Source organism: Kogia breviceps, chromosome 11 (genome assembly GCF_026419965.1).
Source record: "Kogia breviceps isolate mKogBre1 chromosome 11, mKogBre1 haplotype 1, whole genome shotgun sequence".
Taxonomy (NCBI): Eukaryota; Metazoa; Chordata; class Mammalia; order Artiodactyla; family Physeteridae; genus Kogia; species Kogia breviceps.
In genome coordinates, this window is record NC_081320.1 from 16,512,529 (window position 1) to 16,584,617 (window position 72,089).

Sequence of the window (72,089 nt, forward strand, 5' to 3'; positions counted from 1 at the left end):
CTCACACTCACAAAAAGAGGAAAAAAAAAAAAGAGAGCAACCATACTAATAAAGAAACCTACAAATGAAAACAAACACTAAAAATTAAACTAAGATAAACATAACACCATAACCAAATAAAACATAGAAAGCAAACCCCAAGTCCACAGTTGCCCCCAAGGTTCCCTGCCTCAATTCTAGGGACACTCGTCTATTCAGGTATTCCACAGATGCACTGTTAATGAAGACATTTGCAGGGATTTCATTTGCTGCTCCTGAGGCTGCATGGAGGGATTTCCCTTTCTCTTCTTTGTTCACTCAGTTCCAGGGGTTCAGCTTTTGTTTTGTCCCCACCTCTGTGTGTAGGCTGCCCTCAGGTGTCTGTTCCCTCCCCAGACAAGAGGGAGTTAAAGCAATGGCTGATTAGGGCTCTCTTGCTCACTCAGGCCAGGGAGAGAGAGGGGTACTGTAGTCATAATTGGGCTGCATGGAGGGCCTACGGTGGCAGAGTTTCAACAGTCTGAGGCATACTGTGTGTTCTCAAGGGGAAGTTGTCTCTGAATCACGGGACCCTGGCAGTGGCATGCTTCACAGGCTCCCAGGAGGGTGTAGGTAGTGACCTGTGTTTGCAGACAGGACCCGTGGTGGCAGCAGCTGCAGCAGTAGTGGTCTGTGTTCACCTCTGGGGTCCAAAGTGATAACTGCAGCTCATGCCCATCTCTGGAGTTCACTTAGGCAGTGCTATGCTATCTGTGGGCACACGGAGCAGGAAGTCCCTCTCCTTGTGCATCCAAAAACAATGGTCTCTTGCTTCTCCAGAAGGTCTGGCCTTTTTCCCAGACCCCCTCCTGGATAGCTGTCTTACACTTGCCCCCCTCAGGCTGTCTTCATGTAGCCAACTTTGGTCCTCTCCCTGGGGTCTGACCTCTGAAGTCCAAGCCCAAGCCTCAGCTCCCAGCCCCCACCCAACTGGTGGGTGAGCCAACAAGTATCTCAGGCTGGTGAGTGCTGGTCAGCACCAATTCTCTGTGAGGGAATCTCTCTGCTTTTCTCTCTGCACCCCTGTTGCTGTGCTCTCATCTTTGACTTCAAAGCTCCCCACCTTCCATCCCCTCCATTGAGGGGGCTTCCTAGTGTGTGGAAAGTTTTCCTCCCTCACAGCTCCTTCCCAGACATGCAGGACTCATCCTTATTCCTTTCTCTCTCTCTCTCTCTCTCTCTCTCTCTCTCTCTCTCTCTCTCTCTCTTTTTTTCCTTTTTACTTTTGCCCTACCCAGGTGCATGGGGATTTTCTTGCCTTTTTGGAATTCTGAGGTTTTCTGCCAGTGTTCAGTAGGTGTGCTGTAGGAGTTGTTCCTCAAGTAGATGTATTTTTGATGTATTTGTGGGGAGGAAGGTGATCTCCACGTCTTACTCCTCCACCATCTTGAAGGTCTCCTTCAAAAAACACATTTTTTTCTGATAGCAAAAGAATTTTCACTGCCTGAATTTCTGCATCTTAACCAGTGGGCTGTTATTTAATGTCATTTTTTTGTGAAGATTACACTCTTACGTTTTGCTTCTCATTCTCCCATAAAATCTTAAAAGATCACCTAAAGTTTTTTTTTCAAAATACGTATGCTCATTGTTGTAAAAATGTACAAAAGCAGAAATATAGCACCAATTACTTCGCTATCCAGAGGAAACATGTCAAAATAGCAGCTATCTTATAAAAAAGAGACAACCAGAAATAAATATTCACAATCAAATGCAAAATAAAATTTTCTAAGACCTAGAAATGAAACAGATGTGTAAATCATTGAATAAAGCTGAAGGTGCAGATTGGAAATTTGACTACTTTCACGAAAAATTTGAATTAAAAATTCTCAATATTGAGGAAAAACCTAAGGCAGGCTCACTGTCCCTGAAAAATAAACAAACAAATAAATCTTTCTAAGTCCTGAATGGAACTAAAACTTATTGGAAAATACAAGCCAACAGATACTGAGTCAACCACTTAAAGTCTCTCTAGCTGAAGTTTTTATTGAGAGGAAAGAAGAGAAAGATAATGAAAACAGGGGGGAAATGTTCCCCCAGAGAATGAGTTCACAGACTATACTTTCAAAATACACAAAGAATGCTGACACTGAAAGAAATGATCAAAATTCATATTTGGAATACAATTTATTCTACATAAAAAAATCTTTAAAAATCTTGAAAATGAAAAGGTATCACTCAAATTAGATATACAAAAGAAGAAGCAAATTACAATTTGTTGTAAATTCTCAATTTACAACAATGTGTGAAGAATTGACACATTACAATAGAAGATATACAAGTAACCAAAAATAATACAAAAAATGTTCATCATCATTAGTTACCAAGAAAATGCAAATTCAAACCACAATGAGGCACCACTTCAAATGCATTAGAATTGACTAAAATACAAAATCATTAAGCCAAGTGTGAAGATACAGAATAACTACAATTTTTATACTCTGCTGATGGGTGTATAAAACATAAAACTATTTTGGAAAACATGTTTGCTGCTTCTTATAAAGTGAAATATGCCCTAAACATATAATCGAGAAATGCATTTCTTATATATTTATATGCAAATACACATAATAGCTATATTCATAGTAGCCCAAAGCAAGAAATAACCCAAATGTCAATCAACTGGTCAATGGATAAATGCAATTCAATACTACTCAGCAGTAAAATGAAAAGTGCCATCCATCCATAGCACAACACTGGTGAATCTAAATATATATGATGTAAAAGCCAGAAACAGAACAGTAAATATTATATGGTTCAATTTATTTGAAAATCTAGAATGAACAAAACTATGTTTTCTTGATAGAAACCAGATCAATGCCCTGGGTGGGGGAAGATTGATTAAATGCAAAACACCATAAAGATCTTGGACAAACTTTCTAGTGTAATAGATATTTTTATATTTTGAGTGGTGTGTGTTGGAGCAGTTACTCAATTGTGAGATTGTCAAAACTTAATAAACTATCCATTTACAATGTGTGAGTTTTATTGTATTAAAATTACAGCACAGTAAAATTGATATAAAAATGCAGGGTGACAGAATTGAAGAATCAATAACCAATTAGTGATGCAGTAATAGTTGTATAGAATACTATAGTATTGTAGTAAAAGACAATATTGATGTGTCATGTAAGAACCAACTCAAAGAGGCAAAGATATTGAAGGAGAGAAGAATGAAGGAGAAGAAGAAGGCAGCCAAACAGCAGAAATACAATTAAATCTACACTCAAACCTATTTGATGAAACAGCAGCTCAAAAAAGTTAAGAGAACAATCTTATAACCAATAGAAGGTAGAAAGACAGATTGCCCACAAAACTTGAGGACAGACTTCTCATCAGCAACCGAAGACACTAAAATATAATGAAGTAATTTCTTCAGAATTTTTTGCAAATAAAAAAACACACAAAGCACTTGTTTTTTGATTTTAAACCTAACCATACTATGATTCAAGGGTGATAAGATAAAATTTCAATAATACAAAGGAAAAATAATTTAATATGTGTAGCCCCCTGAATAGAAAAAAAAATGCTTGAAATTATGATGTTAAGCTTGTTTTAAAAATGTGAATTTGTTCCAAAACAACTGATATATTGTGGAATAATCTGAGCATAACATTATTTTCACATTTGCTTGATTTATCCATGAGAAACATTAGATAAATGCAGAAAACTGGAAATAAAAATCTCAAATATCTGCAGGCTTCCTCAGTTCACTGCGTGTGTTATAAGACACATCCATCCATATCTGGTATTGCAAAGTTCCATCTGATTTCAGATAACCCTCTTCTTACAACTTCACAATAATTTACAAGCTGTAACCCTTCTTACGTCCACTTTGACAAGCAAAATTCAGGTATTTTTCTTGCAAAGTATATTTAATGTAAATTTCACATATTTCTTATATATTGATCATGTACAACACTTTGCCACTATTTTTTAATTAGGTTCCTATATTTTTCTATGTGTCATTGCCAAAGAGTTTGAGTGTTTGACCAAATCCCATTTTATCCACAGAATGAATGAATTTTTATTTTACATTTTTAAATAATGCAGTGACTTTTAGGAACCACATCATCCTGGAGCAGACTTGCTTGTGTTTAACTTCAATATACATGAAAAATTAAGCCATAATATTAGAGGGAAAACAAAACACAAAAGATAAAATGTGTTCATAAATATGATTAACTATTGACTGATATTACTATATCAATAACTTAAACTATTTCATCATTGCTATTGTCATGAAAGTGTATGTTAATTAATTTAAGCTACACTCCAGTGACAATGTGTATCCCTGATTAGAATATTATCATATTACTAATTGAGTAGACAGCTGGCATTATCAGAAATTCCATACTTGATGGCAGCTATTTAAACTGTCACTTTATCTATCTTTAACACTGACAAATCAGATATTTTGTTAATCTGAAAAACAAATGTCTGAGACATACTTCCACTGGTAAAATCAGTGTGTTGTGAATTAGCATAAAAATGTTTTAAATACAGATATGATGTATATACATATATGATGTGTGATATATAAATATACATATGTATATTCTTGTTGAAACAGCTTAAGAATCTGCTGAAGCATATAGTCTGAACTCAGGAGTGGAGTCTGAAGCTTGAGATGTAAAAGACTTTGTGTCCAAACTTTGGTTAAGATAAATTCAGAGTGCTTCATGCTGTAGGGGTAACCTAATCATGCATTTGGAATATTCTGCTATGTGCTGACAATAAACATGTCTTGCAAGGTGGTGGTCTGAACACATAAAAGGTTAGAGAACTGGGACTCTATAGAGGTTACAGAAGGTATTATAGACATTTTGGTTTTTAATGGATTTTTAAGTAATTTATATATGTATGGTCAAAATTTAATTGGCTCATTTATACTTGGTAATAAGTTTATATAAGAATATTAATTCTCACCACAGATATTTCAGTGGCCACAATGACTAATTAAATAAAATAAAACTTATGCAAATTGGTCTTATTTAGTTCATGACTGTTAAATGAAGAATAATACATCTAATATTGTGGGGGGTTTTAATGATAAGGTATTAAAACATAAAGCAAGATGCAGCTAATTGGTTAATGTGAAATTAACCATGATAAGGACTTTATCTTAGAGGAAGGAAACATTGAATAACCTTTATGTGTATATATATATATATATATATATATATATATATACAAACATCCAATGTTTGTATATATATATATATATATATATACATAAATGATACATATATATATATAAACATCCAATGTATCCACAGACACGTGAACTAAATAAGAGAAATATATCATTGTTTGTTTAATAAACTTTGTTACATGGCAATAAATGACTGATACAGTTAGTAACTAACTTCATTGAAGAAAACTTTGTCGTTTAATTCAGGAATACCCAAGATGATCAGGTTAGAATTACAATTAAATAATGCTTTAAAGTGTGTGATACTTTAAAAACAAACCTGAATCAAAGGCCTACACAAAGACTGCAAATGAAGTGATGAAAAAACATTTAAACCAGAAAAAAATATTAAAGAAAATCTGAGGGAGAAATTCTAATACCAAACATATATATATTTAAAGAAAAAAACAAACGTGGATATACTGGAAGTGTTTCATTTGCCCCTCCATGTCCTCCCTCCATATTTCTCCACCCTACACTTTCCTTTCTCCAGAAGGACAGTATATACTACATCACTCAAATTTCTAGTTGGATTTGGTTAACGGTGAGTCCATACAAAATACAGGAAAGATGGAAAGTAGTATAGACAAGGAAATTTTTCCTGTGTCTGTACAAGTTCGACTTGAGCTGCCAACTATTTCTCCAACTGAAGATTTTTACCTCTTTCATTGTATTATCCTCCTTATGACTCTCATCTGGGTTCCCATTGTTGATCTTTTTCCCTGCACTTTCAGGCCAAGAGATCGTAATAACTATTTTTCTGCAAGCCCCACACCTCACTTCCACTTTTCTAATCAGTCCTTTTGTAAATAACTCCTCCTTGAATTGTGCTACTTTGAATATGCGCCTCCTTGTTTGATACAGATAATGGGAAGTGGAAATTGGCCACAGACTCAAAAATGGGTTTCATGGATTGGACTGAACACATATTTAAGGAGAGTAGAGATAACTCTCTTGCTTATTGTATAGGATGAGACAAATAATCTACAATGTATGTTAGCAACACGAGTAGTCAAATTATTACTTTTGGCATCATGAGATAAAGTACAGATGGAAAGCATAAACTAGAAAAATTGAGTGGCAGTGCAGCTTTGTCACTAAGGCAAAATTATAAAAACTGTGTTCTCTGGTTTCTTCTGGTGAATTTAAAGACTCTATACTGAGAATAAATAATTAAAAGCTACAAATATACACTTACAATACATATTACAGAATTTCTTACCTGGAAGCATTGAAGGAGCCTTCATCTCCTGCAGTTGCATCCAGGCAGGTTGAGAGACAAGCCTAGGGTCTGACTGTGGTTTGCAATACTGATTAGTGATCAATCTCATGAACCTGCTTACACTGAAGACAGTGAAAGATACTAATGGGGATGGGGAGGGAACTAGGGCATGAGATGGGCAAACATAAATGAAGAGGAAAATTTTAACTTAAACATTTCTTTCAACTTTCACATAAAACCCTTTCAATGACTATACTTGGGGCATTATCTTTATTGAGATTATGATTGATCTTAGGATACACTTCTATCACTTGTAAGACCATAATGAGACAATTCAGATATACTCTTGAAAGAGAGGGATAAGGACTGGTCTAGGTTGCTTACTAAGAGCCTGGACTAAACCATGGACAACTATTAATGAAGTAGAAATGCCAAGACATCCCTGGCATATAAATGAAGGTTTACAATGATCCAGGGAACTAGAGATACTCACATAAATTTACTATGGCAAGTTTTTCTGTATTCCCTTAGTAATTGTCTCCAAGAGGGCCTGGAAGATATTTTCTTCACTAAGATATTAAGGAATTCATTGGTAATGAGGGAGGCAATAGCATCCCTGAGGCAATTTATGGTAGCTGCAGAATATATCAAGAGATGACAGTGGGTGAGTCTTCACGGGAATTTTATTTCTAATGCTAGTGAGAATATTGGGATCCTAGAGTAGCAGAGGTCAGGTAGTCTTGTTGCTTATACATCACCAAGGAGATGAGTGTAATTATCAGGAGAACAGGTTGTTCTCAGATTATTTTGATTCTCAGGAATCTTGGTGAACAGCTAATTAAACACAGGATTCCTAGAAATGAAATAATGAACAGCTTACTAAGATTCTATGTGGTATATATAGGAAGAAAACTGCTGGATCTCCTGGACAGAAATCTAACCAAAATCACTATAGTACTGTGAAGATTCACACAGTCTTTTCATACTTCAGTTCACAGAGCAATTCATCAGACCAAGAAACAGTCAATTGATTAGTATTCGAGGTCTGCTTAAGGAAGTATTATTTAGTGTATCCTCAGGTATACACTATGAATCATTCTCCTATCTTCCCAAAAGAAATGGACAGTAATGTACCAGGTAGGGGGAAGTAAATATTCTCCAGGAGTTATTAGATATTAACACTGAATTTATACTGATCTCTAGACACCTGAATGAGAGTGTGGTTCTCCATGAGGGATTTAAGGAGGTTAGGATACAGATCATATTTTGGATCTAGCATATTTAATAGTAGATCTGTATTCTAAATGTTTTCTATAATTAGCAGTGTAATGTACAGCTGAGATTTAAAAAATAATAAATGACAGAATCCCTACACTGCTTCCTTACACTTGCAGTGTCACTATTATGATAGGAAACATGGAAGTTCCTAGGACTTTTGATTATGTCTCCACCTCTCTCAAACCTACACTTGGGTCAAGGTATTGAAACTACATGGCCTTCATTAACAGTGGTTTCTGGTTGAGTTTGGGCAAATGGGAACCTCTGTGGGAAATGGAAAGGAGGGAGGAGAATGAGTCCAGGTAATGACCAGGATGTCTTCCTGAGTTTTCTCTGATAGGCTTTGCCCCTTGAATGCTTCCCTCAAGCCAAACTTTTCTCACTTTTCCCACAGTCTTCTATGTCTTGGAGTTCTCTTTTGACCCTTCATTCATTCACTATCCCTTAGATTTTCTCTAAACAGCTCCCACATCGTTGTCATTAATTGTGTTTGTAAAAAAAGCTATTTTCAGTTATTTAATTAGACTATATATTTTTTTCCTCTTGACAGTGACTGATACAGAATGACCCTATATAATATGAAAAAGAGTAAACCACAAATATTATGAAACATCATGCACTGATATGTGCTTGACAAAAAAGATTCAAAATCTAAATCAAAACTCATTCAATTATTAGGAGAAAATACATGAGTACAATATTTTAGATCAGGTCTACCAAAAGTTGATGAATCAAACTGACAAAAATGGTACAACTATAAAAGTTATTAACTTCATAATTAACAAGTTGAGTCCATGTAAAAATCCCTGCAGACTCCAGAAATAAATAACATATATACTTTATGACTATCCTTGCAAGACATATAGAAGCTGTCATTCACTATTTTGAAAAATAAATTTCTCAATAGAACCCAGCAATAGAAATTTAGTCAAATATATCATGTATATTTAGAAATATGAAAATACACTCAAAATAAATGCATTTATATTAGAAATAAATGAACAGAAACTTGACTAGCAAAAATCATTAAGTTAAAAATAGCAAAAGGAAATAATAAAATTGAAATAACATTTTTTATAAACATATTTAATTGTATGAGACTAATATCATGCAATCTAAATATAGAAAGCAAGAATGTTATGGTTTTCTAATATGCTTTTTCAAATAACAACAAAGAAAGATATGATTAGAAAATATAGGAAATATTTATCTGCACACTATAATTACTGTTTTGGAAATAATAGAAATATGTAGAACCCTGCATCCTAGAGTTAAAAATTATACCTTCTGGTTTACCCATGGAAAATTTACAAAATTTAAGTACTTTACACTCTGCACTAAGAACTCATAAAAAAATCAAAGAAACTAAGCACAAAAAGAAAAAAAAAAGTTTGTCTTAACAACACACACCTGGATATTTAATTGAATACAAAAGAAATGATGATGGAAACTTATTGAATATTTTGTAGTGGATAAAAATTAAAATAACAAGTGGTAACTTGGGGAATTTAAAGTGGTAACTTTTTAAAAAAGTCATAAATTTAAATGATGGACATATGTAAACTAAGTGTTCAATAGCAAGAATACAAAGAAAAAGCAACAGAATAGACCCTATGAAAATGGAGGATAGAGATAAAAATTTTATAAACATAAATTAATGAAATATAAAGCAAAATAAAAGAGAGCCTCAAGAGAGCCAAATAATTTTTCTTTGAAATAATAATAATAAAATGGACAAAATAGCACACTAAAAACAAAAAACTAAAAAATGAAAAAAATTAGTAAATCACAAATGACCAATATTAGGAATAAAAAATAAGACTTAATTAGATATGTCATTAGAAAATTTCTATTAAAATAATAGATATATTAAGAGTAATATATTTATTCACAATATGTAAATTGTACAACAGATACATTAGAAGTAAGAACAAGTGTAAAATAAAAAAGACAAAAAAGATCCCAGAGTTTTATAAAATATATTTGTGGCCGGCCACAGGTTTAGATTTTTCCATAAGTGAAAGTAAAATAAAAAGGTATAATAATATGTGAAAATCTGATAAACTGTACTGACAGTTTCAAAAAGAAAAATCAAAGTGACTAACAAGTATTTGAAAAGATGATTAATTTCACTAGTGAATAAGACATGAAAATTAAAATGAAAATGCAACTACACAATTGGCAAAAATTGAAAGGATATATAATTTTAGTGTGGATGTAGAAAAGGGGAAACAGGATTGTTCTTTTTTTCTTTTTTACTGTGGATAAAAAAACAAAATTGTCACCCTTCTGTAGCATAATCTGGCAATACATTACTAAATTAACTGTACTTAAGATTAATCCAATCTACTCCTGGATATTGTTGTTCTTCTTTTAAATTTTATTTTTAAATTATGTTTTAAATGTAGCTTTATTGGAGTATAATGCTTCACAATACTGTATTAGTTTTGGTTGCACAACAAAGCATATCAGCCATATGCATACACATGTCACCATATCCCCTCCCTCTGGAGCCTCCCTTACATTCTCCCTATCCCTCCCCTCTAGGTCATCACAAAACACTGAGCTGATTTCCCTGTGCTATGCTGCTGCTTCCCACCAGCCAACTATTTTACATTCAGTAGTGTATATATGTCGACACTACTCTCACTTCACCCCAGCTTTGTCCTCTCACCCAAGTTCTCAAGTCTATTCTCTATGTCTACTTCTTTATTCCTTCCCTGCAACTAGGTTCACCAGTAGCATTTTTGTTTCTTCAATTCCATATATATACGTTAGCATACGGTATTTGTTTTTCTCTTTTTGGCTTACTTCACTCTGTATGAGAGACTCTAGGTCCATCCACCTCACTACAAATAACTCAATTTTGTTTCTTTTTATGGCTGAGTAATATTCCATTGTATATATGTGCCATATCTTCTTTATCCATTCATCTGTCAATGGACACTTAGGTTGCTTCCATGTCCTGGCTATTGTAAATAGTGCTGTAATGAATATTGTGGTACATGTCTTTTTTGAATTATGGTTTTCTCAGGGTATATGTCCAGTAGTGGGATTGCTGGGTCATATGGTAGTACTATTTTTAGTTTTTTAAGGAACCTCCATATTGTTTTCCATAGTGGTTGTATCAATTTACATTCCCACCAACAGTGCAGGAGGGTTCCCTTTTCTCCATACCCTCTCCAGCATTTATAGTTTGTAGATATTTTGATAATGGTCATTCTGACCAGTGTGAGATGATACATCATTGTAGTTTTGATTTGCATTTCTCTAATAAATAGTGATGTTGAGTACCTTTTCACATTCCTCTTGGCCATCTGTATGTCTTCCTTGGTGAAATGTCCATTTAGGTCTTCCACCATTTTTTAACTGGATTGTTTGGTTTTCTTTTCTTTTTTTTTTTTTTTTTTTTTCTTTTTTTGATATTGAGCTCCATGAGCTGTTCATATACTTCGGAGATTAACCCTTTGTCTGTTGTCTCATTTGCAAATATTTTCTCCCATTCTGAGGCTTGTCTTTTTGTCTTGTTTATGGTTTCCTTTTCTGTGCAAAAGCTGTTAAGTTTAATTAAGTCCCATTCGTTAATTTTTGTTTTTATTTCCATTACTCTAGGAGGTGGGGCAAAAAGGATATTGCTGTGTTATGTCAAAGAGTGGTTTTCCTATGTTTTCTTCTAAGAGTTTTATAGTGTCTGGTCTTATATTTAAGTATTTAATCCATTCTGAGCTTATATTTGTGTATGGTGTTATGTAGTGTTCTAATTTCATTCTTTTACATGTAGCTGTCCAGTTTTCCCAGCACCATTATTGAAGAGGCTGTCTTTTCTCCATTGTATGTTCTTGCCTTTGTCATAAATGAGGTGCCCATATGTGCATGGGTTTATCTCTGGGCATTCTATCCTGTACCATTGATCTATATTTCTGTTTTTGTGCCCGTACCATACTGTCTTGATTACTGTAGCTTTATGGTAGAGTTTGAAGTTGGGAAGCCTGATTCCTCCAACTCCATTTTTCTTTCTCAAGATTGCTTTGGCTATTCGGGATGTTTTGTGTTTCCTAATGAATTGTAAAATTTTTTGTTCTAATTCTGTGAAGAATGCCAATGGTAATTTGATAGGGATTGCATTGAATCTGTAGATTGCTTTGGGTAGTATATTCATTTTCACAATATTGATTCTTCCAATCCAAGAACATGGTATTTCTTTCCATCTGTTTATGTCATCTTTGATTTCTTTCATCAGTGTCTTGCAGTTTTCTGAGTATAAGTTTTTCACCTCCTTAGGCAGGTTTATTCCTAGGTATTTTATTCTTTTTTTTGCAATGGTAAATGAGAGTGTTTCCTTAATTTCTCTTTCTGCTTTTTCATTGTTCATGTATAGGAATACCAGAGATTTCTGTCTATTAATTTTGTATCTTGCAATTTTACCAAATTCATTGATTAGCTCTAGTAGTTTTGTGGTGGCATCTTTATGATTTTCTATGTGTAGTACCATGTCATCGGCAAACAGTGACAGTTTTACTTATTTTCCAATTTGTATTCCTTTTATTTCCTTTTCTTCTCTGTGTCTAGGACTTCCAAAACAATGTTGACTAAGAGTGGCAATACTGTACATCCTTGTCTTGTTCCTGGTCTTAGTGGAAATGCTTTAATTTTTTCACCATTGAGTATGATGCTTGCTGTGTGTTTGTTATATATGGCCTTTATTATGTTGAGGTAGGTTCCCACTATACCCATTTTCTGGAGAGTTTTTATCATAAATTGGTGTTGAATTTTATCAAAAGCTTTTTTCTGCATCTATTGAGACGATCATATGCTTTTTATTCCTTAATTTGTTAATATACTGTATCACATTGATTGATTTGTGTATATTGAAGAATCCTTTCATCCCTGGGATAAACCCCACTTGATCATGGTGTATGATCCTTTTAATGTGCTGTTGGTTTCTGTTTGCTAATATTTTGTTTTGGATTTTTACTTCTATGTTCATTAGTGATATTGTTCTATAATTTTCTTTTTTGTGTGATATCTTTTTCTGGTTTTAGTATCAGGTGATGGTGGCTTCATAGAATGAATTTGGGAGTGTTTCTCCATCACAATTTTTGGAAGAGTTTGAGAAGGATCGGTGTTAGCTCACTAAATGTTTGATAGAATTCACCTGTGAAGCTGTCTAGTCCAGGACTTTTGCTTGTTTGAAGATTTTTCATTATGGTTTCAATTTCATTACTTTTGATAGGTCTGTTCATATTTTCTAATTTTTCCTGGTTCAGTCTTTTGCAGTTGTCCCTTTCCAAGAATTTGTCCATTTCTTCATGGTTTCCATTTTATTCACCTATAGTTGTTTGTAGTAGTCCCTTATAATCTTTTATTGTTGCAAATACCAATTCTCATATAAGTCTCGAGGCCACAAGCATGAAGATTTTGTTACAGCTCTCTTTGTGATAGTGTAAAATAAGAGGAAGTGGTTGAGAATGCCAAACAAATACTCTGTACTATTAAAATGTTTTTCAGTGTCCAGATTCAATCTTCTACTTTCCCTGAGTTAATAGTGATGTCCTATTTCATTGGTGTTAAACTCCTTCATGTATATATATTCACATATTAAGTGGTATTTTAGGATTTTTCTCAAGTCAATCAATAGACATTTAAAAGTATTAAGATCTAACTGATTTGAAGTTTTACTCCTTGACCTTTTAATTATGTATTGAGGAATCATTAGGTACTCACACAAAGCAAGATCGTCATCCATCATGCTTAACAGAATCATACTCTTCATTTTATTTGTGCCTGCTTTAACTTATCTGAAGTTTTTTTCTTAAATCTCATTAATTCTGAATAATTTTGTTATAGTTGTGTATCTACAGCCATTTAGATATCATTTGTTCAAAATTTTACTTCTTATACCCTTAATCCATAATTATTATTTTTAAAGTTCATTCTAAATATGTAACATTATGCATATTGTCTTGATTATTTTCTGTAAGAAAACTCAGAGGACTGATATTCTGAAACTGGTAATGTTGCAGACTTTTATTTGTAAGCTACTTAATAGGGCAGATCTCCCAGGTAACAACACCTGCAGTTTTAGTTTAAATTCCACAATCTTGATAATTGTAGGCAAAATAGAAATTAGACTGACATTTTGGGACCAATATTTCTGACTGTGTGTGTGTGTCTGTGTGTGTGTGCATGCATGCACACGCAGTTTGGATTGCTTGGAAAGAATAAAGGATTAACATACTTATCTATGGTATAGCAACCCTTTATATTCTGTACTGTGACACTTTGTGTATTTCAAGTAATATAAAATTATTGCCAGTGAGTTCATGATTTTTCACATAAAACGTATACTGTTTTGCTATAACAGTGTTTGGTATTCACATGGAAGTGATGAAAACTTTATATTCTACAAACAGCTGCTTTTTATCTCATTGACTTGTTAGTGAGTGTTGGCTAAGGAGTGTTTAGAATTGAATCAAGCACTCTTGACCTGTTACTATCTGTAGAAGATTTAAACCAGAATAACCTATATGTATGGCTGGTGTGTGGCCTCTGCAACTATATCCTATTTTCATAATCTCATACTCAATTTACTGCAGATTTCTAAAAGAGGAAATTTGTCCCACTCTAGTTGATCTGCATTCTCTTCAATACATGGAAAAATTCCACAAGGACTCATACTTGGCCTTTTCCATTATTCCAATTCCATGCCCTTTTAGAAATCTGGTTTCTAAATTTGCTTTATGATAATACAGCTATGCCAATGGTGTTCTCATTTAGTGCTTTGATGATAAAGGTCAGTCATTCTCTCCAAGGAGCCCTTAAGGACTGAATATGCCTTCGAAGCCCAGAAATATTTCAGCCACTACAAGTAAAATAATGCTTTTAATAAAACATTTTTGGCTTAAGGATATCTGAAAGCTTTGATAAAAAATAACTTCCTGCTTAATTGACCACATGAGTCTCCATGTGAATTCAATTATCTTGTTTTATGGATATTTGTATCATTAGACCTTTCAGAGCAGATAGATTTGGAAGAAAAAAAAATACGTGAATAAAGTGGCAAGATTGTTTTAATTTGCATTTGTGCATCACTTCATTACCTAATAGCAAAATGGCAACCAAAAATTTTTCTAATAAGCGTGAAGCTTTCGACGTATTTAAATTCATGTAGCATATGAGCACCTAGTATAGATGAATAAAAAAATAGATAACAATCAGTAATGCACATGTGCGATATAATATTTTTGTTATCAATATCAAGGAAATGAGATAGTAGATTTATTCAGTCATTATATGTAAAATGAAAAAAAAAACTTATTTAAAACTGTTTAAAAAATACATGTATTAGTCAATAAACATCTTGATCAATCTCACCCACCACCATTTTCTTTGAATAGGCAGTAGGTTAAATATCTGAGTTTCTAGAGCTGATATGGAATTATTATTGTTGCTATATACATGTTATTCAAATGTGACATAACAAATATATTGAATGACTAAAATGTGCTACTCTAAAATTTCCAGAGAACAATAACAAAATTGAAGAAAGAAAAAATATCCTGAAGGAAGAACTTAAAAATAAGCAAAAGAGAAGAAATGAGATTTTAAGTACTGTAATGTATAGCATTTCAGTTGGCATCTATTAGCAACATCTAAAATGTGTTGTGATTACAATCAGCTAAGCTGTGGGTCAGGGGTGACCAAACTGATATAGAGCATAAAAAAAAAAAAAAAAAAAAAAAAAAAATCAACTAGACATTGAATTGATATGACCCTACAAAGAACTTTATATTCAATTCAAGACACTCTCTTATGAGCCTACCTTAGACCAGAATTGTCATTTAGGAAGGATAACTTGGAAAATATAAAAAGTTTTTTTAGACTGGAGAAGAAAAGATAGAATGGGGGGAAAAACATGTACCTTCATTTATTTTAAGTACTCACAGAATTATTAAAGTTATGGCTTGCACCAAGATAGTCAAATTAGGACCATTAATTAGAACTTATAGAGGATCAGATTTGATTTAGTATTTAAAATTAATTTATCTCATTAGAACCACCAGAAAAATCTTGTGAGATTGAATTCTCTAGGCCAGGTTGATTACTTGTCATGGATATAATTGAGATGTCTGTGGTAACTAGTATGATAGTTTGACAGGATCACCATACTTTTTTTCTAATTCTGGGAACACAGAATTATATATTTCTATAACAACTTTGTTAGTGCTAAGTTAATTCCATGGTATATTTATTATTAATATGTATTAAACATAGCACATATTTTATGTTATACATTATATCTTGGTTTCTTAATGTCTTTATTAAAGGATGCAAAGTCTTCTAATTAAAATGTGTAGCAGTGAATTCTACAGTTTATTTTCTAATATTTCTGAATAAAATTGCATGTAGAATAAAGTTCAAAAAAGTAAATATATACAGAAAATAATTATATTTAGAGAGCTAACTTTGTAAGAAATTTAGTACACCATTAACTGCCAAATATATATAAACAATTATAACACCTTACTTGTTGAAGAAAATTTCTAAATATTCCTAAGTAGTTTTAGGAGTCAGGGTAGCTTTTCCTGAGGAAATGACATACAAACTGGGTTTCAAAAATGACTAGGTAGTGTATATATGTCCATGCCACTCTCCCACTTCGTAACAGCTTACCATTCCCCCTCCCCATGTCCTCAAGTCCATTTTCTACGTTTGAGTCTTTATTCCTGTCCTGCCCCTAAGTTCTTCAGAACCATTTTTTTTGTTTGTTTTTTAGATTCCATATATACGTGTTAGCATATGGTATTTGTTTGATCCATCTAGAGGAGTGGGATGGGGAAGGTGGGAGGGAGACGCAAGAGGGAGGAGATATGGGGATATATATGTATAGCTGATTCACTTTGTTAAACAGCAGAAACTAACACATCATTGTAAAGTAATTATACTCCAATAAAGATGTTAAAAAACAAAAACAACAAAAATGAACGACTAGGATATGGCAAGGAAAAGGTGAAAGAGATAATTGTTTAGGAGAAGATCGGGGTTTTTCAGTCAGGGGCAACTGATATGCAAATGCTTTCATTTGGAAGAGAGTATGTCAAAATGGGAAACTGAAAGAATTATAGTTAGGAAACTGAGAAAAACTAAACAGAAGGCAGAAAATAAACATACCAGAGGAAAAAAGTAGACTACATAGGTCATACTATGAGCCAGTAAGGGTTTTTTTTTTTTTTTTTTTTTTTTGCGGTATGCGGGCCTCTCACTGTTGTGGCCTCTCCCATTGCGGAGCACAGGCTCCGGACGCGCAGGCCTAGTGGCCATGGCTCACGGGCTTAGTTGCTCCGCGGCATGTGGGATCTTCCCGGACCAGGGCACGAACCCGTGTCTCCTGCATCGGCAGGCGGATTCTCAACCGCTGCGCCACCAGGGAAGCCCAGTAAGGGTTTTGATGATTACTCTTATCAAAATGGGAAAGCATTAGATAGTTTAAAGCAGGAGATTTTTTATTTGTCTCTTTGCTTGTTTAAGATTACTCTTTTTTAAAAAAATCCATTATTAATTAGGGAGAAATAATTGTAGGTACATGGAATTTTGTTACATGATGATCATAAGTGAGATCATTTTGAATTCAATTGTGTCTCGGACAAAAGAGGAGTAGAGATGGGAGAGATAAGAGAAATATTTAGGGTATAAAATTGCCAAGAAATGGAAGAGCTTTTTTTTTTTTTTTTGCGGTATGCGGGCCTCTCACTGTTGTGGCCTCTCCCGTTGCGGGGCACAGGCTCCGGACGCACAGGCCTAGCGGCCATGGCTCACGGGCTTAGTTGCTCCGCGGCATGTGGGATCTTCCCGGACCAGGGCACGAACCCGTGTCTCCTGCATCGGCAGGCGGACTCTCAACCACTGCGCCAACCAGGGAAGCCCTGGAAGAGCTTTTTATATGCCAAAATCCTAAAACTTGGGACTTCCTTGGTGGTCTAGTGGTAAAGAATCTGCCTTCTAATGCAGGGGATGCTGGTTCGATCCCTGTTCAGGGAACTAATATCCCACATACTGTGGGGCAACTAAGCCTGTGCACCACAACTATTGAGCTTGCATGCCTCAATGAGAGAGCCTGCATGCCGCAAACTACAGAGCCCACACACTCTGGATCCTGTGCACCACAACTAGAGAGAGAAAACCCACACACCACAACTAGAGAGAATCCCAAGTGCCACAATGAAGAGACTGTACACCATTACAAAAAAAAGATCCCACATACCTCAATGAAGATCCCATGTGTTGCAAATAAGACCCAGTGCTGAAAAAAAAAAAAAAAAAAAAAAGAAAGAAAAGAAAAAAAAACTTAAAATTTACTTTCTTTCAAAATATTAACTTCATATGAAACCTTCTTTCTAACACGGAGTTCTCACGGCAGTCTAAATTAAGGCTGACAACTCCAGTAATCTAAAGTTTCTATGGAAACAGTAGTCCTAAACTAGCTCTGGCTTTTGTTGCCTGCAAGAGAGGCTGACCTGTAGTTGATGTACATGCACCCTAGGTGTGTTTACCCAGTCTATGAACATTCCTAGCCTGTTAGCAAGAGTATATTTCAACAACCATCTTTTTATTTTATTTATGATAAACACTCTTTGATGATGGCCCTTGTTACCTGTCTCTTAACCTTGTCTTTATCCAGAAACACGGATTATTGCTTATGATGAATTATCCAGAACTTTAACATACTGTGTTTGTATGTGTTGGGAATATCAAGGAGAACATATTCACTGATTACGATGGGTCTTCTCTGTGGGTCTCTGTCCACCCACTTGATCTGTGAGTAACATAGCAAAGTGGCAATTATGAAAACAGCAGGGCAGGCCAGAACTAGGAGTTCTAGTGTTTATGCACCACCCCTAATAAAAGAGGAAGGAGCAGTTAGTGAGAAAATGGAATAATCCAGTTAATAAAGTTAATATTGTCTCTGACTGGATTCAGTTAGTTTAGCAAGCCAATTCACCAGCGCCTATATGTTGTTTTGAAAAAATACCATCCAAAATACTTACCTGCCTCGCCTTTGTTTCCAGTCTTACTACAATGTTTTTATACTGATATTGTATATACACGAATAGTCTGTCTCTTGGTATTCATGGGGGTTGGTTCCAAGAGCCAAGGTGGATACCAAAATCTGTGGATGCTCAAGTCCCTAAAGAAAATGCAGAAGTACAGTCAGCCATCCTTATTTGTGGATTTCACATCCACAGATTCAGTAGATCACAGATGGAAATTTGAACTGAGTTTGGTTGAATCTGTGGATGAGAAACCCACAAATAAGGAAGGCTGAGTGTATATTTATAGAAAAAAAATACACATATAAGTAGAAATGCTCTGTTCAAAACCATTGTTCAAGGATTAACTATATATATATATATATATATATATATATATATATATATATATATATATATATATATATATATATATATATATATATATAGTTGGTTCTGTTTCTATAGAAAACCCTAATACAACAGTTCATTATCAGCATTCCAACAAAAAAACCTAATTACATAAACCATATAAGCCATGACCAAATCCTGTATACCCAGGAACAGATCTCAAGCAGCAGCCACTCCACTCTTTTTTCTTTGTAATTATTTCCTATTGATGCCATAAAAAATTGAGCACAAACTTAGTGACTTAATATAGATAGATTATCTTATAGTTATGTAGGTCAGAAGTTTGACACAAGTTTCACTGGCCTAAAATCAAGGTATTATCAAGGCTGTGTTCTATTCTGTTGGCTCTAGAAGATCCATTCTCTTGACTTTTCTAGATTGTAGAGGTGCCTGAATTCCTTGCTTTGTGGCCTTCCCTTCTGCCTTTAAAGCCAATGACAACAAGATGAGCTCTTCTAACAATGCCATCTCTATGATCCTGCTTCTGTCATCGCATTTCTTTCTCTGACTATGGACTGGAAAGTTTCTTTGCTTTTAAGGGATTGTGTGATTAGATTGGGCTCACCAGGATGATCCAAGATACTTTTCTCATCTCAAGGCCCATAAACTTAATCACATCTGCAAAGTACATTTTGCCACGTAACACATGCTCAGGTTCCTGGGGTTAGAATGTGGACATCATTAGAGGGCCATCGTTCTCCCTACAGCATTTGTAATATCCTTACCTTGCAATCTGGTGAAATTTTAAATCAAATTGATAAACTGACAACTAAAAACAGCTCTTTCAGTGTCAGAATATTGTATGAATTTTAATAAATATTATTATTATCTATGTTTAATGAGATCTTAAAAAGTAAAAAGTTTTCTCAGATCTTATCATGATAACAAATATAATTCTCACAACAACCCTATGAAATAGGAAAATATCCTTATCACCTACACTCACAAATGAGCCAACAGTAACATAAAGTGGCTAAATAATTTGCCAAGATTGCAATGAGTTATCACATAAATAGTCATATTGTCTAAAGTACTAGACTTTTCTAGAGAACATACAAGGTGAGAGTTTAAACATTACTTAACCCCTTTCTGGTAGAGGCAAAACCATGGCACAAAAATGATTTCTACCTTGCATTTGTTCACAAATGATGTAAATGTTTTCCATCGTTTGTCTATTAGCTATCCCACCTCTTTTAACTCTGCTACTCAAAGGAAGAGAAGTACAAGTACAAGTACAAGAGTAGGTGTTAAACAAGAATTGCTCACAAATAGTCCCCACAGCAGGATTCTCAGTGTTCTGACACATCCAGGATTTACCCTAAGGAAATTAAAATCATGACTGCAACTATAATTTGGTATCCCATCCTATTCAGTTCTTGAAGGTGATTAGGTATTCAAATTTATTAAGAAAATAAAATTGTTTTATTAAAATTATTAAAATTCATTAAGAGTTACTAAATTATGAGATAATTATATAGGACTAATTTATGTTTTAAACCTTTTATTTAATGATAAAAAATATATTTAACAGGCAAAATTGTAATCAATATACCCTGATTTTTTAAAAATTCCCATTATTTCTCATAGATGTTGATGCAAGTCTATTGCCAAATATGCTGGAAGAAATATGGTAATATAGTCCCATTGGGAAATGTATCTTTCATTATGAAATTTCTGCATTTATTGATAAAATTCTGAATCTCATAAAGTTTGTGTAGGCAAGACTATTTTTGATGCAATTTATGTTTGAACCAACTTTAGTATTGGCTTCACTATTTGGTCAAATTCTTTTTTTTTTAAAATTTATTTATTTAACATATTTATTGGAGTATAATTGCTTTAAAATGGTGTGTTAGTTTCTGCTTTATAACAAAGTGAATCAGTTACACATATACATATGTTCCCATATCTCTTCCCTCTTGCGTCTCCCTCCCTCCCACCCTCCCTATCTCACCCCTCTAGGTGGTCACAAACCAATGAGCTGATCTCTCTGTGCTATGTGGCTGCTTCCCACTAGCTGTTTATTTTATGTTAGCCAGGACATGGTCAAATTCTTTTCTATGGCTTCAGCTTCAGCTTTAGCCCATTTATACTCCAATATAAAAAAATAATAAAATTTAAAATATATATTTGATTATACAATAAAGTGCTACAGTAATTAATAATTCTTAAAATAATTTAATATAAAGTGAATTATTAATACTATCATAATAAATAATGAATAAATAACAGTAAATGTGAATATCAATAGACTGCAATTACTATGTACTTTCTCACTGAACAAAATATTTGAACCAAATCTTTTCATATTATAAATAATATTTCAAAATAGAATAATGTAGATTGTGTTATAGTATAATTATAATCTTTGTGAAATTATTTGGAGTATTAAATTTAAAATATTGAATAATTTAATATTTTCTTAGGTTTTAGTTGGTTAGTTTCATGTAGATAATAAATCTTTTTAGAAAAAAACTTTTGTTTGAAGATACTTCATATCTTGTGAGGATAAATTAAATGTAGATTGTCAACTGGTCACTTCAAATATTAATAAGAGGGAAAAAACACAAGCAGTTGTTAACAACCTCTTCAATCTAGGCATGATTAAGCATATTAACAAATATGAAGAAAAGAAGAAATTGCCCAAGACAATTTCTAGTGAAATACCAAAAACATTTTGCTTTTCCTGATAAAACTTAAAAGCAACATACTTTTTAAGCATCCTTTAGAAAGACAATTTTTCACAGTGCTGAATATGGGGTAATTACCTTTGCTCATTGCTATTAGACGGAAAGTAAAACCTAATAAATTGGTGGTAACAACATAAACTGTTCTCTGTACCAGTAAAAGTAGTCAAAAGAAACATTGCTTTCTCACTAATACACTTAGAGATGAACAACAATGAGGGTTAAATGTTTATCTCAGTGACCACAGGAATAAACCAACAGGGTATAGTAGACAAATGAAGCCTTGAAATTCAATTACTAAAGTTGAAATTTAATCAAGGTAATTACAATGAATAACATCTGAAAGTTATTCTCTATATCATTTATCATTACCAGTTACCATTGTCCATGGTGTTGTTTAGCCAATCCTACAAATAATAAACTACTCAAGGCAAACTATAGAGTTTTATTTTATGAAACTATCCAATTTGCTTTGAAACATTAAAGTGACTTTTCTCAACAGGAGATTTTTTTTTTAATACATCTTTATTAGAGTATAATTGCTTCACAATGCTGTGCTAGTTTCTGTTGCACAGCAAAGTGAATCAACCATATGCACACATATATCCCCATAACCCCTCCCTATCGAGCCATCCTCCCTATTCCACCCCTCTAGGTCATTGCAAAGCACAAAGCTGATCTCCCTGTGCTATGCTGATGCTCCCACTACCTATCTATTTTACATTTGGTAGTATACATGTCTATACTATTTTTACTTTGCCCCAGCTTCCCCTTTCACCCACCCTGTGTCCCTAGGTCCATTCTCTATGTCTGCATCTTTATTTCTGCCCTGGCACTAGGTTCATCAGTACCTTTTTTTTTTTTTTTTTTTTTTTTAGATTACATATATATGAGTAAGCATACAGTATGTGCTTTTCACTTTCTGACTTATTTCACTCTGTATGACAGACTCTAGGTCCATCCACCTCACTACAAATAACTCAATTTCATTTCTTTTTATGGCTGAGTAATATTTCATTGTATATTTGTGTCACATCTTCTTTACTCATTCAACTGTCGATGGACATTTAGGTTGCTTCCATGTCCTGGCTATTGCAAATAGTGCTGCAATGAACATTGAGGAACATGTCTCTTTTTGAGTTATGGTTTTGAAAGAATTCAGAGTAGTGATAGTAAACATGATCCAGAATCTCTGAAGTAGAATGGAGGCACAGATTGAGAAAATACAAGAAATGTTTAACAAAGATCTAGAAGATCTAAAGAACAGTGATGAACAACACAATAACTGAAATGAAAAATACACTAGAAGAAATCAATAACAGAATAACTGAGGCAGAAGAATAAGTAAGTGAACTATAAGACAGAATGGTGGAAATCACTGCTGAGGAGCAGGATAAACAAAAAAGAATGAAAAGAATTGAAGACAATCTCAGAGACCTCTGGGACAACACTAAATGCACCAATATTCAAATTATAGGGTTCCCCAAAGAAAAAGAGAAAAATAAAATGTCTTAGAAAATATTTGAAGAGATTATGGTGGAAAACTTCCATTACATGGGAAAGGAAATAGTCACCCAAGTCCAGGAAGCACAGAGAGTCCCATACAAGATAAACCCTAGGAGAAACACACCAAGACACATATGAATCAAAGTAACAAAAATTAAATTCAAAGAATCATATTAAAAGCAGAAAGAAAAAGCAACAAATAACATTCAAAGAAGTCCCCATAAGGTGATCAGCTGATTTTTCACCAGAAACTCTGCAGGCCAGAAGGGAGTGGCAGGATATACTTAAAGTGATGAAAGAGAAAAACCTACAACCAAGATTACTCTACCCATCAAGGATCTCATTCAGATTCAACAGAGGAATCAAAAGCTTTTCAGGTAAGCAAATCTAAGAGAATTCAGCACCACCAAACCAGCTTCACAGCAAATGTTAAAGGAACTTCTCTAGGTGGGAAACACAAGAGAAGAAAATAAGACCCACAAAAACAAATCCAAAACAAATTAGAAAATGGTAATAGGAACATACAATTCAACAATATTTCAAATTTAAATGGATTAAATGTTCCAACCAAAAAACAGACTGGCTGAATGGATACAAAAACAAGACCCATATATATATTGTCTAGAAGAGACCCACTTCAGACCTAGGGACATATACATACTGAAAGTGAAGGGATGGAAAAAGATATTCCATGCAAATGGAAATCACAAGCAAGTTGGAGTAGCAATACTCATATCAGACAAAATAGACTTTAAAATTAGGACTATTACAAGAGACAAAGAAGGACACTACATAATGATCAAGGGATCAATCCAAGAAGAAGATATAACAATCATAAGTATTTATGCACCCAACATAGGATCACCTCAATACATAAGGTAAATGCTAACAGCCAAAAAAAGGGGAAATCGACAGTAACACAATATAGTAGGGGACTTTAACACCTCAGTTACACCAATGGACAGATCATCCAAACAGAAAATGGGTAAGGAAACACAAGCTTTAAATGACACAATAGACCAGATAGATTTAATTGATATTTAAGGAACATTCCACCTGAAAGTTCCAGAATACACTTTCTTCTCAAGTACACATGGAACATTCTCCAGGATAGATCACATCTTGGGCCACAAATCAAGCCTTGGAAAATTTAAGAAAATTGAAATCTTATCAAACATCTTTTTTGACTATGACACTCTGAGACTGGAAATCAGTTACACAAGTAAAAAAACTGTAAAAACCACAAATACATGGAGGTTAAACAATATGTTACTAAATAACTGAGATCATTGAAGAAATCAAAGAAGAAATCAAAGAAAATCAAAATTCTCTTAGATTTTGCTAGTCTGAAAAGCTTTTGATTCCTCCACTGAATCTGAATGAGATTCTTGCTGGGTAGAGTCATCTTAGTTGTAGGTTTTTCTCTTTTACCACTTTAAATATGTCCTGCCACTCCCTTCTGGCCTGCAGAGTTTCTATTAAAAAATCAGCTGATAACCTTATGAGGACTCCTTTGAATGTTATTTGTTGCTTTCCCTTGCTGCTTTTAATATTTTTTCTTTGAATTTAATTTTTGTTAGTTTGATTAATATGTGTCTTGGTGTATTTCTCCTAAGTTTTATCCTGTATGGTACTGTCTGTGTTTCCTGGACTTGATTATTTCCTTACCCAAGTTAAGAGGTTTTCAACTATAATCTCTTCAAATATTTACCCAGACCCTTTCCCTTTTTCTTCTTCTTCTGGAACCCCTATAATTCGAATGTTGGTGTGTATAATGTTGTTCCAGAGGTCTCTGAGACTGTTCTCGCTTATTTTCATTATTTTTTCTTTATTCTGCTCCTCGGCAGATATTTCCACCATTGTATCTTCCAGCTCACTTACCCGTTCTTCTGCCTCAGTTATTCTGCTATTGATTCCTTCTAGCGTGTTTTAAATTTCAGTTATTGTGTTGTTCATCACTGTTTGTTTGTTCTTTAGTTCTTCAAGGTCTTTGTTAAACATTCCTTGTATCATCTCAATCCATGCCTCCGTTCTATTTCTGAGGTCTTGGATCATCTTTACTATCATTACTCTGAATTATTTTTCAGGTAGATTGCCTGTTTCCTCTTCATTTATTTAGTCTTGTGAGTTTTTGCCTTGTTCCTTTGTTTGCAACATATTTCTCTGTGATCTCATTTTGTCAACATTACTGTTTTTCGGGTATCCTTTCTGCAGGGTCATAGTTCCTCTTGCTTCTGTTTTCTGGCCCCTGGTGGGTGAGGTTGGTTCAGTGTCTTGTAAAGGCTTCCTGGTGGGAGGGACTGGTGCCTGCACTCTGGTGGGTGGAGCTGAGTCTTTTCCTTCTGATGAGCAGGGCTGTGTCCGGTGGTGTGTTTTGGGGTGTTTGTGAGCTTAGTATGACTTTGGGGTGTCTGTGAGCTTAGTATGAGTTTAGGTAACCTGTCTGCTGATGGGTGGGGCTGTGTTCCTATCTTGCTCATTGTGTGGTGTGAGGTGTCCAGCAGTAGAGCTTCCAGGCAGTTGGATGGAGCCAGGTCTTGGTGTCAAGATGGATACCTTCAGCTTCCCTCCTGGTTTGCTGGTCCCTTTTATGATTCCTCTTTTTTTCTTGTTTTTTTTCTTTTGTCCTACCCCATTGTGAGGGGATTTTTCTTGTCCTTTTAGGTGTCCAAAATCTTTCACTAATGTTCATCAGGTGCTTTATGAGAACTCTTCCTTTTGTAGATGAATTCCTGATGTACTTGTGAGGAGAGACAAATTCTGTGTCCTCTGTTCCATCATCTGGACTAAGTAAAGTCAAGAAAACTTTGAAGTCAGGCCCCAGCAAAGGTCCTCCTGCTTGGTGTTGTTCACGTCAAAAGGAGGAGACCAAGTCTAGTTCAGAAGCAAAGGAAAGCCTTATTCTTTGATCAAGGAATGGAGAGGCATGAGCTCATGCTCTAGAGCACATGGCCCTCCATAAAGACATTCCTTAAATATTTGGTAAAATTCACCCATATAGCTATTTGGGAATAGAATATTTTTTTGTGAAAATATTTCAATTAAATTTTTGGAAAAGATATAAGCTATTTTGTTATATATTTTTTATTAGGTCAGTTTGATAGTTTGTGTCTTTTAAAATTTTGTCCATTGTAAGTTATTTAATTTATTAGCATGAAATTATTCATAATATTATCTTATTACACATTTAATATTTAAGAGATCTTGTAATGATGTCACCACTCTCTTTCCTGCTACTGTTCTCTTGTGTCTTATCTCTTTTCTGATCATTCATCCTAACTTCTCAGTTTTATTGATCTTATAAAGGTCATATAAAGAACTATTGTCTTTCTTGCTCTTCTCTTTTGTTCTTTTGTTTTTTATTTAATTGATTTCCATTCTAACCTATGTAATTTATTTTCCTTCTTTTATTTGTATTTAATTTACTCTTCTTTTTCTAGGATCTTACGGTAGAAGCTGTGGACATTGATATGAGACCTTTCTTTTTTTCTTTTCTAACATGTATAGACTTTCAGTGCTGTGAATTTCCCTTTAACTACAGGTTAAGGGGCATCACACAAATTTTGAGGTGTTGCCTTTTTGCTTTCATTCAGTTAAAAATGTGCTTTCATTTATTTTTTGTTTTCTACTTTGACCTTTATTTTTATTTTTTATTTTTTTGCGGTTATGTGGGTCTCTCACTGCCATGGCATCTCCCATTGCAGAGCACAGGCTCCGGATGCGCAGGCTCAGTGACCATGGCCCATGGGCCCAGCTACTCTGTGGCATGTGGGATCCTCCCAGACCAGGGCACGAACTTGCATCCTGCTCATTGGCAGGCAGACTCTCAACCACTGTGCCACCAGGGAAGCCCAACTTTGACCTTTTTCAGAAGTATTCTATTTAGCTTGCAAATAGTTGTATATTTTCAAGTTCTTTTTGTTTTTGTCATTAACTTCTAATTACTGTATGTATGACTTGATATTTTCAACGTGTTTTTTTCCTACTCAAGGATCTGTTGGTGGCTGGATTCAAAAGCTTATACCCAGGGGAAAAAAATAAACAAAGTTTTGAGGAAGAGCAGAAACTGAGGTAGCTCTCTCTTGTCTCTTGTCTCTTGAATCTTTTAAATATTTTGAGACTATTTTAGTACCCAATATATGATCTATATTTGATGTCCTTTTTGTAATGAAAATAATCTGTATTTTGTTTTTAGTGGAGTGTTTTGAAAAAAATTGTTGATTAATATAATTATTTAAATCTTCTACACACTTACTTATTTTCTGCTTACTTAAAGCCCCAGATGTCTGTTTTTGTACTACTCTCTCTTCTGGTCTTTTTTTTTAACAATAGTCATCTTGATTTCACCAGACAATCAGTTCATTTTTCTCAGCACAAAGACTCTGTCTGACTCTATGTTTCCTGCATAGCAGCCTAGAAATTGTCTCAAGGCAGTGTGGCAAATCCCTAGGTCTTACCTCATTTGTTTCCCATTTCTTAGAAATTACTTCCCTTCATTATCTGATGTCCAGTGTCCTGGATACCACATTTTCATTTTTTGGTCATTTCAAGTGGAGTAGTAAATCCTGTTACTGTTTCTCTGTCTTTATCAGAAATAGAAACCCCTATTACTCAGTGTAATAATCTGGTGGGGGAGGAAATTTTTGGAATATATTTTGGACTTTCCAAGGGTAATATCCCTCATACTTCTATTTTGAGGATAAGTAACAGTGGTTGTTTTATTCTCTGATGAAATAAACTAAAATTTTCTATAATAGGTATTTCTTATGACAATCCTAAACTGACTTTGCTTTCCCCAAGAAGATGATTCAAACAGTACTCTTATGACCTTGTCTATGAAAATCATGCAATTTGACTAACTTTAAATTTCACCCCTTAGTTTTTTTCATTTATGTTTTATTCATTTAATTATTATTTTTTTCTCCTCAACAAATATTTTTGATTGCCTTCTATGTGTCAGGCACTGATCTAGTTCCTTCATTTCAGAGATGAACAAGATCATTTGACTCTATTTTTTGTGACATAGACTAATGATATTTAGCTCACCTAGACTAATGGATTTTATGAAACTCTTCTGTGATAAATTGTGATACATGGTATAGACATTGCTATGTTTGTTTTATGCCTCCTTTTAAGGGGTATCATCTCCTTAAAGACAATCAGTGTGTCATCATATAACAGAGGCATGCACATAGTAGTTGCTGTACTAAATTTAATTGATTGATTTAATTTCTGGATTTGCTGGATTCCCTAGAAACACTGTGTTTTCTTTATGTAATTCAACACACACACACACACACACACACACACACACACACACACACACACACACCCCAAGTGTTCACCTGGGAAAACACACTCAGATGATAAGAAGTTATTTTCCCCAATATCGATGAAAGAATATGCATTTGATAATAATGTTATAATCTGTTATTAAATGTAAGTATTATAGAATTTGAATAGCTAAATATTTTATGATAAAGAGCTGTTTATAGGGCAATGCAGAAGTTCAGTATTATAAAATGCCAACACTGGAAAACAAATTGGATATTAAAATTTCAAACTTTCAATCTTATATTTCACATAAAATTCAATTTCAAACTATATGCAAATGGTTTCACAGTCAGATATTATATGTATATATTTGTAATTAAACTATAGCTAAGCTAAAATATATATTAAAATCCTCAAAGCCTAAAAGAATTTTAAAATATTATAGTTTAATTTGAGTGGTTTTGCAGATAATCTACCATTTTCATAGCTGATTTCTTTAGTAATTTCCTTCTTCTAATGATTGTATAATTAAACCATTATGGGAAATGTAGGTTTATGCATATTTACAGAGAATTTGTTACAACAAACAAACAAACCATAATTAACTATACATCCAAAATACATTTTAATTTATATAAAGATTTCTCCTCTACAGCTTATTTTTGTTTGTTGAACAAATAGAGCATAGTAATAAATACTAACTTCTTGATCTACTGGACCACATAATGACAATCCTTTTTTGTCTCTGTTTTTTTTTAAACAATAGAGTTACTTAGACTGATATGTTTTAGTTAGTATAATTAAGTGAATATAATTGCTCCCTTTTACAATTGTATTTGTAGGAATAACAATGTAGAGAAAATTACCACACAGCCACATACAGGGCAAATAAATTTTGTTTTTGTTCTTGAGTGAAAAATATATCATCATTACATACACATCTATGTATAATTTTATGATTGATATAATAGAGTTTAGATTTTAAAATCTAAAACATTTTCTATCGCCTTACAATCTGTTAACCAGTATTGTTGGCAATTAACATAAACTTTCTTTTGTAGCCACAGAGCATTAGAGTGTCCATGATATACACATTTGACATTTAAGCTATATAATTGAATAAATAAACAGTTGGGTCACTTAGTCAATTTTTCTAATTGCATATGCCTATATGCAACTAGTTTATTATTCAAACAAAAACAAACATGAGGATAGCATCTCCTTAAAATGGTTTTTGTAAAAATAGAAAATACACATCTTTCAAAATCGTGTGTCCATCTTACCAATCCATATGCTAGGAGTTAATAAATCGCATGTTCTCAGACCAGTAGGTCAATGACCTTAAAATGCTGTGATATTAGAACCTAGAATTGGATACTGTACCTAGTTTCTGTGGGTTGTTTAAACTAAAAGATAATGCAAATCTGCAGTAATTGAACTTAATATGCAGAGTAAATAATGCACATACATGCACACATACACATACAATCATATTCTCTGTGATTATTTGAAACATTCCATGACATCAAATATCTGAAATGCCTACCAAATCCAATGATTTGGCCAAGAAGAAAAATAATTTAAAATATCTGTGATCTCCATATTTTTATCTAATTCATTTTATTCAGTATCTCTAGAGCACATCCACCCTCATTAGAAGAAATTGAAAAGATAGAAAGGAAAAATATCACAAGAAAGCAGAACCCTGCCCCTTACACATTTCCAAAATTATCATATTTATTCCTTTTTTCTTTATTCATTTAACATATATATATATTACATAAGATATTTTGACTCAGGAAAATTTTTCCAAAAGTGAGCTAAAATAAAACTGACTAACTCTTCATTAGAAGAAGAGTGATTGTCTCTGCATGAACTCAGAACATTGTTTCTATTACAGAATCCTGAATAAAAACCATGCTGACTATCTGAACTCCTATGTTAAGGAAACAGTATGATTAAGAGGCAGCTTGATTTCCCAGATTTCTCTGAACTTTTAAGGATTAAGCCCCAGACATAGGCATGTTTCACTAATATCACCCTTCAAAGTCACAGCTCCTTTGAGAAGGGCTGGTATTGAATGGCTCTGCTAATTAGACTTTGTGTCAGTTGAGGGAAACTGCTTAGCATTAAGAATCTATAGACATAATTGGTGCAGAGGAGGAGATGGCAATCTGTAGAAATATTAGATAAAATCAATTAAATTAAATTTTTAAAGAAGGAGACTCTTCTCCTTGGGGGAATAAATGGATAAGAGCAATGACATTTCCAGTGACTAAGGAGGAGGGCGTGTCAAGATTCATAATATGCACATCCTAAAACATTGAATCTAACTCTTTGAATTGTGTTGATCCATCTGTGTGTTGTGTGTTGTTATGGGATTAGAGAAGCAATTCCATAACAGTTACAGAGATAAATGGGATTACATTGAAATGGGGAGATTAAAATGTGTAGGTAGGTAGGTAGATAGATATATAGATATAAATTCAGATATCTAGAGGAGGTAATATTCAGTTGATTCTATAAAAAATAAGTAGCTCTCCAGTAGGTGAAACATATTTAAATGTATTATTTAAAAAAGAGAAGAATTAAGCAATATATTTCATAAATTTGGGAAATCTTAATGCAGCCTACAATAGTTGATCTATAGATTTTATGAACACAGGGGTGGGCTAAAGATGGAAAAGTTGAGTTGAGTCATTGTGAAAAATGACTTCAAGGCTTCCCTGGTGGTGCAGCATTAAGAATATGCCTGCCAAAGCAGGGGACACGGGTTTGAGCCCTGGTCGAGGAAGATCCCACATGCCACAGAGCAACTAAGCCCTTGCGCCACAACTACTGAGTCTGTGCTCTAGAGCCCACGAGCCACAACTACTGAAGCTCATGTGCCTAGAACCTGTGTTCCACAAGGGAAGCAACCACAATTATAAATGTGCACGCTGCAACAAAGAGTAGTCCCCGCTTACCGCAACTAGAGAAAGCCTGTGCACAGCAATGAAGACCCAACACAGCCAAAAATAAATAAAATAAAATTTTTAAAAATGACTTCAATATCAAACAATGCATTTTGTGCATTATTATTTTGGATTTTTGTCAAATTTATTTAGGTATAAAGACAGAGGAAAATTCACCCCATTTCAGTAGATAGTTTGATTAATTATGACAAATGTGTACAGTTATGTAACCACCATCCAAATTTAGAAGATTTTCATCATCTTAAAATGTTCCTTTGTGTCCTTTTCTTGTCAATTTCATGCCCTGACCTTCAGCACTAGCAACAGCTATTCTGCTTTTTATCTTTATAGTTTGCACTTTAGAAAATGTCTTATAAATGGAATTATACAGTTTATAGACATTTGTGTCTGTCTTTTCAACATCTCCTTGCACTTCTTTTCTTCCTTTTTACTCTTCAAACACCAATCCCCAATACAGTGAAGAAGATATAGAAAAAAATAACCATCAATCATCTGGTAAAGTCCTTGAAGGAAACAAAATTAGGCATTTATACTTGACAGGTAAATGGAAGTAAATTAAAAAGTGAAAGTCCATCTAATTGCTCTGGAAAATATACAGCCACTAGAACAATGGTTTGAAATTAATTGAAACCCAGTAAAGACTAAATCTGAATTTAAATATGGGAGTAACATATATTCACAGAAAGATGTTTGGAGGTGAGACCCTCATGGTATATTAGGGAAAACTAATAGGTATTGGTATTTGAAAGTTCTGCAGGATTCAGGAATGACCTCAAAGGCACATATTTGATGAAGAAGAGAATAAGTAATATTTGTTTTAGAGAATACTTGTCTAACTGAATAGTTAGATTTTCTTTTAATTTTTAGTGGGGAAAAACTGAGTTAAATGTGACAGGAAGAGCATGTAAGTTAAGATTTTTGGTAAAAATGATAGAATTAGTGGTGATTTTGGCTTACTTAAGCATAAATGGGAAGTATTTGGAATGGTTCATAGAATTTTTTTAAATTAATTAATTAATTTTTGGCTGTGTTGGGTCTTCACTGCTGTGCATGGGTTTTCTCTATTTCTGGTGGGCAGGGGTTACTCTTTGTTGCAGTGTGTGGGCTTCTCATTGCAGTGGCTTCTCTTGTTGTGGAGCACAGGTGCATGGGCGCATGGGCTTCAGTAGTTGTGATGCACGGTCTCAGTAGTTGTGGCTCACAGGCTCTAGAGCGCAGGCTCAGTAGCTGTGGCACACAGGTTTAGTTACTCCGCGGCACATGCCGATCTTCCCAGACCAGGGCTCGAACCCGTGACCCCTGCATTGGCAGGTGGATTCTTAACCATTGTGCCACCAGGGAAGCCCCTGGCTCATAGAATTAAACACTATAGTTTATGAATCTGATTTGGACACTGGCAATAACCACGCGAAAGTCCATCTAGGTACCAGGTCTATTTCAAGGCACACTGGAGAGTCTCTACAGTTAGAAATGGAGGAAAGTATAACTAAGATAGTGATCAATATCTCTTTTCATCTTCCTCGCCAAGGAGTTACATTGCAATCTGAAGCCTCCATGGCAGTTACAATTGGTATGTAATCAAATTTTGATTAAAAGGGTATGACATTAATAATGGTCACCATTTCCAGGCCTAGAGTCTTAAAACATTCCACACATCAATGCATTTATTTCCCTCTGACTAAATGAAATGTAGAAACACTCCCAGAGTAAACCTTGGAGCCCCAGATTAAAGAGGGTAGAGCCACAATATGGAAAGAGTATGAATACTTAAATCATAACTCAGAGGAACATCAACTAACCAGAATTATTCATACTGAACAGCTTCATGAGAAAAATATTTTTATTGCATTAAGCCATTCAAATTTTGTGATTTATCTCTTACTGAAGTCACAATTACCTTCACTAATAGAGTAGAATCAATTTAATTATGTCAATACCACTATTTTGCATTTTTGATCTGAAAAATTCATGTAACTAATTTTGGGGGGTGGGTAATTAATGTAATTCAAGTGTAAAGGATAAATTAGTGTGGAGATAGTTGGGAAAGAGAATTGACCAGTTTACAGTCAGTTAAATAATTGAGTACTGAATGATGATCTGGATTATTAAGGTAGTTACAGGATAATAGTGGATAGAATTTACTGAGAGGGAGTTTAATTTAGAAAAATGTTTCTATGATTCTTCATTTATTCTGTTTTACTAGTGATAAATTTCACTGATGAAGCAAGAGATAGCTGTGGATCAATAATTTCAAATGAAATACAAATATCTGTTAAGACATGAAAGTACGCTTTATTCTGACAGAATTTTTAAGCCTTAATAATGTGATAGGTGTCTATTTGAATACTAATCTTATATAATTAACTCTTTCCAGTGCAGTTTTACAAAATAAATAGCATTTCTGTCTCCGGGGGGGCTCTCCCTTCATTCATTAATTCATTATTTTGTTCATTTCCTCAACAATGAAGTTTTTTTTTTTTTATTTTTAACATCTTTATTGGAGTATAATTGCTTTACAATGGTTTGTGAGTTTCTGCTTTATAACAAAGTGAATCAGTTATACATATACATATGTTCCCATATCTCTTCCCTCTTGCGTCTCCCTCCCTCCCACCCTCCCTATCCCACCTCTCTACGTGGTCACAAAGCACCAAGCTGATCTCCCTGTACTATGCGGCTGCTTCCCACTAGCTATCTATTTTACGTTTGGTAGTGTATATATGTCCATGCCACTCTCTCACTTTGTCACAGCTTGAGTCAGCTATTTTCACACTTTTTGGTGGGTGTGGTGAGAGGAAAAAGGGTTTTTAAAGGAGAAGAATATTTAGGTTCTTAATTTATGTCCTCAGTTTGGGTATGATTATAAAACAAAATCTTGCTTGTTTTGGAGGTTTGGAAAGAAGTTCATTCAGAATAATTTTGTTTATTATTAATGAAGAGTGAATTCTTTCCTACAAGCCATAGGGCAACAGTGAAAGTTCTAGGACTAGAGAGTGACTTGTTCATTTACTCTGGATTGTGAAGATAATCATAATTCTCAGGATATCTAGAAACTGATGTGTGAACTTCAGGAAAGTGAGACTGATAGAATATCAAAAGAGCACTCAAAATGTATCCCTAGTAATCAACAGAGTATAATAAATGAAAAACTTTCCCAAATGTAAATTATTCATTTGGGTTGAAAAGGAAGTAAGTCTCTAAATTTATCTTTATCTACAAATTTGGGATTTTTTTTCAGTCTTTAATTCAATAAGCATTAATTTACCTATTTCAGATACTGTTGTAGATGCTGATAAGGCAGTGATAAATGACAACCTAAACAAGCTCCTTTTTGGAGAGACACAAAAGATAGATAATAAATAAATAAAATAATAATAAAAACCATATAATTTCAGAGACTTAGAAATGTCACAGAAAAAAAATAAGATGAAGAAGATGACAGTATGTTCTGGAGAAGGGGAAAAGGAAGAGAGCAAATTTAGAGAGGGTAATCATGGAATTCCTTTAAGCAAAGATGATATTGGAGCATAAACAATTATGAAAGATGAGATCTGCATTAAAATTTTGAGTAATATAATTCCAAGCAGAGGGATCAGCAAGGCAAAATGCAGGGAGACAAGGATGATCCTGGTATGTTTGGGAAACAAGCCATGAGTATGGAGCAGAAGGATTGAAGGGCATTTGGAGGATACACATTGGGACAATGTCAAGGTGGAAATAGACTTCATTATGGAGGTCCAGATAGGGCAAGGCAGGTGCCTGGCTTTTATTCTAAATATAGTAAGGACAGTTAGAGAGTTTTTAGCTTCATGTTTTGAAATCTTATTTATGTAATTTAAAAGACCTCCCTGAGTGTTGTGTGGTTAATGGGATGTGTGGTTAATAGGATGGGGGGTGTCAAGTGAGGAAGCAAGCAAATTAGGAGGTTATTTCTGTAGGCCATGTCTTCTCCAGATGCCTTTTTGATGTTTTCTGCTACCTTTATGGTGTATAATTAAATATAATTCAGACATGCATTCAAGAGACATAAAAGGCTTTCAAGAATTAGGAGGAAAAAAATAATTCATATTGCAGGCCATTTCTGAAAGTAAGGGGATAACACTCCTTTTCCTCTATATGTTTTCTTTTCTATAATATAATCTCTCTTTTTGATACCTTCTTCTTTTAAAATTGAACAGAAAATGATGACAATTATGTTGACACATTCAGACACTTAGAATCCAAGCCTCCTTGAAAGATAATGTATTCTTGTGACTATAGCATAGTGGTTAATTAAGTGATATTTTAAGTCAGACAGATACAAGTGCAAATCATAGATTCACCAACCATTAACTGGGTGACTTGATTAAGTCAATTAACCCTTCTAAGCCTTAATGTTTCATATTTAAATGAGGAAAACCCTGTAAACCTAGCATCAAGAGAGTATGAGACTTATGTAACTCAATATATCTAAAGCTGAGATTTTAACATTAAGGAGCCAAAATATAATAATTAAACATAAGCATCATAAGGAGAGAATATGGGTTCTTTTTAAGGTAGATACAACACCACCAAGAATATTTCGTATTTCTAACAATTGATGTTAATCATGAATATGTAAGTAGTGAATGTAAATTAAGAATATAAGAAGGGATGTGGTATGGTTGGGAAGCTTTTACTAAAATATCTTAATAATATTAGGATTATGGCAGGGGCTACAAATACATTGGTCATTTAACATATAAGTTTTACAAGCAAAATACATATCCATTCGAAGACTACTGGTTGGGTAAAGTATTGCACATCCAAACAATGAATTATTATGCACTCAAACAAAAGAATGAAGATCTCCTCCTTGTTAACAATAATGCAGTGATTTTCAGGAAATACTTTCTTGTAAAAAATTGAGGTGCAAAGAAGATAGAGATAGATAGATAGATAGATAGATAGATAGATAGATAGATAGATAGATAGATAAAATAGTTTGTATTATCTTTTGTGTAAAGAATAAGATGTATGTACATTATCTTTTCTGAAAGAAAAACATAGAATTAAACTTTCTAGAAATCAACGAAAAGAGCCACCTTTATTGGATGGGTTAAAAAAGGTAGAAGAGATGGAAATGAGTAAATTATACTTCTCTAAGTATAATTTTCTAATATAAGTTTGATTTTTGAACCTTGCAAGTTTTATACATCTTCAAAAAAATTAAACATAATAGGATGGTAAAACACTAAAAATAAAATTAAATTAAAATAACCAAATAGAAAAATACAATTAATTCAGAAATGTTTCAATGCATGATATTTAACTTGACATTCTCAATGAGATATATTCTAAGGGCAAACAGAAAGAAACAAAGAAAGCTGAACTTGTATTGATTGACTTGTTTTTAGCAGTGATATTTGTATACAATAATTCTGTAACAATATGTATGTATTAAAAGATAGAAAAGATGTAAATACACAAATGTTTCTAGGTTTCTCTCTGTGATAAATTATATATAGATTTGGAATAAGGGTGGTTGAGAATGTTGTTAGATCTAAATTAGAAGTATCAGTATAAGTTTATAATATATTTACAGTTATTTCACAGCTCTGTTCACCTACTAGTCTTAGAAACAATGGTCTCTCTCGCCTTTTCAATTACCATGTTTAGTTTTCATATCTTCATTTCTAAATACTATTGCCCAGTAAAGAGAGCTAGGGTAACATCATGTCAGAGAAAGTACAATGAGATCCTAATACAGTTTGTTGTGTCAAAAAGTGAGAAGGGGCCCAAAGACTGTAGGTGACTTGCTAAAAGAACACAGCAGCCAGCTCAAAAGGGCTTTCACTGGCACAATTTGGAAAATGTGAACATTGAAAAGAATAACTATGGTAATAGATTTTAATATATTTAATCAAAATAAATCCATTGATCCATAATATGTTAATAAAAGATGGGCACTTAATTAGAGAAGAATGTCAGTTAATGTTCGTGAAAGGAGTGATAAAATTAGATAAAATTCAACTACTGATGCAATACTTTATTCAGGCAAATAATATTAGTGGATGCAAAAAGCATTTGTAGACTATTGTTGGAAAAGAGGATAGACCTAAGTCTGAGACATTAGCTTCCAAATCACTTATTAAATACCTTTACAAAATTACCTTTCAAATGGAGAGATCTGGAGGACACCACCAACCAAGTGCTCCAGCTCAACATCATCAATAATGGAATGATGGGACTTGAGGGGTTCCTGATGTAATGCAATGGGACACACACAGCGTCATCTCTGAAGTGCTATTCACAGCAACGTTTAACCTAAATCTGTTCATGAAGAAGCCACAAGATAAATACAGAATGTGGTATATTTTACCAGACAAGTGAAATAAACTATATAAAATGTCAGTGCCATAAAGTAAACAAAATAAAGATGAACTGGTTGTTGCAGATTAAGTGAGATTAAATATATCTGAAAACTAAATGCAGTGGCACATCCCTTGACCAAATCCTGAATTGAACATAAACAAATAGCTCTAAAGGGCATTACTTGTACATCTGGGGAATTTTAACTTGAGATTAGTATTAGACAATTTTGTTTCAATATGACATTTATTAGGTGTGATAATTTTGGATTTATAAGAAAAAGTCATTTTTAATAGGAATAAAATATCATGAATATCTAAAACTTGCTTTGAAATGGTCAAAATATGTGTATGTGTGTGTGTATTTGAAGAGAGGGAGACAAAGATGTGGTAAAATGTAATTATTGGTGAGTGATAAAATATATGAAGATTAAATGTTTTGTGATAACTGTTAGAGAAAAATGATGGAAGTAAGAGCAAATACTGAAATAGAATGTACTTTAAAAATATTATTTTGGCTGAATTAGAAAGACCATTAAAATTAGTTGTTATAGGGCTTCCCTGGTAGCACAGTGGTTGAGAGTCTGCCTGCTGATGCAGGGGACAGGGGTTCGTGCCCCAGTCTGGGAAGATCCCACATGCCGCAGAGCGGCTGGGCCCATGAGCCATGGCCGCTGAGCCTGCGCTTCCAGAGCCTGTGCTCTGCAACGGGAGAGGCCACAACAGTGAGAGGCCCGCATACCACACAAAAAAATTAGTTGTTATAAAATATATTTACAAATAATAATTAATAAAATTAAGTAACATTGAATTATGAATTATTATAGTTTTCATAATTAACAAAGTCATATAATTAGTCACAGTTCTCAAATGGTTAAATTTGTTTGGGATCTGTAGTGACAATTGAAGAAGATAGAGTTCTGAGTTCTTGAGAACTGTATCATGTAAGGCCTAATAATTTTCAGGGCCTCTTGCCTTTGATGTTTTAAATGGACTATTATTAGTGGGAAAAAGTATTATCATCATTTTAAAATATTTTTTAGAAATAATCATACAATTTTGTTATGTATATAAATATAACTCTTTAAAATATGTATCAAAAATAAGAGTATCAACTGTGCTTGACTTGTACTATGTAAAAGTGATGCTCTATCCATCTTTGGAGTATCATTCTGATAGAAAAGGATCCATATATTTATTTATAACTATATGGTTGGTTTACTTTTTATAGAGGTACAGTTCTTTTTGTAGCATTGGGCATTATCTAACAACAAAAATTCCCATTGATGTCTTTATCCCTCTTGCAAAATGGTCGGAGATGGTAGTGGTACCCTGGATAATTCTCACTTCTTATTCTCCACAGTTAACACAGTGAGCTCTGTAGATATGGACTTGTACATTAGACCTCAGTTTTGCTCATTGTTCTTAAGTTTTCAGACAAAAGATTATGGCAGCTAAACTAAGTGTGAAAAACTGTGTGGAAGAGAAAAGAAAAGTCCCAAAGGATAAACTCATAATTTGCATTTAACTTGCTTTTCAACTAAAAATAGTGTTGTGTTCTTTGAGAGGTGATAGATCATGTTTAGGCTCTAAAATCAGAAAGGATAATAAATAATCTTGACTCTAAGTCTTATCCTCTGGGTCACCTGGAACATATTTTTCTATTTTCTACTTCTCAGCTTTCTCATTCACAACATTGTGATAGCAGTATTGACTATCTCCCAGGGCGGTAGAATTAAATGAGATAAATTACATAAAATGCAAATGCAAAGCTATGTGATTTACTCTAAATATATGTTAGAATTTAGTAATGGTCTTTCTACAAAGGAAAATTAAATTATCTAGTTAACAATATAAACATCCCCTGCCTGCCTGCCAACCGGTTTTCTGGGTAATTTCAGTATGTTTCTAGTTGCCTCCTTCTATAGCTCTTATTTATCTTTTAGGCATGATTTCTGGAAACCTAAAATGAGGTAAAAAAAAAAAATCTCTGGAGATGGATGATATGTTGTTTTTGTCCAACACATTTTGGAAACCATATTTTTCTTCAAAATTAATTATAAAATGTACTTTAAAGGACAGCTCTCTGACTTCTGTTGTCCAAGGTGTCTGTGGGTCTTTTATCCATTTTCTAAATGTAAGTTATTTCTAACTTACAAATAAGCAGATAATCTGTGGATTTGATATTTTAGAGATGAAAATATCTGTCGAAGATAACAGTAAGAGTGACATTAAAGATCACTATGCATCCCTGACTTCTCACAAACCTCTTAATTATTGTGGTAATGTGTTCTTTGAAAGTATAAATCAACAAAGAGTTGATCACTGGGTATATTCCCTAAAAATAAAGCTTTGAGAATCCACCAGCCTTCTCTGTGAGATAATCATTGCACTTCATATAGCATACTATTTTCAGACTGAACGTTTCACATTTAAGCCAGTTATTTACTTTCATGTTGTTGGAGTTCCTCAAAGGCAAGTGCTATTGCAATCCCAGTATGGCAATGACTACAAGATCACAGAGGACATTCTCTATATGTCTGTCAATAAACTGAGAATAGAAGGTACCCTGATACAGAGAAGAAAAATCTGCAATGTTTTTGTCTAGGCTTAATTGAACATTTTATATTTTGAGAAGTTTAAAAATATTCAAAATTATTTATGAGTACAAGGGAAAATAAGTAACTGTGTATTCCAAAGGGTGACACAATATAATAAGTAAACTCCTTAGACCAATATGCTTTATATAATTTATATATATGTATAAATTCTGGTAATGAGTTAGTTTTACAGTTTGCTACATAAGTCATATTTTTCATAAGGGGAGAAATGTTGAGTTTCCTTAAGGAAGAAATCTCCAGTAACTTTTTGGAAAGTGACCAGGCTTCCTCAATCACTTTCCACCTAGAAACAGCATTGTCAAATCTAGGGTCCAATTATACTTAAGACCCAATAAAAATGATAATTGTAGCTTACATTTTTAATTATATCTGCACAGCTATGAAATCTGTGGTGAGTTTTGGGTGACAGCTAGTCAATGGGAGGTTATAAAATGTCAAATTATTTGGAAAGCTTTTTGTGGGTCATTTAATCAATAAATCCCCTTACTTGAACACATAAAAACAAATATTTTTATTATATATGTTCTTTTGTACTCCACACAGCTATTTTTTAAAAAATCTTTGATTTAAAAAAAGCTTTCTCATATATTGTAGATTATAAACTTATTTGCAAGTAATATTTAAGCATAGTATGAATCTGAATCACACTTTAGAGACCTCAGGAGGATATGTTTACCCATCTGTCATGTGTGGTAAGACAAACTCAGCAAGTAAATGCTCTCTGAAAAATGTCAGGATAACTTCCTTCCAGTAAAAATATTAGCCAGCTATCTAGAACACTATTTTTCCCTGTTAAAAAAAATGGTCCTACTGCTTTTCCTTGGAGAGTTAGATATTTTAGAATGGGATAATTCTTCAAAAGCCAGAAAGTAAAGCACAGACGTGAGTACCTGCCATTGATTGATGGCTCTTTATTATTTCTTCTGAGACATAGAAGACAAATGACAGAGAGATAGTTTAGAGAGAGAGCAGTTTAGAACCCCAAAGTACCCATTACAAATCAGTATGGGCCCAAGCATTTAGAATGCATTTTTTGCCTAATTAAAGGACAGAATAAATGATTGTTTGAAAATGTAGAATACCAGTATATATTGAGGTATGCTACATAAAAGTATTTTTTTAAATTAATCAATACCTTACTGGGCCCAAAACAATGTTTTGAGGAACCAGAAGCCGGGGTGGGGGGAGGGATTTTAAAAGATGCAAGGTATAGCACTTGCATTTAAGGACTTTATATTGAATTGGCTAAAACATATCAAATCTCACTAAAATGTAAGTACCACAAAGACAATGATTTATATCTAATTTATTAATTAATGTTTTCTGTGTAGCTAGATCAGTGCCTGGTACTCATCAGGCCCTCAATAAATATTTTTTGAATAAATGAATAAAATATACAGGAAAAGACAGTTTGATTTGTGGAACTACCATAATGTTCCTGAGGAAACTAATCAAAATGGACTCAAGAGATCTGGAAAAGAACCATGGAAAAATGAGCTTTGAATTGGATCTTAACAGGTAGATAAATGGGGAGAAGGAGATTCAGAGTTAATGGTTGAAGCAAAGTGTATAGAAAATTTGGTGAATGTGACTAAATCATACTTATGAAGTGAAGTATTCTTTAGAAGAGTAAGGAGGAATTCAGTTTTAAACATAAGTTGAGGTGGAACAAAAAGATCCTTTAGAAAAGAGTGTATCCTTCAATCTTGGGTGGTCAGGAGACTCTGAAAACTTTGGAATGGACAGATCAGATGCTGGTGCCAACCAGCTTGTTTATTTTTTTCAATCCTTTTAATGCAAGCTGGCTTCCTGTCGGCTAGGATACATGGATGCGTGTCTGGATTTCATTTCTAAAAGTCAACATCAATTTGGTTAGAGAAGCTTCAGAAATCACTGCATTTCTCAATTAAACCAAGGATGTCATTCTGCTAATTCTGGAACCATGCAAATATCCAGTTGAAGTGATGGCAGTTAATTGTTATTGATTGGTGTGTAACAGCATTAGTGAATTCCAGAGTCTGGCCATTAGTGAAGTATAAAATGATCCAGCAACAAATTCAACTGGTTTTAGATAAAAATAAAAACTCGTAGGAAGCCAACGATATTTAAGATTCTTAAGAGAACTGAAGCTCTTCCCTTAATTATGTATTTGGAGAAAGGAGATTAATGAATCCATATATGTTGGAAACATGATGGAAACTAGAATAGGTCCAAATCTTTCATAGTATGAGCCAGTGCTTCTCAATGGAACTTTCTGAAATGATGGCAATGATCTATATATGTGCTGCTCTTTGTGGTATCCACTAGCCATATAGATGGACATTAAGTATTTGAAATGTAGTTAGTGTAACTGAGGAGCTAAGATTTACATTTTATGCAGCTTGAATTGATTTAAATTTAAATATTCTCATTACTAGTGGCTATCATTTTAGATAGCACAAGTTGGAACATTTTGCTTAACAAAAAGGAGCAACACTTTGGAAATTTCACACAGCTGGTTGGATCAGTCAGGATAGACCAGGTAATGCTAAAGTAATAATAATAATATAAAACCCCAGAATTTCACAAGTTTATAACAAAAAAATTTATAGCTCTTGTTCACACTGAATTTTCCACATCAGTTTCATTCTGTGACTCGGGCCACAAAGTAAACTCTGTCTGTAACATTGTTGGTTGTCCTTGTAAAGTAAAAGGAGAGCTTGTAAATCAATGCATTAAAACTTAAGACTTGTGATTTTTACTAACACACTCTACTTCCATTGATTGATGATGGTGATGATGATGATATAGATAGATGATGGATAGATAGATAGACCTATAGGTATGTTTGATATATCAATACATCACACATACCTATGTTTTCCCCTAGTCAATCACAAAACAACTCTGTGTTCCATTGAGGGAAGATGTATAGCCTCCCTCAGGGAACCAATGACTATAAGTGAGCAGCAGTACTGTCTGTCTATCACAGTGGCGTAAAAGAAAATAGAAAGAGATATTTTTTTTTGAATTAATGAATATTTCCCATCAAGTTCTGTGTGTCCTGACTAGAACTTGATGTTGTAAACCCATCCACTCTAAGTACAGAGATAGCAGTGAAATACAGCATGTTGCTTTCTTTTCTAGTGCCATCCTTCCCCAGTTCTTCACAGGACCACATACCTTTCATTCTTCACTTCTTAGGTTAAATATCAACTTCTCAGAGAGAATTCCACAATACCCTAGATTAAAATAGTGGATTGTGACTTTTTTTTGTATAATACAGTTAATAATCCAAACTAAATATATCCTGAATTAATTCTCTACATTTAATGGAACATGGAGTGATAGCAGTGATCAGATCCAGACAGACACTTCCTGAATGGTGCGCCAGGACCCCTTGGACATATGTTTCACTTCCCTATTCATTGTGAGCTCCTTGAAGGCAAATTAAGGAATTATTAATTTCTACTTTCCTGTCTCAGTTAATAGGCTGAATGATTGAATGGTGATCTAAAAATAAATCTGAATAATCTGTGCAATGATTTCACCAATATTAGAAATATTAAGCTAAACAAAATATTTATATAATTATAAACAAAAATTGTTAGCGAGAAATCTTTTAAAACAGAAGATGGTAAAAATATATTCCTTTACTATTCAACCAATGAAACAATAAAATGATACTTCCTTTTCAGAATAGAAAAATCTATTGTTCAAAGTTACATCTCAATAACTGAAATGAAAATGTCAAAGATAAGTGAACAATTTCCAATTTAAACTGCAATAATCCCAAACATGTTCAACTATTCTTTCTCAAGGAAATTAGATAATTGTCTACTGACTTCCCCGTAATTATTTTAAGGGTATTTTATTTTGTTTTATTCACTTGGATATTTGGTTAATGAGAAGTTTTCTAGACCACAGGCACTCCATGTAAGTCAGTTCCATACAAGTGTGAATAGATCAATTAATCTCTTCCTTTATTTTTTCTTGAGTAACTATGTAATTGCCCTTATTCACTGATATTTTAGCCTATGATAAATCGAATTGTAAACTATTCCTGTAGCTGGTCAACCTTCTGGTTATAGGTATCACCAGCCCTTCTGTTCCATCCTGCTGACTGTCTCTGGACCTGTGTTCTATTCTCTTTCTGTCCTAAAAAAAATTGCAGTAGTGTCTAATCAGTTTTTCTCTGAGCTTTTACTTATCCACTGAATATTTTTTTGTGCCAGACTAATGTTCTTATTTTACTACTTTCAGTAATTTATCCTATATTCTTAACCACAGGTAAAACATTTCAATCTAGCATCAGTAATAAGAAAAGAAAAATAAGTAATTATGCCAATTCCTAATGTATGAAACAGATAAACATGGTAATTTATTTATGTAAGTACATTTTATAAGTTTATAACTTTTAATTAATATAAAGTCAGTGGATCAACACAGGTAAATTCCTTCAATGAAAACAGGCATTTTAATATGGGGGTCTGAATACCAGTCGCTGCTACTCACAGCAGAGTTCAGTGCATAAAAGCCTTGAATAAGGAGACAGAAATTATTTAATAGATGTTTCATACCAGAATTTATTTTTATTAGGCAATTATGTAGCTGTGCCAGTTCCTGTAAGAGACAAAATCTCTAATCCATGGTTCTTAAAATCTACAGGAAGAAGCAGAAAATAAATGAGTAAAGAAACAGAGATAAATAGAAATTGAGAAGACTGCAGTGACAGAAATTAACACAGTAACTTATAGACTCTAGACCTAGGAATTTTTTTCTAAGGAAATGATATTTAAACTGACACCTGAATTATGAGAATTCACCAGTCATATTGAAAACTTAGAGAGAAGATGAGGTCTTCAAGCCTGGGGACAAGCAAAAGCAAAGAGTTGCCATCAGGCAAGTGGCAGGCATGTCCTCAATGTAGAGCAGAGCAATGCAGGAAGGAACCCAGTGAGCTGAATCCTATATGAGGTCAGACAAGTGGCAGACTCCAGACAACAATGCCAATTTCAAGATATGAAATGAGCCATCCACAGGCTATAAGCACAGAATGCACATGATCTATCTGGTTTAACTGTACTCAGACTGCTTTGATAACAATGAATTGAATGAAATAGATAGAGAATACTATTGGGAGGAAGGCAAGAGGCTAATATAAATCTTATCACTACCTGGGCAAGAGATGGTTGACTGACTCTTCAAAGGACTTGGTTTGCTTATACATAAAATAGGGTATATAAAAGAGATATTTGAATTAGCTTTCTATCATGCGTATTAACAAACTTCATAGTTAAACACACACACACACACACACACGTGTGTTATTACACAGACAGAAGACAGAAGTCTGACATGGGTCTCACCAGGCTAAAGCAACGTGTTTGCAGGGCTGTATTCTTATCTGGAGGATCTACGAGAGGATCTGTTACTTTGCTCATCCACATTGTTGTCAGAATTCAGTTTATTGTAGTTATTGGACTAAGGTCCCCATTTCTTTGCTGGCTATCAACTGAGAACCATTCTCAGCTTCTAAAAACCACCTGCATCCATTACCTCATGGCTCCTTTCCTTCATCTTCAAAGACAGCCATTGTTGATGAAGTTCCTCTCATGCTTTAGATATCTCCTGTCTCTTCTTCCATTGCCACATCTCTGTGACCAGCGCTTCTTGGCTCCCACTTCTGCTTCTTATGTAATATGTGTTTAAACTGGGGCAATCCAAAAGTCAATTGATTAACATCCTTTAATTAATCTTTAACCTTAATTATTTTTGCCATGTAATGGAACATATACAAGGGTTTTGAGGATTAAGACATGGACATCTAGGAGTGGCTGAGGAGGCATTATTTTTCTTACCACAAGGTTTTGAAAGATTTATTACTTTTACAAAGAAATATATATTTAATCTACATAAATTTGATTTTGACTTAAGAAATCAATGTGGCATTGTGTTAGGCTTTGTTTAAATGGTTTTTATAAATATTATACTAGATATATATATATAAATATTTTATAAATACATATAGTATTGGATGAAATATCAAATCTGAGGGAAAATTGAGTCCTATGGAGATTAAATGAATCAACCTCCTTCTCAGGGAGTGATAGGACTTATACTGGTCCCTTGACTTCCTCCCAATAGCACTCTCTGCTTGTTTCATCATATACATATATATATATATATATATATATATATATATATATATATATATATTTACACAACTTTCTAACTAATATAAAAAATTAAATAAAGGTCATATAGTGTAGTGTGGATTATATGATTAAGAAAAATGTATATTTGGATTTATTTTGAAATTAGATTATTTTTTTAATGTTTAATATCCCTACCATTCATTTCTATGCCATTTCTATATGCCAATTTGTTTTTTTGTTAATCCTTTTATTAAGTACAAAATAATTTTGGTCTATTCACAATTTAATTATTAGAAATATGGATCACAAAACAAATTAAAAATAAACCAAGTTTATTATATGATCCTTTTTCATGCTCTTTTCCATAAAGCAATCTATATGTTATGTGTCCTTTGATCAACAGCCCTCCCCAGTAAGCTCTGTGAAAACAGTATAAATGCTAATGTATTGTGGCCTAATTTTTGCTCAAATGCATGAACATGACATAATCAAAATTTGGTGTTTTTCTGGAACTAACTCAGTAGATGTTATTTCTTCTTTTTTTCATGACCTCTGGGAAAGTAAATAATATCAAAAAGCCCAATCATGTAACACACATCCCCAAATGAACAAGAAAAATTGCAGTGCATTTGAACAGCCTCTGGAATTGGATTAGAGTTCTCAAGCCTGAATGTCACCCAGCACAGACAACATATTCTGCCCTTAACACTGAACAAAACTGTAAATCATGTAGTAATTTTTATTGTTGTTTGTTCTATGGTTTGGGTGACAACTTGATATCCTATAGTACTATTCATCTATAAAATGGTGCACTTGACTGGTCACAGGCAGTAAAGAAAGCCCTTGTACTTTTTGATTGCTACAGGAAAATCTTTTCTGCAATTTTTAATTGAAATAAATAAATAGCTATACAAACAGAGCAACTTAGGCCTTGCTGAAAGTAAGTAGAAAATCAAATTGAAAGTGCATTTTCTTCACCCTGCACGTTTTAAGTGGTCTGCTAAACGAGTATGAAGGCAGAATACTTACTGTATCCATTACTGACAGCAGTTTTCATTTTCTTCATAATTTGATTGAAAAAGTACCAGAGCACCCATAAAATACTCACCAACCTTAAGAGTCACTTATTAGAATGGTTCTTTGTCTATGGTTTTCATTTTAATATTAATCACAACATTTTTTTTCCTTGTCTCTTGCTAATGGCTTTATTTTTTTATTTTTTTAACATCTTTATTGGAGTATAATTGCTTTACAATGGTGTGTTAGTTTCTGCTGTATAACAAAGTGAATCAGCTATACATATACATACATCCCCATATCTCCTCTCTCTTGCATTGCCCTCCCACCCTCCCTGTCCCACCCCTCTAGGTGGACACAAAGCACAGAGCTGATCTCCCTGTGCTATACGCCTGCTTCCCACTAGCTATGTATTTTACATTTGGTAGTGTATATATGACCATTCCACTCTCTCACTTCATTCCAGCTTACGCTTCCCCATCCCCATGTCCTCAAGTCCATTCACAACATATTTTTTATCTGTCTTATTTGAATATCATCATGAAATGCTTCAAAAACAATTACACTCTCTCCAAAATGCATTTATATTTCAAAAAACATTTTAATTATCTACTTTTCCACTTCACCAGTAAAATACACACACACACACACACACACACACACACACACACACACACGTACACACAAAATTCTCTGATTTGTGCTTAAAGCAGGGAGATCAAAGGAACCATTAGATTTTTAAAGGCAGTTCATCTACTCTTCAGTCACAAGTTAATGTCTAAAAGCTTTTTGTCTTAGAAAGTACTGGGTCAACATTTTTCATATTTATCTGCTATTTGTGCCTGCTGCTACTACTCTATTTTAATCTTCATCTTTCTCTGGCCCATGCATTACAACTGACCATTGGTTTTGGGCCTTCACTCTTACCTCACTAAAAAGTATTTGTCACATGGCAACCAGAGCTAACTCCTTAAGAGATATCTGATCATATCATATTACTCCTTTTACATTCTCTATTGACTCGTTGCATAAAGAATAAAGTCCATACTGCTTAGACAGGTAGTGAAGATCTTCTGATGTCCTAGATTATTTACAACTTGAAACTACATTTTCCTCTAATAGACTGCATAGTTCTTTGATCAATCTCTACCCCTGATATAAACAATTCCCATCCACAATTATGCACCAGTTAAATACCCCTTCCCTTTACTCTCTCAATGATTAAAAACCACTTTTCGTGAGCTGATAGAACATCTTTCTCCTACCTATTTCTAGTATGTTTTCAGTAAACTACAATTGACTTATGTATCTCACCCTCTTTCCTGTATTTTAAGATCAAGGTAAATAGTAAGCTTTTGCCTCACTTATAACAGATACGTAATACTTGATGTATTCTAAGTCATATTGGCCTCCTAGAAAAATAAGACCTGAATCAATCATGAGCCATAGATAGATAGATAGATAGATAGATAGATAGATAGATAGAATAAACAGAAAAATAATTGAAAAATACCATGTGTCCTTAATAAAACTGTTTTATAAGAATGAAAAAGATTGATAATAATTCTTCTTTGAATGTTTGGTAGAAGGTAAAATTCATGAGTGAAGCCATCTATTTGATCCTGGATTTTTTGTGTTGGGATGTTTTTGATTACTGATTCTATCCACTTACTAGTAATCAGTTTGTTCAGATTTTTTATTTTGTCATTATACAGTCTTGGTAGGTTGTCTGTTTCTAGAAATTTATCCATTTCTTGTGGGTTGTCCAATTTGTTGGTATATAACTGTTCATACTAGTCTCTTATGATCCAACATGTACATGAAAATATGCTTCACATAATTTTTTAAATTAATTAATTTATTTTATTGAAGTATGGTTAATTTACAATGTTGTGTTAGTTACAAGTGTATTCAGATTCTTTTCCCATGTAGGTTATTACAGAATATTGAGTATAGTTCCCTGTGCTATACAATAGGTCCTTGTTAGCTTCTATTTTATATATAGTAGTGTGTATATGTTAATACCAAACTCCTAATTTATCTCTGCCTCCCATTCCCCTTTGGTAACCATAAGTTTGTTTTCTATGTCTGTAGGAGGTATATTTGTGTTTTGTATATAAGTTTATGTGTATCTTTTTTTCTTTAGATTCCACATGTAAGCCATATCATATGATATATGTCTTTCTGTGTCTGACTTATGAAATGAAAACACTAACTGGTAAGGACACATGGACCTTCACATCCATTATAGCACTATTTACAATAGCCAGGATATGGAAACCACTTAAGTGCCCATCTATAGATGAACAGATATACAAATTGTGGTATGTGTATGTGTGTGTGTGTATATATATATATATATATATATATATATATATATATATATACACATGCAAAGGAATATTATTTAGCCATAAACGTGAATGAAATCTTGCCATTTGTGACATAATGGATGGGCCTTGAGGGGGCAGATTGTTAAGTAAAATAAGTCACGCAGAGAAAAACAAATATCCTACAATCTATCTTACTGTAGAATCTTAAAAATATAATAAAATACAAAATAAAAATAAAACCAAGTTCATAGATACAAAGAACAGATTGGTAGTTGCCAGAAGCAGAGGGATGAGGAGTAGGAGAAATGGGTGAACTTCTTTTATTTGTTTAAATAAAATAAATTAAGAAATAATGTTTTAATAAAGTGTAAGTTCTATGAGGAGAAGGATGTTTTATTACTGAATTATCACCAGCACTTTGAAGAGTGCCTGTACATAGTAGATGCTTAATAATATTTATAGAAGCAATACATAACTATCACTGGTATTTGAGAAGTCTAGTCTGCTAAAGGCAAATACATCTTGTTGAGAATATTAATTATCTAAAATGGTAGCAAGAGTTTCCTCTGAAGGACAATATCCAATTTTTCGTGATAGAGATCCGATGAGAGGTGGTTCACATTGAAGTATAGTGATGACTAGTATTGGAATCTTATGGTACAAAACCAGCTGATGTTCAGAGGCTGCTGGGTAATTAGACTAATGGATAATGATATTGAAAATACTACACTAGAATGTGAAGTTAGCAGAGATGGAATGTCTAGTAATTTTCATTTACTTTTCTTAAAGAAGACAGTCAAAACACTGAGTAATGCAATTATTGACAGGAAAGACTAGAAAAAAGAGAAATAAGTTGACTATCATGTCTTCATGAATGCCCTTAATTTAAAGTAAGAGAAAAATACAACAGATATAGGAGGTGATAGGAATGACTAAGAATTTGGGGGAATAAAATTTTCATGAAGGACCATGTGTGTTGAATTGTGTGTGTGTGTGCGTGTGAGAGAGAGAGAGAGACAGAGAGACAGAGAGACAGAGAGACAGAGACAGAGAGAGAGAGACAGAGAGAGAATTAGCATAAACTGACTACATATAACAGGAAATTTTAAATGGCTTAAAATAATGAAGTGTGTTTAGCTGAAGAACAAACTGCTTAATGTACATACCTCTAGGTTTGGTAATTGAGTCTTTGTGGAAGAATGAGAGTTTTGTAGTTTTTTCTCACTGTCTGTAGATTGTCTTCAGTTTAGTTCTCCTCATGTTCTTGAGATACTGACCCAGTATCATATACTGATACTTCAGTTGTCAGGGGAATAAAATATTTAAAAGTGCTCTTCATTTCTCTTTTAGAATGTGGGAAATTTCCCCAAATTGCTGCAATACTTTTCCTCTTACACCCATGAAGAGAACTTCATCACATGCCCATGACCTGTGTGGTACCTGTGTGCAAATAAAAAGATTTACCCTGAGCTGATATTAGGGTCACCTTGCCTCAGAGATGGTACCAAAACAGAAGTGTGTTTCTGTAACAAGGAATAAATGAGCAATTGACAATTATGTTACATTATTTTATTTAAAGATTCTTACACATTAGTTTTTATATTCCTGATATTTTTCTTACAACACAGGAAAATGAAATTTCCCAAAAAGCATATTAATGTCAGTTTTCAAATGTGCCCAACTTGCTCAGTTAGCAATATGGTGTAGTACTAATTGGCATTACAGGCATATATTTAGAGCTATTTTCAGATTTACATCTGTATTTCATCCAAAACTTTAGCAAATAAAGAAATTGGTATTTTGTCATGAAAAGGAACAATTTTTAAATTGTGAATAGGTTAACAACAACAACAAAAGTACAGGTGTTTTGACTAAAATATCATGAAAGTGTTTCTGAAAAATCTAATGGTTTGTGAAGTTTCACACTAAAACAATCAGGGCTTGTGAGAAAAAATAAGGCTAGAATCATAATAATTGAAACCTAAGCAACTTTATAACTGAGGTGCTAACCAACACAATAATATTCAAAAGATAACATAATATGATATCACAGTTACAAAATGGTATTTCTAATGAATAAATGCTACATTGAATATAGGTATTTACCTTTTTTTTAAGAAAAAGAGAATGGGTTGTAAGGAAGAGTTGAATTTCCTAAGTAATAAATATTTGGACACAACTTTTAAAAATACAATGGGGAGATCTTCATAATTACACTTCTACTGTAAAGCAGATGACCAACTGAGCCAGGAGGCAGATGGAAGTGTGGATAGGCTTAGTTCATTACTGTGGATTCCTCTAGAGTTCACTGTATTCTGCCCTTGTATTTTCCTTCAGATATTCCTTCAGCACAGCACAACACATTAACAGGCTGGAGGTAAAAATCTTATATAAACTAATAACTCCCATTTGATTAACATCATTCTACTGTATACTGATTATAGATCTATGTATCCATATCTATCTATCTATCTATCAATTCATGTTGCTGTATATAACAATACTCTCTGTGTATATGTATGTATGTCTGTATATATATATACACACACACACACACATACTCTGTGTGTGTATATATATATATATATATATATATATATATATATATATATATATATATATATATAGCACACACACTTCATGTTACTGAAGCAAGGTATAGCCGTGCAAGCCATATTCAAATAAACCAATAACGTTTCAAATAGTTAAACTGGAGAGATCAGGGAGATCAGCTTGGTGCTTTGTGACAACCTAGAGAGGTGGGATAGGGAAGGCGGGAGGGAGATGCAAGAGAGAGGAGATATGGGGATATATGTATATGTATAGCTGATTCACTTTGTTATAAAGCAGAAACTAATACACCATTGTAAAGCAATTATACTCCAATAAAAATGTTTTTTAAAAAAGGAATGCAATAGAAAACAAACCCAAAAATTCCATGGAGTGTCTTCATGTCATTTTTCTACCCTTACCTCTTACACGATTGGAGTAATAGTTGAAATAAAAATATGATTTACAAAAAAAAAATAGTTAAGTCGGGTCCACATAATTACTGGGTAGCCAGATGGCAACGCATTTTTGAAAGGCAATTACTTAATTGCAAATGAGTTTCTATATACGCAATAAATGTTTCAGTGTTTTAAGTATACTATGATGCTATACCACTTGATCTCAAAAATTCTGGGGACTTCTCAAGAACTAGTCTTTCGTCAACTGCTAGAAACTTGGATTATGAAGTGGAATTTGGTGAGTCCTTTTCCTTAATATATGAAAGGGACTATACATTTCTAAAACAAATAAGCAGTAAAATTTATGCTTTATACAACACAAAACTTTCACAAATTGTTAACCTGAGTTCCATATTTGGTTCCAAGTGTCTTAGAAACCAAAGAGAGAAGGATGACAGTTATGAGATTCTCAATGCTTATAATTCAAAACAGATCAGATGCTCAGGAAAAATGCAGACCTTTTCTTTTAGAAGACTTGATACAGGAAACATGGTATGATGCACACAATAATATACCTGCAACACCCGTAACTTTTTTGGCAGTTATTGTCCATAGACCCAGAGATCTAATATGAAAATTAATATCAGTGAAAGTTACTTTGGGTGACAACAGCAATTAATGCGCTAATGCCTAGTTGGGTCCAGGCACAAGAAAGATGCTTTTAGTTGAATGCTAGTTAGAGATTAAAAGACAATTTACATATTTAATCTTCTACTGAACCAAAGGGTAGTTGAATCTGTCCTATTAATAATTTTCAAAAAGAATTTATGCATGGATTTGTAGGTAAAAAAAGAATTTCCATCAAAGTGGCATAGGTAAGCAATCATTTGTGCTGGAGAGAGAACATATTTTCTGAGAGGGTTGCCTTTGAGTTGGATGGAAGCATTAGGGTTTTTTGGAATTAATCTATGTTCATGGAATATAAACAATATTTTCAGAGATAGGACATAATACATTCTCCATTAATTTATACATTTTTATAAACTTAAAAGTTCATTATTGAGAAATTACACTAGAGTGTCTCAACTGAAAAGATCAAGTCCCATTTTTACAAAATTTCAAATGTACAGAGCTTTAAAAAGTGAAAGAATTGCAAACCTGTTCATATATAAAAATGGTAATTAGGTTTATATAATGTAAAGTTTACATTTCCTTTTCCTACAATAACTTTCTTCACTATATCTACATTTTTACTATATATGTATCTTCATAAATATATATATTTAAAATCAAATTCTAAATTTTCTGTTACAACTAGTACTTGTAAAATAAACAATTTCATTAACAACCTGCTAAATATTACTTTGATTGAATTCAGCTTATTCTATTTCTACTTTTAGATTTTTTTCAGTCTTTAAATTTTAGGCTTAGATTTGCAATATTCAGACATTTATTTAGAGCAAGTAGTCATCATGTAATGTAAATGTTATTATATATACAAATATTTAGTAACACCTGTAGGATTTTATCATATTGTAAGTGCAAAATCCTGTAAATCATAATTCTAACTTTATATATGAAAAAGTTGGTTTAGAGGGATAATAGCATACAGCTTGGCTTTAGAATCAGATAATTTTGGTTTAAATTCAAACCCTCTAATTTACAATTTGGGTAACCTGGAGCAAGTCACTTACCCTTTCTAAGCCCTAGTGACTTCCAAGCAAGTCACTTACCCTTTCTCACAATGTTTATTAAAAAAAAAAAAAAAAAAAAAAACCTTAATTCTTAGAAATGTCTTAACACAGTGCTTGACACAGAGCAATGACTAAAAGTGTTTTTATTACTATGCCTTTTACTTTTATATCATTATTTATTGTTGCTACCATTCTATTGACACTTTTAACATTATTATTACTGTGACAGATAGTAATAGATTTTCTACAAAAATCACTGTGTTGTAAACAGTCTAACCAGATTTAATTTCTTGTCTTTCTTTCAAAAACTGGATTTTAATTTCAGGTTTTTACGCCAAAAATATATTTGTTTCACTATGCCTCAGTGCTTCCCAAATTTTAATGTGCATGCAAATCACCTGGGAATCTTGTTTAACTATATTCTGATTCATTAGATCTCGGGAGAGGGCCTGAAACTCTGCATTTCAAAAAGCTCCCAGGTGGTGCCAGTGCCTCTGGTTCTGAAAGCACAGTCTGAATATTGGGAGATATTGGACATTTTCAAATCCTTGAGCACATGAAGTTTGGAAACAGCACCAAATAGAATACCTCCCAACTCATCCCTGAGAAATGGAAGATCACTCTCTTCAAACCTTTAGATTCAAAGTAATTCATAATTTCTGGAAGAAAGCATAAAATTCATACTTTCATTTCATGCCTAAAGTATAACTCATCTAGGAAAAATCATTGAAAATAATACTTCTGTCTTTAGATATATGTTCTTTCTTTCTTTTCTCAGAGAATAAAGAAATATAAGGACCTCATTTTCCTTCTGAATGAATACTTATTACGCCTTCAAATATCAGAGATGTTTCTTAGGCCCAGGTTGACTTAAAGTGTGTATGTATTGTATATACATCTACTTACAGATGTTTAAAAATAATTTCTTTCTGGAATACACATCTTACTTCTTTCTCTAGCTTTCTTATTTCTCTGAAGAGTCTACATTTTGCTCTAATTCTGACATCTTTTTCTCTATCTCTAATCTCTAAAAATAAGTATCATCTGAGTAATCCAGATTTTTTAACTGACAATTTAGCCTAACTTTGATATGAATTGCATCCATACATGCATATTCACACAGGGTAGGTTTGAAACCACTATTACTGGTTTAGTGCTTGACAATGTGCAGTAACTGTTATGATCTGAATGTGTCCCCACAAATTTCATAGGTTGAAATCCTAATCCTTCAGGTGATAGTATTAGTTGATGGATCTTTGGGAGGTGATTAGGTCATGAGTACAGAGCCCTCATGATTAGGATTAGTGCTGTTATAAAAGTGACTCCAGAGAGCTTGACCACCTCTTTCACCATGTGAGGTTACAATGAGAAGATAGCCATCAACGAGGAAGAAAATCCTGAGCAGACATTGAATCTGTCACTGCCATAATCTTGGACTTCTCAGCTTCCATAACTGTGAAAAAAAAAAAAATTCTGTTTATAAGCCACCCAGCTTATGATATTTTGTTATGGCAGCCCAAATGGACTAAGACAATAAAGAAGATAATTTTTTACTCTACCACAATGATATTAAGTTAATATTAATTGAAGGCATTTGAATAGATGTTTTGGGTTAATGTAATTATTCCTGTTTTTTATTATTATTATTATTCCTGTTTAATTATTTGCTTTATTTAAACAGAGCATGCACTTATACTAATAGAAAGAAGTACAGAAAAAGAATGCTATCTAAATGTGTCTTTGGAAAAATTATTGAATATGACAATGCACTTCAATTTAACTTCCTGTTCTGTTCTTCTCTCTGAGAATTTTACATAATGTTTATCTGAGAATTTTATTCTGTCTTTTTGATGGCTCTTTTTTTAATGTCTACTGAGGAGTACTAGCACTTCCATCATTCTTTTGTGACCATCCATAATCTAAAGTAAGATGAAGCTTTACATCTCAGTTTTGGGAAAATAATACTTCACATTTGGGGAAATAATTTTATAAAATATTTTAAATAAAGATTTGCAGGATATATATATCAACAAATATTTACTGATTGCCTAGAGATATATAATATCCTTGAAACCAAGAATACTTTGTTTTTGCACAGGAAATATCGAGTAGAAAAAGATGAGATGGTGTAAAATCTATGAATGAAGTGCACAGTTCAAGAAAGTAATATCTGATTTACTATCTGAAATTATATTATTTATGAATTTATGTTCATTTTCTGTTTTCCTGCCACATGTGTAAGATCTAGAAAGCAAAAGGAGCTGGATATGCTTGTCTTTTTGGTGGTATCATAAAGTTCAAAGAAGAGACTTAAATCCAGATGCATAAAGATTCTACTGACATATGTCCCTTGCACTGCCCATTTATTTAGCCAGTGAGTATAAACTAACTGGGTTTCATTCAGCCTGCCCTGGTTTTAGTCACAGTGAAAAATGACCATGGAGTACTAAGCTTTCTAGATATTCAGATAAAGCTATCTTCTAGACACCAGTGGCAAAAAGAAAGAGAAGAGTGGATTATATCCCTCTAGAATGAATCCAATTTAACACTTTAACTTAATTTTATTTTTTGTTAATTTTTAATTTTATATTATTTACTTTTTTATACAGCAGGTTCTTATTAGTCATCAATTTTATACACATCAGTGTATACATGTCAATCTCACTCACCCAATTCATCACACAACCATCCCAAACCCCCTGTGCCTTTCCTCCCTTGGTGTCCATACGTTTGTTCCCTACACCTGTGTCTCAACTTCTGCCCTGCAAACTGGTCCATCTGTACCATTTTTCTAGGCTCCACATACTTGTGTTAATACATGATATTTTTTTTTCTCTTTCTGACTTACTTTACTCTGTATAACAGTCTCTAGATCCATACTTGTCTCAACAAATGACCCAATTTCTTTCCTTTTTATGGCTGAGTAATATTCCTTTGTATATATGTACCACATCTTCTTTTTCTATTTGTTTGTCAGTGGACATTTAGGTTGCTTCCATGACCTGGTTATTGTAAATAGTGCTGCAATGAATACTGGGGTGCAGGTGTCTTTTTGAATTATGGCTTTCTCTGGGTATATGCCCAGTAGTGGGATTGCTGGATCATATGGTAATTCTATTTTCCGTTTTTAAAAATATCTCCATACTGTTCTCCATAATGTCTGTATCAATTTACACTCCCACCAACAGTGCAAGAGGGCTCCCTTTTTCCACTCCATCTCCAGAGTTTGTTGTTTGTAGATTTTCTGATGATGCCCATTCTAACTGGTGTGAGGTGATACCTTATTGTAGTTTTGATGTACATTTCTCTAATAATTAGTGATGTTGAGCAGCTTTTCATGTGCTTCTTGGTGATCTGTATGTCTTCTATGAAGAATGTCTATTTAGGTCTTCTGCCCATATTTGGATTGGGTTGTTTTGTTTTTTTTTTTTTTAATATTGAGCTACATGAGCAGTTTATATATTTGGAATATTAAGCCTTTGTCCATTGATTCATTTGCAAATATTTTCTCCAATTCTGAGTGTTGTCTTTTTGTCCTGTTTATAGTTTCCTTTGCTGTGCAAAAGTTTGAAGTTTCATTAGGTCCCATTTGTTTATTTTTGTTTTTTGTTTTCATTACTCTAGGAGGTGGGTCAATAAGGATCTTGCTGTGATTTATGTCAAAGAGTGTTCTTCTTATGTTTCCCTCTAAGAATTTTATAGTGTCCAGTCTTACATTTAGGTCTCTAATCCATTTTGAGTTTATTTTTGTGTATGGTGTTAGGGATTGTTCTAATTTAATTCTTTTACATTTAACTGTCCAGTTTTCCCAAAACCAGTTATTGAAGAGACTGTCTTTTATCTATTGTATATCCTTGTGTCCATTGTCAAAGATTAGTTGACCATATGTGCATGGGTTTATCTCTGTGCTTTGTATCTTGTTCCATTGATCTATGTGTCTGATTTTGTGCCAGTACCATATTGTCTTGATTACTGTAGCTTTGTAGTATAATATGAAGCCAGGGAGTCTGATTCCTCCAGCTTTGTTCTTTTCCCTCAAGACTGCATTGGCTATTTGGGGTATTTTGTGTCTCCATACAAATTTTTAGATTTTTTGTTCTAGTTCCATAAAAAAATGCCATTAGCAATTTGATAGGGGTTGCATTGAATCTGTAGATTGCTTGGGTAGTATGGTTATTTTCACAATATTGATTATTCCAATCCAATAACATAGTATATCTCTCCATCTGTTGGTATCATCTTTAATTTATTTCATCAGTGTCTTATAGTTTTCTGCCTACAGGTCTTTTGTCTCCCTAAGTAGGTTTATTCCTAGATAATTTATTCTTTTTGTTTTCATGGTAAATGGGAGTGTTTCCTTAATTTCTCTCTCACATTTTTCATCATTAGTGTAGAGGAATGCAAGAGATATCTGTGCATTAATTTTGTATCCTGCAACTTTACCAAATTTATTGATTAGCTCTAGTAGTTTTCTGGTGGCATCTTTAGGATTCTCTATGTATAATATCATGTCATCTACAAACAGGGACAGTTTTACTTCTTTTTTAACAATTGTATTATTTTATTTCTTTTTCTTCCCTGACTGCTGTGGCTAGGACTTCCAAAACTGTGGAATAATAATGGTGAGAGTGGACATCCTTATCTATTTCCTGATCTTAGAGGAAATGTTTTCAGTTTTTCACCATTGAGATTGATGTTTGCTGTGGGTTTGTCATACATGGCCTTTTTTATATTGAGGTAGGGCTCCCTCTATGCCTACTTTCTGGAGAGTTTTTATCATAAATTGGTGTTGAAATTTGTCAAAAGTTTTTTCTGCATGCATTGAGATGACCATATGGTTTTTATTCTTTAGTTTGTTAATATGGTGTATCACATTGATTGATTTGTGTGTATTGAAGAATCCTTGCATCCCTGGGATAAATCCCACTTGATCATGGTATATGATCCTTTTAATGTGTTGTTGGATTCTGTTTGCTAGTATTTGTTGAGGATATTTGCATCTATATTCATCAGTGATATTGGTCTGTAATTTTCCTTTTTTGTGGTATCTTTGATTTTGGTATCAGAGTGATGGTGATCTCATAGAATGTGTTGGGAGTGTTCCTTCCTCTGAAATTTTTTGGAAGAATTGAAGAAGGATGGCTGTTAGCTCTTCTCCAAATGTTTGATAGAATTCACCTGAGAAGCCATCTGGTCCTGGACTTTTGTTTTTTAGAAGATTTTTAATCACAGTTTCAATCTCATTACTTGTGGTTAGTCTGTTCATATTTTCTATTTCTTCCTGTTTCAGTCTTAGAAGGTTATATCTTTCTAAGAAATTGTTCATTTCTTCCAGGTTGTCTATTTTATTGGCAAAGAGTTGTTTGTAGTAGTGTCTTAGGATGCTTTGTATTTCTGCTGTGTCTGTTGTAACTTCTTTTTCATTTCAAATTTTATTTATTTGATTCCTCTCCCTCTTTTTCTTGATGAGTCTGGCTAATGGTTTATAATTTTATGTATCTTCTCAAAGAACCAGGTTTTAGTTGTATTCATCTTTGCTATTGTTTTCTTTGTTTCTATTTCATTTATTTCTGCTCTTATCTTTATGATTTCTTTCCTTCTGCTAACTTTGGTTGTTCTTTTTTCTTCTAGGTGTAAGGTTAGATTGTTTATTTGAGATTTTTCTTGTTTCTTCAGGTAGACTTGTATTGCTATAAACTTCCCTCTTAGAAGATCTTTTGCTGCACCCCATAGGTTTTGGATCATTGTGTTTTCATAGTCATGTGTCTCTAGGTATTTTTTTTTTTATTTCCTCTTTGATATCTTCTGTGATCTCTTCGTTATTTACTTACATATTGTTTAACCTGCATGTGTTTGTGTTTTTTTACATTCTTTGTCCCTGTAATTTATTTCTAATCTCATAGCACGTGGTCAGAAAAGATGCTTGATATGATTTCAATTTTCTTAAATTGACTGAGGCTTGATTTGTGACACAAGATGTCATCAATCCTGGAGAATGTTCCATGCGCACTCGAGAAGAAAGTGTAATCTGCTGTTTTAGGATGGAATGTCCTATAAATCTCAATTAAATCTATCTGGTCTCTTGTGTCATTTAAATCCTCTGTTTCCTTATTTATTTTCAATTTGTGTGATTTGTCAATTGCTGTAAGTGAGGTGTGAAATTGTCCCAGTATTACTGTGTTACTGTTGATTTCCTGTTTTATAACTGTTAGCAGTTGACTTATGTATTGAAGTTCTCCTATGTTGGTTGCATATATATTTATAATTGTTATGTCTTCTTCTTGGATTGATCCCTTGATCATTACATAGTGTCCTTCCTTCTCTCATTCTTTATTTTAACACTGTAACATTTAACACTGTAACATTCTTTATTTTAACATCTATTTTATCTGATATGAGTATTGCCACTCCAGCTTTCTTTTGATTTCCATTTGCATGGGATATCTTTTTCCATCCCCTCATTTTAAGTCTGTATATGTCCCTAGGTCTGAAGTGGGTCTCTTGTAGACAGCATATATATGAGTCTTGTTTTTGTATCCATTCAGCAAGTCTGTGTCTTTTGTTTGGAGCATTTAATCCATTCAGGTTTAAGGTAATTATGTGTATGTCCCTATAACCATTCTCTTAATTGTTTTGCATTTGGTTTTGTCTGTCCTTTTCTTCTCTTGTGTTTCTCACTTAGAGAAATTCCTTTAGCATTTTTTGTAGAGCTGGTTTGGTGGTGCTGAATTCTCTTAGCTTTTGCTGTCCTGTAAAGCTTTTGATTTCTCCATCGAATCTGAATGAGATTCTTGCCAGGTATAGTAATCTAGGTCGTAGGTACTTCCCTTTCCTCACTTTAAGTATATCATGTCACTCCCTTCTTTCTTGTAGAGTTTCTGTTGAGCAATCAGTTTTTAACCTTATTGGAGTTCCCTTGTATGTTATTTGTTGATTTTCCCTTGCTGCTTTCAATAATTTTTCTTTGTCTTTAATTTTTGCCAATTTGATTACTATGTGTCTTGGCTTGTTTATCCTTGGGTTTATCCTGTGTGGGACTCACTGCGCTTCCTGGACTTGGGTGGCTATTTCCTTTCCCATGTTCGGGAAGTTTTCGACTATAATCTCTTCAAATATTTTCTCTGGTCTTTCTCTCTCTCTTCTCCATCTGGGACCCCTAAAATGTGAATGTTGTTGTGTTTAATGTTGTCCCAGAGTTCTCTTAGGCTGTTTTCATTTATTTTCATTCTTTTTTCTTTATTCTGTTCCACAGCAGTGAATTCCACCACTCTGTCTTCCAGGTCACTTATCCGTTCTTCTGCCTCAATTATTCTGCTATTGATTCTTTCTAGTGTAGTTTTTGTTTCATTTATTGTATTGTTCATCTCTGTTTGTTCTTTAATTCTTCTAGGTCTTTGTTAATCATTTCTTGCTTCTTCTAGATCTTTGCTTCCATTCTTTTTCCGAGGCCCTGGATCATCTTCACTATCACTATTCTGAATTCTTTTTCTGGAAGCTTGCCTATCTCCACTTCATTTAGTTGTTTATCTGGGGTTCTATCTTTTTCCTTCATCTGGTATATAGCCCTCTGCCTTTTCATCTTATGTATCTTTCTGTGAATGTGATTTTTGTTCCACAGGCTGACAGATTATATTTCTTCTTGCTTCTGCTCTCTGCCCTCTGGTGGATGAGGCTATCTAACCACATTTTAACTTTAGGAACAAAGAAACGTAGACCTAAAGAAATAAGAGGACTCACTCATATAGAGTAACATTTCTTTGAGTAAAAGAGGAGAAAAATATGTATCTTGACACCAAAAGGAGGTATTATTTGAAACCTTTTTTTATATATAGAGAAGAGATAAAATAGCATTAGAAAACAAACATGGGAGTGCAATGAGACTTAGTATTATTTCTTCATTCATTCATTCATTCATGTATCATTTGCATTTACTCTGTCTTAAGAATTGTGCTTCACACTGTTTTCATGAAATGTTAAGAAAAATACTGTCTTAGAATTTGTGGAGCTTCAGGATAGTGGAGGTGATAAGCATTGAAAAATTAACTATGTAAATAAACTAAATATTTTCAAATATTTGTGAGAATTAAAAACAAATAGTAAGATACTCTGAGATAAAATACTTGGCCAGGGGTTAGGGAGCAGTGGGAAGGGAAGGTTTCACCAAGAAAATTACCTATTGGGCAGACACTTGAAAAATACAAATAATCATTTAAGAGAGCAAAAGAATGAGTATACCACAATAATATTTTAGGAAAAACATGTACAAATTTATTGACAAAGGAATGAAAATTGTTTAAGAAACTGGACAGGAGCAAGGTACATGTGAGCAACTGGACCTTGATAGCCAAGGGTGAGAATAGTCTAAGATGTGGTTGGAGATATAGGCAGAGAACACATTATGCTTTCTTGGTTCTGGTCAGGACTCCTTCTCTCCAGTTTCCACTGTTTAACAGCTAGCAATATGAGGATGCTGGATCACTTTGCTTGTCAGAAGCACATGTTCTGGTTCTATAAAAGGCAGATAACAATTCTCTTAACAAGGTTATTTTGAGGATTAAGCAACATGAGATGTGTGGAACCGACCAGAACAGTTAAAAATACTGTGACTCTCCAAGATTATCACCCTAAGAAACATAACAAGCTTCAATCATGAATGTCACCTAGGCTTTTGATGTACATTCACAAAGATCAGATTATTTTACCAAGATGTCATGATTTTGTTGTAAGTTCACTAGATTCTTTGATGTCACTAGCACATTTGGAAACTAAACCTAAAGCAAACAGTAATGAAATGAAATAGAATGTAGAGCATGATAAGAGTTAATAGATCCATGAGCAGAGTGCTCTCCTTCCACCTCCTTATACAAAGTAGGGAGCCCTACAATGTATTGGGAGAAGTAAATGTTGATTAAGAAAGCATATTAAGGTGTGATTTTCTTTCAGGGAAAACAAGTTGAAAGGCCTTCAGAGCACAATTGCTGGTGGGATACCTGAGAAGAGTGTTTAGATATATTTCTCTATCAACCCATTGCATGGGAGTAGCCAAGTCTTAACCATGCACCAGAGGGGCACATCATCTTGCAGCTCCTCTGATGTCTCCATCAAGCTGGTAACACCTGCAATTCCTTGAATCTCATCATTCCTATCACTTAAGTTGCTGAAAACCTATACAGTTCACATATTTTAAACTATGTGTAGCTCAGTGAGAATAAGTATTTAATTTCTTTCTTGAAAAAACGTGTCAAGAGGGAAAATGAAGTTTCAGGGGGACCTGAAGCAATAGGAAATATGGTGTCTTGAAGTACCCAGGACAAAACTAACTGATTTTTAAACTGTGAGTGTAGTCTGTCTTTCAATGTTGTTAATGTAACATAACTTCTATGTATCTTTCTTAACTTCAAAAATTGGAGCAGTGTGGAATATCTGGATAATTCTTAATTTTAACAGTATTTGAAATCTTGATTCTTTGAGAATTTCTTGACAAAGGTGGGTGGGAGAATGACTGAGAAATACATAAAATTCTCTCCCTATCCTGAGTTCAAGGATCAATATTATTATATTATATGATAATATAATATTATAATGTTAGAAACAAACAAAAGTAGTAATCAAAAGTAAGCTAAAAGCTCAGAGGAGCATAAATAAGTAGCATGTTCAAAGTGTAGAGTGGTGGATAAAACCAACAAGAGAATATATCCTGAATATTTTGTATCCAGATATAAATATAAATATATATATATATATATATAGTGTGTGTATGTGTGCGTGTGTGTGTGTGTGTGTGTGTGTGTGTGTGTGTGTGTTAGAGAGAGAGAGAAGGAGAGAAAGGACATAGGAGGAGCAAGGGTGAGAGAGAGAGAGGAAGGAAAGATGAGGAATTGGACAAATAACATGAAAATTTCAAAGTTATATTTTTCTAAAGTCATTGTGAACACCTTGTGTTCTTTACTATATTCATCCAGGGAATATCTTATAAAACACATTTCACAAGCAGGCAATATATTTGACTTTTTTCTCTTCCCATGGTTTAATCCACTTGTAAGTTTGAAACTTAAATCCTTTTAAAGATTCAGTCCCTTTGGAAATGCTAATCTCAAAGGGATTTTTGTTTCCTTTTTTCATATAAAAATAATCACTCATTTCTGTGCAATTATATACTACATTCTATTTTATTCCTACTGCATTTTTCACATTAATCTTATTTTCTTAATACTCGAGTTATGATGCTGTCCATTTCCAGTAACACTGTTAACACAAAGTGAAAAATATTTTTAGAAAAGAAAAACTATTATGTTGAAGTTTTACAGAAGCTTTTTTTCCCTTCCTTTTCCTTTTTGCTTCAAAACACTGCACTCCAGTAATACTTTTACATTTGAGGCTAAGCTCAAAAATATTGATTCTTTTATCTGCAGGATGTTCTTGGACACAGCAGACAGCACAAATGAATGAAAATACTTGTACTTTCTTCCCCTTTCAGAAAAGACTTGTCATCTGTATATGGCCTTTCATGATCAAGACACCAAGTCCCTGAGCTTAATGTTACGTAAAGCATCAGTACAGGATGGTCTCAATAAAAGAATCTATCTCAGGAAAGTGAAAGAATGGAGAGGGACTTGTAAACCTTTTGTATAATGATGCATGCCATCAAATATTTATTAAGTGGCTTCTAAAATCTAAACACTATCTTAAAGTCTGGAGATAAAATAACCAGAAGAAGTATGAATGCTCCATAATTTCTTGAAGTATCATCCACTCAAATGAGACAAGAAGGACAATTGTATGGAAAACAACATTAGTATTTGAGAAATTCCAGATAGAGAGAATCTTACACTAAATATCTAGAGACCCAGATTCTAGGTCCAGTTACTAGCAATTAAATTCTCAAATGTAAAATAAAGTTCAAAACACTTACCTTACAGTACTTTCTAATGGCCTAAGTAAATTATGTTGTAGATATTTTGTTTTGTTGTTTGTATTATTATGGTTCAGTTGTTGTTATTCTCTATCAGATCATCAGTCTTTTCATACTTCCAGGTACATAATAATAATTAAATATATATATGTATATATATATGAATTTGTTGAATAAAATATTGAAAAGGGGCTTCCCCGGTGACGCAGTGGTTGAGAGTCCGCCTGCCAATGCAGGGGGTGTGGGTTCGTGCCCCAGTCTGGGAGGATCCTGCGTGCCGTGGAGCGGCTGGGCCCGTGGGCTATGGCCGCTGAGCCTGCGCGTCCGGAGCCTGTGCTCTGCTATGGGAGAGGCCACGACGGTGGAGGCCCGCGTACCACACACACACACAAAAAAATATTGAAAAGCAGTTGTAGTGATTAAAGGTACTTTAATTTTGTACTTGAAGGTTATTTAGGAATCACTGGTTAACATTTAGAGATATTTACTTAAAGTATATCAGGTGGCTTCCATAATATTCCTCCAGACAACTAGATTTCCTTACTTATTAAACAAAGATAACTTGTCTATTAGGATATTTTTCACATGTTCTGCTGTTCAAATACAGGATACATGAGATTTTTATATATTCTTGATTTATTTTGCCAGACTTTTGTCATTGTTGACCCTATTATCTATTAAACCCACAATGCTTTAGATAATGGCCAAGATGTTCCATATTTATAAGAAATTAGTCAAATAAATCAGGAAAGGACTTATTAAATTGAATTAAATATGAAACTTGCACTAACATACTGAAACTATCACTGCTGCTAATAATTTTTCTTTCATCCCTGTATTACGATGTTTGTAGTTGGTGTGTTAGGGAAAATAAAGAAAAGAAAAGGGGGTCCTAGAAGGACAAGAAAAGTTAAATTTTTGGTTTAGCTTTGCTCTCTTTCTCTGTCTCTCTCTCTCTTTCTTCATGAGACTTGTGCAGAATGCCAATTTGGAATTCAGCTAGAAATACCCAAGTACAAATTTCTGTGACAATCAGCCAGGTATCCATCAAGCAAGCCATGGTTTACTTCTGAAGAATTATCTCATGTTCCCAAGTGGTCTGGGCTAAGGAAAAGTAGGTTCTCTCACAGGAAGCAATTATTTTTCTGAAGCTGTGTGTATGTGTGTGTATTTCCTCAAAAACAGGGCCTCAGGGTAAGACGACTTGTAAATGAATGATTTATCTCATTTTCTCTAATGAAAGATAATCTATGCTAAAACACATGAGAAAAAAAGAGCACCTATGACAAAAGAATGTATAGGCAACAGTGATAGTTTCTGTTCCTGGCACTGTTTAATGTTGGTTCAATAAGATGAGAACTGTGACTCACATAATTCATTAGCGTATTTATACCCATATTTTAAAAGTTAACCATTATAGAGATAGCACACTCACCCTTAGTTTGGGAAAGTAAATTAAAATGGATTTCCTAGACTAGGAATGGAATAAGAATTAACATCGTTTAGTAGAATCCCTTAATTTACTTAACAATTTATGATTTACAAAGCTTGTCTGAGCACATTATCATATTTAAATCACCAGTAAAAATAAGAAGGAAGTAAGACAAAAATATTTATCCACTTTTATGAGTGAAAAAATTAACTGATTTGTCATAATCAGTTTTCAAAGATCAGAACAAATGCCATTTTCTTGACAGTCTTCCCTTAACTACTCAATTGAAAACAATCTCATTATACTCCATATTTTCGGTGAAATATTATGGTTATATATATCACTACTCTCCCTGATAAACTCTAATCACTATGAATAAGCATAGATTAATGTATTTTGCTACTCATCACATGCAGGGCACTGATTTAATTAAATATTTGTATTTACTTTCTTCTTCTTCCTAATAATAAGTATTATTTTCAATTTATAAATAAAGAAATTTAAAACTACATAAAAGAACTTGTGAAATATTACTCTAGCAGTATGTGGCAGAGCCAAAATTAAAACAGAAACCATGCATATTTTTACACCTCATTGTGTCTCTTATGTAGAAAGAATATCATATTTACCTGTGTATCACTTAGAATGTATAATGTAATGCTTTGAGAATACTAAGAACCAAGAAAATGCTTACTGAATGAATGAATTAAAAAATAAATAGGACTTCAAATAAAGAGAAAAAATTCATGTTCAAAGAGTAAAAATGGAAACAGGTCAACTTGATCTTGATGATAAAATCAAAATCTTGTCAATAAACAAACCAAAAAGGGCCAGAGATAGTCTTAATATTATTTCCTCAACAAGTATATAATTCTCAGACAAAATATAATACAATTCAATATAAGATAGAAGACGAAATATAAAGAGAGAAATGACATTGTATAAGTCATAACTTAAGGGCAAAGGTTATCATATAAACGTAGAAGCTCTGTCTAATGCAAATGCTGTGAACTGTGGAAAGAACTGATATCTCTGGTGAAAGAGATATCATGCATTAAGACTGAACCAAGACATTTTGAAATTGATTATTTCATATGAGTTTTCTTTTAACATCTGTATTGGAGTATAATAGCTTTACAATGGTGTGTTAGCTTCTGCTGTATAACAGAACGAATCAGCTATACATATACATATATCCCCAAATACCCTCCTTCTTGCATAACCCTCGCACCCTCCCAACCCCACCCCTCTAGGTTGTCACAAAACACCAAGCTGATATCCCTGTGCTATGTGGCTGCTTCCCACTAGCTATCTATTTTATATTTGGTAATGTATATATGTCCATTCCACTCTCTCACTTCGTCCTAACCTCCCCTCCCCCTCCTCATGTCCTCAGGTCCATTCTCTACACCTACATTTCTATTCCTGCCCTGCAGGTTCATCTGTACCATTTTTCGACATTCCATATATATGCTTTAATACACGATATTTGCTTTTCTCCTTCTGACTTACTTCACTCTGTAGGAGAGACTCTAGGTCCATCCACCTCACTACAAAAAACTCAATTTCATTTCTTTTTATGGCTGAGTAATATTCCATTGGATATATGTGCCATATTTTCTTTATCCATTCATCTGTCAATGGACACTTAGGTTGTTTCCATGTCCTGGCTATTGTGAATAGAGCTGCAATGAACTTTGTGGTACATGACTCTTTTTGAATTATGGTTTTCTCAGTAGCAGGATTGCTGGGTCATATGGTAGTTCTATTTTTAGTTTTTAAAGGAACCTCCGTATTGTTCTCTATAGTGATTGTATCAATTTACATTCCCACCAAAAGTGCAAGAAAGTTCCCCTTTCTCCACACCCTCACCAGCTTTTATTGTTTGTAGATTTTTTGATGATGACCATTCTGACTGCTGTGAGGTGATACCTCATTGTAGTTTTGATTTGCTTTTCTCTAATGATTAGTGATGTTGAGCATCCTTTCACGTGTTTGTTGGCAATCTGTATATCTTCTTTGGAGAAATGTCTATTTAGATCTTAAGCCCAGTTTTGGATTGGGTTGTTTGTTGTTTTGATATTGAGCTGCATGATCTTCTTGTAAATTTAGGAGATTAATCCATTGTCAGTTGCTTCATTTGCAAATATTTTTTCCCATTCTGAGGGTTGTCTTTTGGCCTTGTTTATGGTTTCCTTTGCTGTGCAAAAGCTTTTAAGTTTCATTAGTTCCCATTTGTTTATTTTTGTTTTGATTTCCATTTCTCTAGGAGGTGTGTCAAAAAGGATCTTGCTACGATTTATGTCACAGAATGTTCTGCCTATGTTTTCCTCTAAGAGATTTATACTGTCTGGCCTTACATTTAGGTCTTTAATCCATTTTGAGTTTATTTTCTGTAGGGTGTTAATAAGTGTTCTAATTTCATTCTTTTACATGTAGCTCTCCAGTTTTCCCAGCACCACTTACTGAAGAGGCCGTCTTTTCACCATGGTATATTCTTGCCTCCTTTTTCAAAAATAAGGTGACCATATGTGTGTGGGATTATCTCTGGGCTTTCTATCCTGTTCCATTGATCTATATTTCTGTTTTTGTGCCAGTACTATATTGTCTTGATTACTGTAGCTTTGTAGTATAGTCTGAAGTCTTGGAGCCTGATTCCTCCAGCTCCATTTTTCTTTCTCAAGATTGATTTGTCTATTCGGGGTTTTTGTGTTTCCATACAAATTGTGAAATTTTTTGTTCTAGTTCTATGAAAAATGCCATTGGTAGTTTGATTAGGATTGCATTGAATCTGTAGATTGCTTTGGGTACTAGAGTCATTTTCAAATTGTTGATTCTTCCAATCCAAGAACATGGTATATGTCTCCATCTGTTTGTATCATCTTTAATTTCTTTCATCAGTGTCTTTTAATTTTCTGCATACAGGTCTTTTGTCTCCTTAGGTAGGTTTATTCCTAGGTAATTTATTCTTTTTGTTGCAGTGCTAAATGACAGTGTTTCCTTAATTTGTCTTTCAGATTTTTCATCATTAGTGTATAGGGATGCCTGAGATTTCTGTTCATTAAGTTTGTATCCTGCTACTTAACCAGATTCATTGATTGTCTCTAGTAGTTTTCTTGTAGCATCTTTAGCATTCTCTATGTATAGTGTCATGTCATCTGCATACAATGACAGCTTTACTTCTTCTTTTCCAGTTTGGATTCTTTTTATTTCTTTTTCTTCTCTGATTGCTGTGGTTAAAACTTCCAAAACTATGTTGAATAATAATAGCCAGAGTGGACAAACTTGTCTTGTTCCTGATCTTAGAGAAAATGGTTTCAGTTCTTCACCATTGAGAAAAATGTTGGCTGTGGGTTTGTCATACAAGGCCTTTATTTTGATGAGGTAAGTTCCCTCTATGCCTTCTTTCTGGAGTGTTTTTTTAATCATAATTGCGTGTTGAATTTTGTTAAAATCTTTTTCTGCATCTATTGAGATGATCATATGATTTTTTTCCTTCAAATTGTTAATATGGTGTATCACATTGATTGATATGCATATATTGAAGAATCCTTGCATTCTTAGGATAAACCTCACTTGATCATGGTGTATGATCCTCTTAATATGTTGTTGTTGGATTCTGTTTGCTAGTATTTTGTTGAGGATTTTTGCATCTATGTTCATCAGTAATATTGGCTTATAGTTTTCTTTATTTGTGATCTCTTAGTCTGGTGTTGGTATCAGGGTGATAGTGACCTCATAGAATGAGTTTTGGCATGTTCCTCCCTCTGTTATATTTTGGAAGAGTTTGAGAAAGATAGGTTTTAGCTCTTCTCTAAATGTTTGATAGAATTCACCTGTGAAGCCATCTGGTCCTGGGCATTTGTTTGTTGGAACATTTTAAATCTCAGTCTCAATTTAGGTGCTTGTGATTTGCCTGCTTATATTTTCTGCTTCTTCCTGGTTCAGTCTTAGAAGGTTGTGCTTTTCTAAGAATTTGTTCATTTCTTCTAGGTTGTCCATTTTATTGGCATATATTTGCTTGTAGTAATCTCTTATTGTCCTTTGTATTTCTGCAGTGTCAGTTGTTACTTCTCCCTTTTCATTTCTAATTCTACTGATTTGAGTTTTCTCCTTTTTTTTCTTGATGAGTCTGGCTAATGGTTTATCAATTTTGTTTATCTTCTCAAAGTACCAGGTTTTAGTTTTATTCCTGTTTGCTATTGTTTCCTTCATTTCTTTTTCATTTATTTCTGATCTGATCTTTATGATTTCCTCCCTTCTCTTAACTTTAAGGTTTTTTTCTTCTTCTTTCTCTAATTGTTTTAGGTGTAAGGTTAGGTTGTTTATTTGAGATGTTTCTTGATTCTTGAGGTACGGTTGTATTGCCATAAGCTTCCCTCTTAGACTGCTTTTGCTGTATCCCATAGGTTTTGTGTCATTGTGTTTTCATTGTCATTTGTTTCTACATATTTTTTGATTTCCTCTTTGATTTCTTCAGTGATCTCTTGTTTATTTTGTAGTGTATGTTTAGCCTCCATGTATTTGTATTTTTTACAGATTTTTATCCTATAATCAATATCTAGTCTCATAGCATTGTGTTTGGAAAAGGTACTTGATGCAATTTCAGTTTTCTTAAATTTATCAAGTCTTGATTTGTGCCCCAAGATGTGATCTATCCTAGAGTATGTAACATGAGCACTTGAGAAGAACGTGTATTCTGCTGTTTTTGGATGGAATGTCCTATAAATATCAGTGAAATTAATCTTGTTTAATGTGTCATTTAAAACTTATGTTTTGGGCTTCCCTGGTTTTGCAGTGGTTAAGAATCTCCCTGCCAATGCAAGGGACATGGGTTCGCACCCTGGTTCAGGAGGTTCCTACATGCCTCAGAGCAACTAAGCCCACATGCGACAACTACTGAGACTGTGCTTTAGAGCCCATGATCCACAATGAGAAGACACAACAATGAGAAGCCTATGGACACCACAAGGAAGAGGAGTCCCTGCTTGCAGAAGACCTAATGCAGCCAAAATTCAATACATAAAATAAATAAAGCTCGTGTTTCCTTATTTATTTTCATTTTGGATGATCTGTC